The sequence below is a fragment of the Dipteris shenzhenensis genome, chromosome 28, assembly GCF_047967505.1.
Source record: "Dipteris shenzhenensis isolate YYH24624 ecotype China chromosome 28, Dip_SZ_1.0, whole genome shotgun sequence".
NCBI classification, from domain to species: Eukaryota; Viridiplantae; Streptophyta; class Polypodiopsida; order Gleicheniales; family Dipteridaceae; genus Dipteris; species Dipteris shenzhenensis.
In genome coordinates this window covers 6,138,307-6,210,395 of record NC_141623.1, presented here as the reverse complement: position 1 = coordinate 6,210,395, position 72,089 = coordinate 6,138,307, and the positions used below count along the sequence as shown (strand labels likewise).

Here is a 72,089-nt window from a genome sequence, read left to right as displayed (position 1 = left end):
CTTTCACAATTGTTGAAGTTGGTCACAATGATGTCTTTTTTGAAAGTCATTAACAATGGGACATTATTGTGTGTTCTTAAAGACCTTTCTTTGAGGTTGGGTGATGGGCTCTAGATACTACACCGCTTGCTCTCCTCACTCGTGTGAGCCATCTAGTATTTTGAGCTATCAAAATCTCATCCTCCACGAACTCATAGAGTTTTTTTTCTCTATGTATCAGTGATGTTATGATCATGATTATGGGCTTTTGTCAAGCGTGTTGATCCCCACTTAGTGGCTCCACCCCTCAGCTCATTGTATTAGTTTCTATTGGTCTCATAGACCTCCCTCTCTCTCTCTCTATATATATATCTATCTGTCTATCTATCTATCAACATCTAGTTAAGTTTTAAAAAACATTAAAGAGAGAGCAAGAGAGAGAGAGAGAGAGAGAGAGAGAGAGGGAGACCTCCCTCTCTCTCTCTATATATATCTATCCATCTATCTATCTATCTATCTATCTCTCTATCTATCTATCTATATATATATATATATATATATATATATAGAGAGAGAGAGAGAGAGAGAGAGAGAGAGGGAAGGAGAGGGAGAAACATTGGAACATAATATTCACATTTCACACATGTGCTATCAACATCTAGTTCAGTTTTAAAAAACATTAAAGACATACACATATATTTTTAAACAATTATTTTGTTGATATGTCCTATCAATTTCAATGTTATCTATCCTATCCTACCTTACATGTATGTGGATTTTTTTTATACATGCATGTGCAATTAATGATGTTATCTTTCAAAAAGATAAAGTATCATATACGGTTGTACTAGGGATGGTGTCTATATCTTGGTTGCAACACAAAACCGTTCCTTACGATTGAGTGTCAATTTAAGATCGGTTGCAAAAAAATTAATCTATAAAAATCGAGGTAAAGTGTCAACTTGGGATCACGATGCTACACTGCCGCAAATCTGAAACATGTCTCAGTATAAGACTAAGTGCCAACTTTAAACTAGAAACTTGTCAAGCATGACCATGATAAAGCGATAACATAGAATCTGAATTGGATTTAGTGCCAGGTATGACATATAAACATACAAGCAACTTCACCATTTCACAAATATATACTAGAGCACACCACTGTTGAAAGAGTATAGTATCAGCCTAATTCTTAGATAGCAAAGCTCCAAACACATTTAAAGTTTAACCCAGACTATAACACACAACTCTCAATAGAACTGAGTGCCAGCTTGGGTCTTAACGAATTTAAAATGCAAAGGGCATTTAGCATTAAGGAACTATGGAAACACATTGAAAATCTAACTCAGAGTGTAACTCACAACTCTTGAGAGAGATGAGTGCTAGATTGAGTCCTCAAAAACTTAAAGTTGAGTGTAAGTCTAAGTTTTTCAAAAAAATGAAAAAGCTAAAGAAAATCAGCTAAGAAAGCTAGAAGTAGCAAGGGTGTGCAAGGACGTGCAAGGAAGTGCATGTATGCAAGTGGGAGAGCAAACCTAGAGGTAGAGCTAAAGGTTGTATTCCTAAGAATAAGGAAAACACATGAGTTTTTTTAATATGTGCTTCGTGTTATTCATATCAATACAATTTCATTTGTATGAATAAGGGTTTATTCATACAAATACAATAGGATAATTTGTTGAATTCATTTTTTAAAAATATGAAATTTTAATAGTTTTTTAAACTTTAGAAAAATCAGACAAATTAATGGAACTTAGGGTCCACATGCATTTCCCTAATATGGACAAGGAATTCTCTTCCCATCCATCCTAGTGGATTTTGACATGACTCTATTCTTTCTCCCTACAATTATACTTTGCTAGGGAGTATAACTCTAAGTTGGCTATCTCTAGATGCCATTATGAATTGGTTGAATTCATTTGACTTGTACTCTTCCCCATTGCCACATTGAAGGATTTTAATGTACTTCCCAATTTGCTTTTCCATTAAAACTTTAAACACTTAAATGCATTGATTGCATCTTATTTCTACTAAGAAAATAGACTGATGTCTTCATGAATAATCATCACATCTCCTTATTGAGCGAAGTGAATCTATTATGTTCGATACTCACCATGGACATTGCAATTTGGCACTCATGCTAGGATTTTTGGAGCGACATGGCATGATCCTCTATCAATTTTTTCATCCCTTACACTTTTGCAATGCCCCTTTGCATTGCTTCAATTCTTGTTGTTGTAATCTCGCTACCTTGCGTTGAAACTATCATTACTCTAACATTTGGACTTTGCAAGCTTTCATCATAGGTTAACCTCCAACTGTTGGTAAACTGAAAAGAAAGCATGGAGTGAACACAAACTCAGAATTCTTGCTTATGGAATGAAGAAAGATGAGGTCCTTAAGTAGGGACCTCTTACATGATCACTGACATCATTGATGACCTTTGAGCTCCACAATCATCTCCTCAATCTGCTCCTAGATTCTCTCAATCATCCTATGTGGCTTCTATCCCACCTAACTATGCTTATGGGCACCTAACTGTGCCTCTAGCACACACACATAGAAACCAAGGTGTGCCTGAGGCATACACCTTGAGATATCCCAACAAAACCCCCCCTCAAGGGAATGCCTCAGGCTATGTCAAGGATACAGCTAGCACAAGGTGTCACATGCCATCTCATGGTGGTCATGGATCTATCAATGGCTAGGATCTCAAGCTAGCAAGGGTTCCCATGGGTGTAAGGTAAACAAAAGCGATACATAAGACCTTCCAATGGTTATCTCCCCTGCATGTACATGCACACAATGTCTACAGGAGGTACCATAGAGTAAAACACATACACATGGCCTACATCATATGGTGACTAGAGGTGTTTACAAAACACACAAAACACAATAGTTTATTTCATTCATTTTGGAGGACTATCCAGGTTGAGTACCTTGACTCAACAAAAGAGAGATCTGGAGCATACATAGAGATGATTCAAAAAGCATAATCTTCAAAGGATGCCTCATCTTGTGGAGGCACATCAACTGAAAGTAGATTGGCATTTTCTGTCTTTGAAGTTGCTTCCTTGTTGGCTCTACAAATCCTTTCATGATGATTGTTTTTGCCACATTGTTTGCATGGATTGATTTTGAAGCAGTCCTTTGAGAGATGATTAGTCTTCCCACAATGATTGCAAGGTGAAAACTTGCCCTTCTGGATTTTTATGGCATAGGCTGTGTCATTGCCTTTCCGGAGCTCCATGTGCCTTTCTTCTTCTTGGAGAGCAGAGATAAGATCTTGAAGATTAGGATTAGGAAGATTTTTCAAAGTGGTAACAATATGATCATAATCTTCAGGCATACTCTTGAGCAACACTGCCATTGCATCATCTGTAGTGATAGGAGAGTTGATAGAAGCAAGTTGAGTCATAAGATTCCGCATGTAATTGACATGGGCAGCCAAAGGAGTGCCACTAACCATCTTCAATTCAAAGAAAGAAATTTTAAGTGATAATTTTGAGATGTGAGAGCTAGCACCAAAAATAATTTCAAGCTTCTACCAAGCTTTTGAAGGAGACTCTAAGTCAGAGATGTGATGAATATAATCATCTCCTGAAGCAAGAGCAATGATGCCATATGCTTTCTCCTCTCTAGCAGGATCTCTTGCCAGGCGTGTCGGAGCTAAGGATTCTCTAGCATTGGAGGCTGTTGAAGAAGAAGTTGAAGCCGGTTTGACAAGTCCCCAGAGGTTTTCCCTCATTAATGCAAACTTGACCTTCATCTGCCATGCGTGGAAGCCCTTCCCATTGAACTTATCTATATTCAATATGGTAGCCATGAGAGGGTCTAACCCAAGAATTTGGGCAGTGTCTTCTCTCTTACAAGGCTAGAATAACAACTAAAAAGCTTCAAAATATAAGCATTTAATGTAGCAAAGTCTTGTGACCAAATTTCAATCAATGATGCTTTCACTTACATGCTTCACAGAGGTGGCTAAATGAAAGCTTTCCAATCAAATCAAGGTATAAAAACTTAAAAGAAAGTTGTAGCCACAGTTGTACTAATGCTTTTCAAAACCTCAAAACCTCAGAAATGCTAAAGTAGCATCTAATGTAGCATTACTTTCACAACCTTGTCAAAATTGTCAAAAACAAAGGCCTGAACTTGGAGGGCTTGTATCTCACTCTCTAAAGCAAAGAAAAAGGGGCTTTCTGAAGCAAAAGAAAGCTCTTATACCAGAGAAGATCCACTGAGGAGGAGAGGCACAATTCCACGTCAGGTCACCATAGCTAGCTTCTTCAAAATCGATTGGTTTTTTTTTGTTTTCTCCTTGAATATGTAGCCATTGCTGCTCACATTTCAATAGCACCTTTCCCTCAGTGTCAATGCGCTGAGAGGAATTTGCAGATAGACAGGTACACAGGCAGAATTGCATCAATTTTCATCGATTAATGTGAGTGTTGGCATTCCACGTATAGTCGAAATTTCAAAGAAAGCTTGCAGCTGGAAGTTCGCCCAATAAGAGGAGTTTGCAGCTCAGAGGGTTTGGGCAAAGGTCATTTGTAGGCAGAGAACAAAGCTCTCAAAGATTTGGGAAAGGAGGAAAATGGAGAAGAAGAAGATGGAGAAGAAGAAGATGATGTGGCACAAATGGGCTCAAGGGGGATCAAAGGGCTCTGATACCATGTTGGTAAACTGAGAAGAAAGCATGGAGTGAACACAAACTCAGAATTCTTGCTTATGGAATGAAGAAAGATGAGGTCCTTAAGTAGGCACCTCTTACATGATCACTGACATCACTGATGACCTCTGAGCTCCACAATCATCTCCTCAATCTGCTCCTAGATTCTCTCAATCATCCTATGTGGCTTCTATCCCACCTAATTGTGCTTATGGGCACCTAACTGTGCCTTTAGCACACACACATAGAAACCAAGGTGTGCCTGAGGCATACACCTTGAGATATCCCAACACCAACCAGGTTGGTTGAGTTGATTTGTCTTGTTCCTGTTCTCAATATTAAGAGACCTTTTGAGCTTGCTTTAGGGATTCCTGTTGATACACTTTGCTTGTTGTTGGCTGGTTGTTGCTTTTGCTTGCTAGCTTGCTTGAGAAACTACATCCCAACTTCATAGGAGGCCTTTGCTACTATTGAAGATACCCTTGTAGCTTTCTCAACAAGTATAGACTTTAATATAATACTCAATCTCAAGGATCTCCATCCTCTATGTCTCTTGAGAATATGCATCCACAAATGCTTTTCCTTGCCCGATAATGTCATGAAGCCTATCAATAGAATGAGGGTTGAGGAGTTTAGATGTGGAGGATACAGCGGTTGGTAATAGAGGTGAGGAAGGTAGTTGGTTACCACCAAACCTACCAATTGACTACTCATTCCCTAGTGAAGATCTATATTATCGAATGGAATAATAAAAGGTAGTATGACCTTCATCTTTCCATTATCATCTAGATTTTTTACTAAAACAATTGCAATAACAAAAGTACATAGTAGTTTCCCCTTGGGTATATTTATATTCACCTAAAGCCTTTCAACCATAATAATTCATATTTGCATATTATGAATATACTATATTCATGTTGTCAACAAAGTGACTATCACCCTTTTGTATCACAAAAATCAACGGGTTGTGGTTTTGATCAATTTCTTTCAAATATGAGTCTTGATGGTTTGTTGTACCTTTGAAGTGCTTGATATCCTTTTCAATGTTCCAATGATACTAATAGTGAATTGGCATGAAATGACCGACCAAGCTCGAACATTTAAATCCCATACTTCATTCTCGCCATCCTCTCCACAGCTCACATCACCACCCCCTCTTCCATTCTCTGACCCATTGTTCCCCACTTTCTCCACATGAGGAACTTCTTCCTCTACATCAATACCCCTTCCTTCCACATGGTAGGCCCAAATGGGTTCACTCACTTATCGGTGATCAATTTCATGTGAAAGATACACAGAGAGAGATGGTTTTAGATACAGCAAATTCATATATATCTACACTTTAAGAGCACTTAGCAAGATACCCTTGAAAGTGATGTCCAGGCACTCTGATTAGAGGACGTACATGATGCATGCATCATAGAGCTTTAGTCCTCTCACGTGGAATGTAAATATTCAACATTCCATGCCACTAGGAGGAAATTTTACCTGACAGGTTATGCTTTGATGACATTGAAGCTTACATATATGATAATGAGCAATGTAAACTAAGTTGTAAAGCAAGAAAAAACAACATCATTCAATAGAAACCCTAGGCTCATGTATGGCCCAAAGGTTAAAATGTGAGCAATATCTTGTACATCCTCTTATTTTTGTAAAGCATCATTTTAAGCCACTTTGATAGCATAAATGCACAACAAATGGCCCAAAGATTGAAGCGTGAGCAATGTTACACATGGACATGTTGTTGATGACTGGTTTGATATGTATGTAATGATGAGGAAAATTACCCCTAAATATTTAATTGTGATTTGACACCACTAATCAAGTTGCTTGATAGCAAATGCTTGTTCTCTTTAGACATAATCTACCCACCATGAGAAAGAGACACTTGAGATTATTAACACAGATAACACTTGTGAAAACAAGGAAGACCATAACAATCTCAAAAGATCACTTCTTAGTAGCCTTGGATCTTGTCTCAAGTTGTTACCTTCCCTTATGATGTGAGGATAGTAGAGGAAGGCATGTTGTTGCATTTTGTGGGACCATAAAGGATTCAAAGCTTGTCAAGTTCAGTTGAAGGTGGTCATCAATAGGTAGTTGTGAGCTCTGTTTAACAATTTGGGCACTACTAGATTTTCCCCTTATTATTGCTTTTGTCTGGGAGTTGATCTTAATACGAGAAGAAGATTAGTAAAGGGGACAAAATAATTTGTCCAATTTTGATTATCTTGCTAATAATTTTCCCATAAGCAGGATGCCACAGTAGCCCGGTGGCTTGGTTGCCTGCCTGCCGACCCTCGTTCGAGTCTCAAGAGTGTGGCAGGGCGGGTGTCCCTTGATAGTGCCAACATAGGTCGGTGAGTGGGTGAAAACAAGGTGAATAATATTTAATCATTCAGAAGGCTTGCCCAAGATCAAATAATCAAATGAGGTGCTAAGGTGAAAGGGGACATTATTTGGCTTGCTCAACTTTGGGGAAGTGAATATGACCATTCTAATAGAGCATGATTTGATAAAGCTAATCCAGCATTTGTGTTTTCCTTTAGAAGGCCAGCAAGCCCCCGACCAAAGTAAGATATATAAAAATGATCCAACCTGAAAGCTCTAAATTTAGGTGCTTTCCTTCAATTGTTCCATGTGAACCTTGATAAGGCATCATCTGAAATCAGATCAACATAATTAGTTAAATAATACCCTATGAAGGTCCTCCCAAGCCTTGGTTTCCTTTTGAAATCAATCCAGCTTTAGATGAGATCTATCTTGGAGACTTAAAGTCACATTACAAGTCACTTCGATGATGGCATTTTGACCCTCCACTTAAGAAAGAACAAAGGACCAAAGCTTAGGTCTTTAGAAACTCTTGAATCAAGAGCAGTGCCAACTAAGAAAGAGTAAGGACCTTTGGACACATTTACAAAAAGAGCTTTAGCATGCAAGATTAGAACAAAACCCTTAAAACAAGCGATAAGCTTCACATTCTACCTCCTCGACCAGCTGGAAAAGAGGTACAAACTTCAAAGAATTCATGGAGGAAGGGCCTTCACCATTTCAGTGTGATCCAACATCCTTCTTATCTTTTTCATTGACAACCCAACTAATCTAAAGGTGGGAAGAAGAATCTAGTCCATTAGGAAAAGTAGAGGAGATCAACATTTTTGAGCAGCGTGGCCTCCCTTAACAATGATTGGGAAAACTATCAAATTATTACCTTGAGCGACTAGGACACCCCTAGGGAGAGGTATGTTTTGGATCGATCCAAGCCCCTTTTAGTCTCAGTCAAAATGAAGCAAGTGAGAGCTGATCATTTACAAAGGAAAGTCTGGGAAGGAAACCCAATTGGACAATTTGTTAGATCAATTCATTCAATGAGAATGTTGGCTCGGAAGAACCATCATTCCCCTGAAAGATAATTAATAGTTTTTGACAAATTTTGGGCAACCCGGGGGACAAGGCTGACGTAAATCAAGAGCGATTCACCTCTCAATGTCTTCAAAAGAGGGGAGGTGACTAGGGCAAGAACAAACACACACCAAAGAAAGAGAGATGCAATACATTATCATGGATGAAATCAAGATAAATCTCCACAACCGCGTCATGCTTTCTTATTAGTAACATGTGCCCCTCAAAGTCTCTCACCTTTTGAAAGCCATTTGAATCTTGAGAGCTCAATGCGACTTGAATCATTGACAGAAATGCAAGGCTACATCCCCACCCTTTTTCACGAAGACCACCGACCTCCTGGTGGTGCAAGAAGTGACAACATAGCGAGAGCTGTAGATTAGGGAAAGCCGAGGAGAAGAGGTGAGAGGGGGATGAGATTCAAATTCACAAAGGGGTTGGAGGAGCAACAGGTCCAAGAGAGAAGACAATTATTGGAAAGCACGATGCATGTTTAGGATGGGGGAGGGGCCGTCTTTGTGCAGGATAAAGGTGAGACTGTGATAAAAGGTAGCGATGTGATAATAGCAAGAGAATTTGGTGTTAATTGCTTGGTGAGCAAGGAAAAATAATGACAAATATAAGTTAAGATATAAGATAAAATGGGACAAATATAAGTTAAGATATAAGATAAAATGGGACAAATTAAAAGCAAACCTTGCCTCAACAATGGCCTTGCAATCCTCATAGATGAAACAGAGATGAAAATGTGAGCTAAATGTGCTTCCAAAACTAGAGAAGGAACCTCACCTTGGAAAGAGGATTTATAGCAAACTTAGGCACGAACAAAAACTCCTATGTGAAAATGAAGCCTTTCCCATTGCAATCGAGTTGACAAAACCCTTCATATAAGGACACAATTTCCTCGTGAGAGGATTTTCCATTGTCGTCCACCATTAGAATCTGTGGATACAATTCGACACGCTCTTGAGATAGCTTCTCTAGAAGGCCCAACAACACATGACTCTCTCCAAAAGTCCCAATAGCACAGGACTCTCCTTGAAAGTCAAAACTCCTGCTACATAGGCAAATAGGATAGATAATGTCAAAATCTTCATATGATAACACTCTCCTGTGCAAATCTATAACCACAATTGCACCACACACCACTGAAGGGTCTTTTTTACAAAAGCTTAAATCTACTCCTCCGACATATTTTAGGAGTGCATGGGCATTGCCACTAACTCCGTGCTGAAGGCAACATGAGCTTCCAGGCTGTTTGTGGGATATGAACGTAATGCAACTCCTCCGCAGTACAAATCTCTGACTTGTCTAAAGCAAACTTCAGAGCCTTAACTGTCTTTGTAACCGTTTCCACACTTTGAGGTGTCTCTAGTTTTTCTTTGATTCAATCACTGACTTGCTATCCACCAATGAGAGTTTATGAATGCCCAAGCACAATAGCACCTTCCTATAATCGCCCGCGTTTCTTTAGATTCTGAGTCCACATACGATTATCTTTAGCTCCCAAGCTATTATACAATATAGCAGCAATAGACTCTTCTCAAATAAACTTAATTCTGTAGCTCCAAATTGCTTAGCTCCAACAAACTTATTGAACAGAAATCCCTCAACATGAATTCCCTCAAATCCTCGATACCAATTTGAGTGGCAAGGGAACCCATAAATGATGCAAGGACCCGTCCTAAACCCAATCAAAAATGATTCAAGGACCGCTCCTCAAAACTCTTGATGGGTCTATCAATTGGTTTCCAAACCTCTATTCAACCTTCCCACAAGATGAGATGCCCAAGAAGATTCGGGGGTACCTTTCAAGAGAAATCATCATAAAACTTCACTCCTTTTTTCATCCTTTCTTGTTCTTCCTGCCATGAGATGATCTACTATGGCGATAGTTTCAGAGAGCAGCCAACTGCTGACAGTTCGCAAAGCCAAAAAGCCTCCATGAACAGGTAAGAATGATGGGCTGGAGGCACAATTCGAAGAGGAGGAGGTGGTCATAGATGGGCAAGGGTTAGTGGGTGTAACAGATTTTGTGGCAGTCAAGGGCGCGGAGCAAGTGGAGGGGTGGGAGGAAGAAGCAGCGAGGCATTGGGCAAGGGCGGCTTGGCAGATGGTACCGACGGGGCCAGGGTGAGGGGAGCTGACGAAGGAGAAGAGAAAGGGCCGGGGGGAGGAGGAGGAGGAGGGGAGGCAAGGAGAGAAGGGAGGGGGGGTGGAAGGAGGAGGGGTAGGGGATGGCAAGGTGGGAGGAAGGGAGGAGGGCGAGAGTTCGAGGAGGGGGATGTCGAGGAGATGGCCACCACAAAGTAAGCGCCCAATCAACACAGAAGCCGAAAAGCAAAATCAGGAATAGTCACTGCCAAGGTGCCAACAAATCAGTGTTAAATACAAATAAGCAACTCATAAACACCTGACAGTCTGACAGAGCACCACAGTCAAAGACACTTCTAAATCTAGTGATAGAGTCATAAATACTTGCTTGCCAACAACCAATAGGAATTTCTCGGCCCAACAAATACAAAATAATCAAGATTTTTAGCTTTGCAAATTTGATAAGGTCGGGTTCACACTGAGTGGCAGACATGGCAACCAGTAGTAGAGGTGTCCACTTGCCTGCAGCTCCCACACAAATGTCAGAGTGCCTACAGATTCACACCAGCTATTGTCGCCCCTGCCTGCACACTGCAATAGAATGGTAGTGCTCTTGCGTTACTAAGATGATTGGCTCTACAAATCACAATATGTAGAGGAAGGAGAGAAAAACGAATAGCAAAACGTATTCATCCGGACAGAACGCAATTGTTCCATACAAACGTGCGTAGGTGTAGATGGATACCTGGGAGAGATAGCTTTGTGGGAGAACGACACTCCTGTTGGCAAGAACCTATAAAACTTGGAGTCGTGCAAAATGGAGAGGAGACAAGGCCCATGTGGAGCGATGTTACAAACAAAATAAAGGCCAGAAGTGATGTTCAGCGAGTGGAGTACATAATATGCTCACGGAGAAGTGGAGAGCCAAACCTGGCATTGTGAGATGAAGCTAGGAATTGGATGAGAAGCACGCATTGGTATGAACTGCTTATGCTTTACGTGAGGGTCCTACAAATTCTGTTCATGAGTTTCCACGATGGTAGCACATTCAAGAACTTCGAAAGGAGTTTAGCGAGCATGAGTATGTCCATATTGTGTGGAAGATGCATTGACGTCTATTATTATGAATCAATGACAATGTGAGGGAGTTGGACTGCACCAAAAGTGTGCAGGGAGGGGTGGCAGCAAGCTGATGTGAATCTGTAGGTGTCCACCCTCTGGCATAGGTGGACCAAACATCATAGAGGATCCTAGTGATGGAGAGGTCAACATCGCAGTGAAGTTATGTGGCGGCAATGAAAGGGGTAGGTTGGAAAGAACCTATCAAACTTGGAGTCCTGCAAAATGGAGAGGAGACAAGGCGCATTGGAGAGATGTTACAAACAAAATCAGGGCCAGAAGTGACGTTCAGCTAGTCGAGTACATATATATGCTCATGGAGAAGTGGAGAGCCAAACCTGGCACTATGAGATGACACTAGGAACTGGATGAGAAGCGTCGCTTTGGAAATGCGATCAAAAATACGAAATGAAGGAGCAGGGATGTACCTCGCAGTGCAGTTCAGAGCAGCAAGCATATGAACCCTTGATTCTAGATAGTGATTTATCGAGCATGACAGTGCGGGAAAGCCAAGAAGAATCCTGACGTGATTGGTCTTTTCAAAGCGCACTTCTCATCCAATTCCTAGCTTCATCTCACAGTGCTAGGTTTGGCTCTCCACTTCTCCATGAGCATATATATGTACTCCACTAGCTGAACGTCACTTTTGGCCCTTATTTTGTCTGTAACATCGCTCCACATGCACCTTGTCTCCTCTCCATTTTGCACGACTCTAAGTTTTATAGGTTCTTGCCAACAGGAGTGTCGTTCTCCCACAAAGCTATCTCTCCCAAGTATCCATCTACACCTACGCATGTTTGGATGGAACAATTGCATCTTGTCTACAGATGAATACACTTTGCTATTCATTTTTCTATCCTTCCTCTACATATTGTGATTCGTAGAGCCAATCATTTTAGTAACACGAGCACTACCATTGTATTGACTATTGCAACTTTTTCTTTGGCCTTCCTTCCTGAGAGATTCCTGCTTGAAAATATCAGCTTCTTGGCTTGTTGGCTACAACTGCTTGTCTTGGTTCTATCGTTGCTTCCTGCAAAATGTCTCCTCATGCTCTTGAATTTTTTTAGAAGATATTGGATATGTTTAGTAGCTCATGAACTTCTGGCTGCTCTATTGAATATTGTATCTCCCAGCATGCTCTCCCTCCTTAGTGACCTTCATAATACTCTTGGGTGCGGACCAGTTTGCTAATCGTCTTCCTATGATTGAATTGGTCATGCGGCTTCTAATTGGACTATAGCTATCGATTGCTCTATCCAACTTACAACTTACATTATACGTTAAACTTGATGCTAGCTTTGGAAGCCGAATGTGTATGAACGCCCATTCCCAAGTCCAACGAATTCATCAAGATTGATTACCAAATCCTGCAAATGTGCTTGATTCCAAGACATTTCAACATTCAATTTGCACTACTCTAAATACACAATGGCTTTTTTGTTTTGTTTCACATCCTTTCTTTCGCACTAATTTCTACACTAGGAACAACCACAAAAACGAGTCTCCATCGCTTGAATGCACATATTCATATGCATACTGTTTCAAATAGATTCTGCATTATTTGCAATACGAAATGGATAATGCAATACCAAATGGACATTGCATATTCATATGCATACTGTATCAGATTGACACTTCATTATTTGAAATAAGAGATGGATGTTGCATCACATATAGTTTAAGCTGTTGCTGCAGTATATAGATTCATGAACAATGTTTGTCTTTAACAATGTTTTGCATTCTACTATGGTTGTTTTTTATCATCCTATAGGTCGATGAAACATTGCTTCCAATGCATACATGAAACCAATTGAAGTATGAAGTACATGGCCTGAAGTATAAAGTACATTGCTTGCAATACACACACGAAACCAATTGAATAAAACATTGTGTGATAGGTTCTTATAAATTCACATTTTGTGAGATGTCTTACAAATATTTTGAAATGTCTTTTCTTTACATAGGTTCATAACTTGTGCTATGGATGCAACCCACTCCCAATACCAAGATTCTCAGATTGAGGAGGAGTTCCAGGGCTCCCAACACACTCCCAACATCTTCAAGCATCCATCATTCTTTGGCTTCACTCTGCCACATGCTGGCCTACCCCTTTCATTGCCACCACATAACTTCACTGCAATGTTGACCTCTCCATCACCAGGATCCTCTATGATGTTTTGTCCACCTATGCCAGGGGGTGGACAAATGCCTCCAAGTCCATGCTATGTGAGCTCCAAGCCCATGAGTCCATGTTACGTGGGCCCCAATGCTAATGATAGTGATATGGGGGTTGAAATGGTAGCTTCTCAACCCTCCAAAGGGCGCAAGGCCTCGAGGAGGAAGGCTCTACCCATGGAAGATGTGGTGGATGTTGAAGGGAATGATCCAAGAGTTCAAAAGAATCCCAAAGCCCCGAAAAAAAAAGTCTCAAAGTTAGATCTAGACGACGACAGTGTGGACAAGGATGCTAAACGGTCAGGTTTCTGGAAAGACTTTTGGGTTGACCAACTAGTTCACATAAGGGGTGGTATGCACGAGGAGTTTAATAATCCCCAAAAACAAGGAGTGGACCTATGGAGCAAGGTCGCAACACAGCTTGCATCTACATACCATGATTTTGACAAAGATAGTGAGGCCTGTCGAAAGAAGTGGGGAAGAGTGTACCAACAATATAAGCAAGATAAAGCACATAATGCAATCTCGAGCAATGATTGAAAACACACTTGCAAGTGGTACGATGTCGTAGATGAGTATATGCATGATAGGGCTCATGTAGTCTGTGTGAGCCATGCTTCTTCAGTGATAGACTCAACAGCACCTGATGTAGACAAACTACCGGGTGGAGATGGAGAAAAGGGGCAGAGCATATCTAGCAATCATCCAGTATCCAACACACGTGGGGGGAGCATGAGGCAATCGTAGCTTAGATGAGTCTTTGGGATAGTTGGCACACACCGGTTGTGCACTTCTAGATCACCCGAAGGACTCTTCCTCTTGGCGGGAGGCATTGGAGGCAAGAAGGCTAGACATTTTTGAGGCTATGCACACAAGCATGGTAGCTTTTCTCGAGCATGCCAAGCAAGCATAGCAATCTTTTAGGTGTTCTTTGTGTTTATCACATTGTTGTATCCCAGATGAGGATTTTCATATGAAGTCTATATTGATCTTGATGCCACATTTGAAAAGTATCACTTCAAGCTTGGTTGAGTTTAGTTGATGAAGAGGTGTTTTTTTAATAAGTGGATTACAAAGTCTATGTTTTTTTAATAAGTGTTGTATCAGATTTGGATACGAAGTCTATGTTGATGTTGGTGCAACATCTGAAATGGCTCATTTCAAGCTTAGTATGGTATGACACATTTGCATCTTCCTTTTAATCAATGCCACATTGTCATAACCCAATGTGTCTTTGTTTGCAATGTTGATTGCATGATGCAGATTGCCATGGCCATATCCAGGGAACTTGCCTTGCATTGTGCATGGATATGTTCCATTATGATGGCCGAATTGATGGACACGAGTTATGATCGATGAGGCCATTTTATGAACGTGGATGCATATGGTTCAATGTATTGGCCAGTCACACTAAAGTGAAAAAAGATAATTAATCATCGAAGGGGCCATCCCAAGCATGTATGCTGGGATTTCCAATGGCCACAACATTTTCTAGAGCACTATTTGCTAGGCTCATATTCATCACAAATGTTCAAGAGACATCTAGGTGTGAGCAGGGAGACTTTCCATTACATTTGTGGCCGGCTTGCTCCACATATTCGACCAGATACCACGGTGAACCATCGTGGAGCAATGAGCTCGGAGAATCGAGTTAGCCTTTCCTTACATAGGCTAGCTTTCGGTACATCACTGGAGGTTCTTGCAGATATGTACGGGTGTGCTAGGAGTACAACTGGTAAAATAGTTATAGAGTTCTGCAAGGCAATCATGGAGTTAAGACTACGAGATTTTTACATCCGGTGGCTGACCGAATCTCATCGAGTGACCCTTGCCAAAGAAATTGAGGCGCTATAAGGCATACGCTTTGTAATTGGTGCCATTGATGGTTCTCATATACCAATCATTGCACCAAAGGCAAACCATGTCGACTACTTCAATCGCAAGGGATTCCACTCTATCTTATTGCAATTGACTATGTCCGCACATTGTTTGGTTTGGAACTATGATGTGGGGTGGGCTGGCTTAATTCATGACTTTGTAAACTTCACAAGGAGTGAGATTGGTCGCAGATGCGAGGGAGGTGAGCTTCAAAATTAGTCTCATGGGGGATTGTGCTTATTCCTCTCGCCCTTACATGTTGGTTCCATTCAAGGGATGCAAGGAGGGATTATCACCATTGAAGTACCACTGGAACTTTATACAATCTAGCACCAGAATGCCAGTCGAGCGAGCATTCGGAATGCTAAAAGCTAGATCACGAATGCTACTAAAGAGATATGACATGGATCTTCACCATGTTCTTGATGTCGTGGCAACTTTCCTAGTGCTACATAATATTTGCATAGTCCACGGTGATGCCTTTGACATGGACTGGGTGCATGAGGCTAAGGCTAGTCTACATATTGCCTCTTTGGAAGATGAAGGTGAAAGAACTACAGCAAGCTCTATGGTGGAATTACGAGCTGTGAGGCCAATCCCAACTAACGAAGCAATTGAACGTGGCCAAAGAGGTGGGGATCTAGCAGTGGGAAATGATTTTGGTTCGGGTGCAGATTGTCGTGACAATCTAGCAAGGAACAATGTATAGAAAACATTCCAAAAAGATGGTTCGTGTGGTCTTCGGTGAAGAAGATGGAGCAATCTCCTCCTCATCAGATTTGGCTTAGATTGGTTTAGTTTCTTCATTGTATTACACCATCTTTTTTTCACATTGTATTGGAACTTGGCCACTTTATTCATGCCACTTTATTCATCCACACACATATTAATTATTGGAGATGAGATTAAAAGAGAATGGAGATTTTTTTTAAATAAATGGGTTTGATTAACATGCCATGTGAGTTGTAATTAAAAAGTGTAAGCAGGTATGGACTACTTATGCTTTACGTGAGGGTTCTACAGATTCTGTTCATGAGTTTTCACGATGGCAGCACGTGCAGGAACTGCGAAAGGAGTTGAGCGTGAGAATGTCCATATTATGTGGAAGATGCATTGAGGTCTGTTATAACGAATCAATGACAAGGTGAGGGAGGTGGACTTTTCTTTGGCCTTCCTTCCCGAGAGATTCTTGCTTGAAAATGTCAGCTTCTTTGCACGTTGCTACAGTTGCTTGTCTTGGCTCCATCGTTGCTTCCTGCAAAATGTCTCCTCATGCTCTTGATATTTTAAAGAAGATAATGGTTTTGTTTAGCAGCTCATGAACTTCTGGCTGCTCTGTTGAATATTGTATCTCCTAGCATGCTCTCCCTCCTTAGTGACCTTCATAATACTCTTGGGTGCAGACCAGTTTGCTAATCCTCTATGATTGAATTGGTCATGCGGCTTCTAATTGGACTATAGCTATCGATTGCTCTATCCAGCTTACGAATTACATTATACATTAAACTTGATGCTAGCTTTGGAAGCTGAATGTGTATGAACGTCCATTCCCAAGTCCAACGAATTCATCAAGATTGATTGCTAAATCCTGCAAATGTGCTTGATTCCAAGACATTTCAACATTCAATTTGCGCTACTCTAGATACACAATGACTTTTTTATTCTATTTCACATCCCTTCTTTCTTTCGCACTAATTTCTACACTAGGAACAACCACAAAAACGAGTCTCCATTGCGTGAATGCACATATTCATATGCATACTGTTTCATATAGATTTTGCATTATTTGCAATATGAAATGGATAATGCAATATGAAATGGACATTGCATATTCATATGCATATTGTATCAGATTGACACTTCCTTATTTGAAATAAGAGATGGATGTTGCATCACATATAGTTTAAGCTGCTGCTGCAGTATATAGATTCATGAACAATGTTTGTCTTTAACAATGTTTTGCATTCTACTATGGTTGTCTCTTTTTTATCATCTTGTAGGTTGATGAAACATTGCTTCCAATGCATACATGAAACCAATTGAAGTATGAAGTACATGGCCTGAAGTATAAAGTACATTGCTTGCAATACACACACGAAACCAATTGAATAAAACATTGTATGATAGGTTCTTATAAACTGACATTTTGTGAGATGTCTTACGAATATTTTGAAACGCCTTTTCTTTACATAGGTTAACTTGTGCTATGGATGCAACCCACTCCCAATACCAAGATTCTCAGATTGAGGAGGAGTTCCAGGGCTCCCAACACACTCCCAACATCTTTAGGCATCCATCATTCTTTGGCTTCACTCCGCCACATGCTGGCCTACCCCTTTCATTGCCGCCACATAACTTCACTACAATGTTGACCTCTCCATCACCAGGATCCTCTATGATGTTTCGTCCACCTATGCCAAGGGGTGGGCAAATGCCTCCAAGTCTGTGCTGCATGACCTCCAAGCCTGTGAGTCCATGCTACATGGGCCCCAATGCTAATGATAGTGATATGGGGGTTGAAATGGTAGCCTCTCAACCCTCCAAAGGGTGCAAGGCCTCGAGGAGGAAGGCTCTACCCATGGAAGATGTGGTGGATGTTGAAGGGAGTGCTCCAAGAGTTCAAAAGAAGCCCAAGCCTCGAAAAAGAAAGTCTCAAAGTTAGATCTAGACAACGATAGTGTGGACAAGGATGCTAAACGGTCAGGTTTCTGGAAAGACTTTTGGGTTGACCAACTAGTTCACAGAAGGGGTGGTATGCACGAGGAGTTCAATAATCCCCAGAAACAAGCAGTGGACCTACGGAGCAAGGTTGCAACACAGCTTGCATCTACATACCATGATTTTGACAAAGATAGTGAGGCCTGTCGAAAGACGTGGGGAAGAGTGTACCAGCAATATAAGCAAGATAAAGCACATAATGCAATCTCGAGCAATGATCAAAAATGCACTTGCAAGTGGTACGATGTCGTAGATGAGCATATGCATGATAGGGATCATGTAGTCTACGTGAGCCATGCTTCTTTAGTGATAGACTCAGCAGCACCTGATGAGCACACCTGATGTAGACAAACTACTAGGTGGAGATGGAGAAAAGGGGCAGAGCATATCTAGCAATCATCCAGTATCCAGCACACATGGGGGGAGCACGAGGCAATCGTAGCTTAGATGAGTCTTTGGGACAGTTGTTTGGCAGACATCGGTTGTGCACTTCTAGATCACCTGAAGGACTCTTCCTCTTGGCAGGAGGCATTAGAGGCAAGAAGGCTAGACATTTTTGAGGCCATGTACACAAGCATGGTAGCTTTTCTCGAGCATGCCAAGCAGGCCATATCTAGGGAAATTGCCTTGCATTGTGCATGGATATATTCCATTATGATGGCCGAATTAATGGACACGAGTTATAACCACGATGAGGCCATTTTATAAACATGGATGCATATGGTTCAATGTATTGGCGAGTCACACTGAAGTGCAAAAAGACAATTAATCATCGAAGGGGCGATGCCAAGCATGTATGCTAGGATTTCCAATGGCCACAATATTTTCTAGAGCACTATTTGCTAGGCTCATATTCATCACAAATGTTCAAGAGATGTCTAGGTGTGAGTAGGGAGACTTTCCATTACATTTGTGGCTAGCTTGCTCCACATATTCGACCAGATACCATGGTGAACCATCGTGGAGCAGTGAGCTTGGAGAACCGAGTCAGCCTTTCCTTGCATAGGCTAGCTTCTGGTACATCATTGGAGGTTCTTGCAGATATGTACGGGTGTGCCAAGAGTACAGCTTGTAAAATAGTTTTAGAGTTCTGCAAGGCAATCATGGAGTTAGGACTACGAGATTTTTACATTCGGTGGCCGACCGAATCTCGTCGAGTGACCCTTGCCAAAGAAATTGAGGCGTTCATCTTATTGCAATTGATTGTGTCCACACATTGTTTGGTTTGGAACTATGATGTGGGGTGGGCTGGCTCAATTCATGTTTTTGTAAACTTCACAAGGAGTGAGATTGGTCGCAGATGCGAGAGAGGTGAGCTTCAAAATTATTGTCTCGTGGGGGATTGTGCTTATTCCTCTCGCCCTTACATGTTGGTTCCATTCAAGGGATGCAAGGAGGGATTATCACCATTGAAGTACCACTGGAACTTTATACAATCTAGCACCAGAATGCCAGTCAAGCGAGCATTCAGAATGCTAAAAGCTAGATTCTGAATGCTATTGAAGAGATGTGACATGGATCTTCACCATGTTCTTGATGTCGTGGCAACTTGCCTAGTGCTACATAATATTTGCATAGTCCACGGTGATGCCTTTGACATTGACTGGGTGCATGAGGCTGAGGCAATCTACAGATTGCCTCTTTGGAAGATGAAGGTGAAAGAACTACAACAAGCTCTATGGTGGAATTACGAGCTGTGAGGCCAGTCCCAACTAACGAAGCAATTGAACATGACCAAAGAGGTGGGGATCTAGCAGTGGGAAATGATTTTGGTTTGGGTGTAGATCTTCGTGACAATCTAGCAAGGACAATGTATAGAAAACATTCCAAAAAGATGGTTCGTGTGGTCTTCGGTGAAGAAGATGGAGCAAGCTCCTCCTCATCGGATTTGGCTTAGTTTGGTTTGGTTTCTTCATTGTACTACACCATCTTTATTTCACATTATATTGGAAGTTGGCCACTTTATTCATCGACACACAGATTAATTATTGGAGATGAGATTAAAAGAGAATGGAGATTTTTTTTAAATAAATGGGTTTGATTAACATGCCATGTGAGTTGTAATTAAAAAGTGTAAGCAGGTATGGACTGCTTATGCTTTACGTGAGGGTTCTACAGATTCTGTTCATGAGTTTCCACGATGGTTGCACGTGCAGGAACTCCGAAAGGAGTTGAGCGAGCATGAGAATGTCCATACTATGTGGAAGATGCATTGAGGTTTGTTATTACGAATCAATGACAACATGAGGGAGGTGGACTGCGCCAAAAGTGTGCAGGCAGGGGCGACAGCAGTTGGTGTGAATCCGCAAGCGCTCGGACATTTGTGTGGGAGCTGCAGGCGGGTGGACACCTCTGGCGCTGGCTCCCATATCCGCCGCTCGGTGTGAACCCGGCCTAATGCTACCGAGAGGGCAAGAGGGCAGGCCAAAAACAAAAAGTCCCATAGAGAAATTTATCCACAACGAGATATTAAATTTCTAGTTTTATTCTCTGTTTTTTTTTTGTTGGAGATATATAAATTAGTATTCGTCAGCTTATCGTCTCTCAAGCTTGCACAACGAACTGCCATGGCCTCGCTCTGCAGCTCCCCTCCCCTCTTCACTCTCCACGATCGATCCTCCCCCTATTGCTCGCTTGCTGTCCCCTCCTGCCCTCTCTTTCTCTTGACTTCCCATAAGGAGATATTGGGCTTTTCTCTCCTCCTTCAAAGTCTCCCCATTTTGGAAGATTCCAGCTCTGGCAGACGGCGCGTTAGGCTCACCGTGGAGGCTGCCAAACGCGTGGACAAAGGGAGAACCTTTCTTCTCAGTTCCACACTCAAAGCCCAGGAAGCAGAGGTCAAGAAGGTTGCTCAGCTTTGCGAGGGCATTCGGCAATGGGCATCGGAAAAGCAGGTTCTTCAATTTTCATGTAGGCGCTGGGGAAAGACTCTTTCGTGTATAGTTGCTGCATTAATGTAGAAACCGGCCTCGTTTTTTAGCAGAAAATCTCTTTAATTCTGATAAGCCGGTTAAAATATTGAACGGTCTACAAGGTAATTTTGTTGTAACGGCATCGAAGACTTGTTATTCCTTACGTCTGAGGTATTCTGCAAGGTTTAACGGAAACGTTCTTAATGCATTTCCTTCTAGCAATTCACATTCATGTACCAGAGGACCAGTTTTGGGGGATTGCCTCAAACATATGTAGTTTGTAAGCCACAGACTACTAAATGCAAAGTTAAACTAGCCGACTCTTCTCCGACAAGGAAGAATTCCAGAGCAACGATGAGATACCGAGGCTCAAAACGAGTTGGAGAAGACAACTATGTAAAGGAAAGGAATCGTGCAATTGGAGAAGACACCCTTGCTGAGAACCCCCCTCTTTAGGCATTTGGAGCCTCATACATATACACGTGAAGATTTTCAGCCGCATTGCATCTTGCCCATCTACATAATAACCCACAAACACGTTGCATGCCATTTCAACGACCCTTATTGACCTCATTGCTTACACAGAAACCAACTCCACTTCAAGGTTGGCAGCCACAACATAAGGTGCATTATCAACGCTCTCCTACGAACATTGAGGTGGGCTTTTGGTGTAGTGGTTAGAGCAATTTGTGTTTTCCTATCGGTTGCTACGCGACGGAGCAGCCATTAGTGAAGTCCAACATGGAGGAGTTGCAACCCCTATGATTACCTACATGGGACACATCTCCTTTCTTTCAGAAGGGTATCTACAGGATTTGAATCCAAAACCTCATTAAAAGAGGCCTTGGACAGTCTTGCTTCTTGGCCTTCCCAACTTTCGTGGTTGGGATATTGCTACATCGGACGTCAAAGACACAACTCAATTCTCTTAGTCACTAATGTGCGTTGTGGTGGGTGATCTGTAGCTGTGGAGTTGGTCTTGGATCGGTATTGCGAATGGGCAAATATTGCAGACGGGCAAATATTTGGAGAGAGTGTACTCCATGTGCACTGATTTTTGGGGAGGTAGGCAACTCTATGCGTGGGCTATTATACTCAATATGTGTGTAACTCTCATCTACATTATCCTCTTCAGGAGGAGGTGATGGTGTTCTCTCCCTATCTCCTTCTGGTAGTGGAGGAAAAAGGACAAGTTTATTATTAAATATCCCTTCTCCTTCCATTCTTTCCTTTTAGTAATACAAGAGAGAAAATGACTTGCTGTAATTTCAGAAAAGGGGTTTATTTTACAGCAAAAGTCAAGTATTGTAGAGTTGGTGGTACTTATCCAACTCCCGCTTCACATGTGTCGAAAAACCACTTCAAATGACCTCTTCTTCCTTCTCTTTCAGCCTTTCTTTCTTTTTTTAATGCTGTAAACTGGTACACTCCATTTGGGCTTCTTGTTTTGAGTAGATTAGTGCTCTAAATACCATTATAGGGGGTACTTGATGGGTGGATCACCCCCTTAAAATCTTGTTCCAATCCGACTTTCCGTTGGGGAGAACAGGGGAGGGGGGGTGGTTCTCTTTTCCTCATGGTTTAAGGGTTTTAAGAGTCTATTCGCACAGCGGGGAGTCACCCTGTTAGGACACCCCGTTCCAAAGACCCAATAATTCAAAGAAGCCCCTACCTCAAGGCCTCCAAAATTCAGAGTTTGCATGGTTCAGGACAAATCTTGACTTCGTTGACCCGGGGTTGGCAGTTGGCCTCCTCCAGATCTTGAAACTTGCACGCCGTTGCAGACAAAAGAGGCTTCGACGTCAGACCTGTGCAACGCTGTTCACCCTTGCCCTTGCAAACCTCTGCCGTCCATGCGCGTCTTCGTCTCTTCCGTGTAGCCTCTTCACGCACGTTCCCGCTCATGCGACTCCCTCTTGCGCAGCCTTCTCCTACGCTACCGCTTGTTGTCGATGCCTCTATCCCGTAAGCTCTCGCCCTTTGACTTGCACGCTCTCTTGCTGTTCTGGTTGTGGATTGTCGCTGCTGTGACACCAAATGTGAAGAACCAGACTTCTCTAATGTGTGCAATGCATGCAAAATTTGAATGCCAAGTGGCCCTCCAATGGGGAAAAGTGCCCTCGTGAGAGTACTTGTTTCTATTTTGACCTACATGCAAGGTGTGTGAGAGATGGTGGATGAATGCAAGGTGAATAGAGAGAATGCTACATGAGATTCACAATGAAAGGGTGATACACGTTCATTAATGTCCCTTGAGATCACTCAAGTTTCATCTTCCCATTTACACCTACCCTTAGCCTATGACCCATGCATCTACGATTCAATGCACCTTAATACACCCTTCCCTTCCTATTGCCCCTAGGACCTATACACGTGTGTGCACATTTTTATTAATAGAATAAGTGCCACATGTCCAAATTCGATGCCGTCTGAAGCAGTGGCTCCAGCTCGACTAGTCCTATCTACTGAGATGATCCACTGCCATAACAAATCGGTTAGTGTCCATCATAAATACAAATACATGCTACACCATTGGCGTATAATATATAATAATGTTTTAATGTCTACTAATCACAGATTAGTAATTTCTCTTGTCATGACATACTCTTGTGTGTGTGCCAAGAGCTCAGTTTGTGCGTTCAGGGCTATGAGGAAAGCTTGTAGTCGAGGTGATGGGGGAAAAACATTGAATAGTGACGTATCATTGTCTTGGCTTTACAAAGTATAGCAACCATTGCTGCTAAGCAAATTGACATCACCAGTAGCCATTAACTTAGCTTCAACAAAGCTATGGACATGGCTTAACGAATTTGTGTCATTGATAGGTACAAAGCTCCATTCTTGCAACAAAATTGTTCTAGATGAAGTTGACGTATGTTCTTCTTGCTTGTCTGTTACAACTCTAGTAAATAGTGAATTCGATATTAATGTTAAGGTAGTAACTATAGTAATGCAAAGCAAAACTCAAAACACTGCACCAAACACGTGGGTAGGTTTCAAACAGGTGTTTTCAGTTATGTGGCTTACCTCGACTTTTGAGGTGGATATCATGTAGGCTTCTCCTACGAGTAGAAGAAGCAAAATACAAACTACATAGCAAAGTTTAAAACCATGTAGGCCCGTAGAAGCAAGAAATGGCAGCCTGCCACATGCTACACTGCCATGACAGTGTTGGTATGGCTAATTATGCCATAGAACTGTTGGGCCTCGGTATGCCCCCTAGTCAGACTTGGTGAATTTTCAAAGAGACGTTGGTCTCTCCTCTCAGCTGGTGGGTTTGGGCCTATAGGTGCAACTTTCTTGCTACTATGTGGATTCTATTGTTTTGGATGTTGATAAAGTATTAGGTCATGTATAGCTTTGACGCTAATGTATTATTTGGGTTTGTCATTGTAACAAACATGTTATGATCTCTCTCTCTCTCTCTCTCTCTCTCTCTCTTTCTCTCTCTCTCTCACGTTGTTATAGAGACACTAGAGTTTGTGATCTCTCTCTCTCTATCTCTCTCTCTATCTCATCTTTGTTTATGGGGTCACTAGAGTTTACTTGAGGCTTGACCCCAAAATGGGTGTGGTCTATGACACTATAGAGGCAGCCCATGATGGGTGTTATGGTATGTAGCAGAGGCGGAGCCATGCATGTGGTGTCAAGACATTCAGATGCATGCCTGGTCAGGATGTTATCTTTCACGTTGAGACAGATGAGCATTGAGAGAGCACTACCAAATGGCTCTAAGTTTTTGGGAGTCACTTGTCTACTCTTAAAAGTACAAGTGGTGAAATGTTGTGGTGGAGTAGTAGGTATTTGCAAAATTAGTTTAAGATAGTATTGTAGTGACTAAGAATGAGTTTGGATGAAATGTGATCAAGGGTCCTCATTTTTTGACATAGGACTTGCATGTCACAATATGTGGCTTTCCCCCTATTTAAGTCAAATTATGCAATGGCTTTACCTTACATATCTATTGCCAAATTCAATGTTTTGCATGCATGTGTGGCATTGGTGCTTAGAGGCTTAAATGCTTAGTTTAGGGCCACCCTCTTACGGTGTCTCAATCCTAAAGGTTTTGTGGATTATCATACATCCCATGTTCTCATCAATGCCTTTAGATCATGGCGCAGCTCTTACATATGCTGTGAATTGTGGTTATCTGCTGCGATTTACTGAGAAGTGCTACAATTTCTCGGATTGGGGCTGATTACAGGCTACAATCATTAAAGTACTTGTGCATTAGTTGCTGTGAAAAAAAATGTAGTTGATGTGGGACTATCATCCTTGTGTACACCATCACAAATGTCATGGGTTGAGACCTTGCTTTTGGTTGATCATGTGGATATATCTTTTGACTTTCAAACGCCATCTATGTTCGCGTCTAGGGTGTCTTTTGTTAGCCACTCTCCGCACAGTAGCTGTCTTCTTTTATCCACATATTGAGCTTGTCCATCTTAGATCCATGGCAATTATCAATTTATGGGACGATTGAGATTGAGTGTGCCATGTCTAAGCTGTAAAAGCTAGGAGGGGAAGAATGGGGGGAGAGAGAAAGAATAGGGAGCATGGGTAGAGAGAGTGTGTGCACATGGTAGTTGGAGAGGAAGTGGGAGAGCTAGGGTAGATCTGGGGCAAGAATGTCACATCAATTAGGAGGTACAATGAGTGGAAGGTGGACTTATGTAGTTGAGTCTACTATGTCTCTTTTAGTCCTCTCTAGGCCCAAATTTAGTCGTAATGGCCCATATATCCCCTAGTCAAATTTAGTCCTAATGGCCTCTAACTTGGCCCATTTTGGGCCTTTATTACAACCATCAATTTTGAGAATCCTTGCACTTTGTCCTCAAAATTGCAAGTGATGGTCTGACACCAAGGCTCTGTTGAAAAGGAAAAGTGATACAATTCTTTGTCTTGGATGTTATGGCACATGCTGGTGGAAATCCATGTAAGTCTTGGTGACCTTTGGGGAGAATTTGAGCAAGATCTAGAGTCATTTATTGATGTGCTTGACCTCTCCAAGGTCCTCATATACCATTTGGGAAGTCTCTCTAGTCCTCTCCTTTGGCTTGTCTTAGTGAGAGGAAGTACTTCAACTTGGATTTCAACTCTTTCTTGGATGTTTTGCTCATGTTTGTTAGAAACATGGTGAAAGGAGAGAGAGAGAGAGAGGCTAGGGAGAGAAGAAGTGGTACACAAATGTAGAAACCAAGAAGGCTTTCATTCATCCAACAAGTATGACAAGACAAGTGAAGTACAAGCCTTATGTAGGCTACTCACTCACCCTCTAGCACCTAGTGCATATGGGATAACTCCCATGATGACACGTGGCACTCACACAAGACTCACACACATAAACTAGTACTAGATCACCTAGTACTACACACTAACACTCCACACCAACACACTCACACCAACACACTCTTTGACTATGATATCCTCCAACACCCCCCTTCAGAGCAAAGAGGTGTGAGACCCAACATGCAAGAGTAGACCGATCTGCCCTCCACCGCAATACTGCAAAGAGCAGGTCCAACTATTCAACACCTCCCGTGTGATAGTGACTTCTCAGTCAGCTTGTGTCCGGCAAGGGCAAACCATCACTCGTCATCCCCCCTTACTCTGAACTGCGTGGTCAATACCAGCAACCAAAGTAAAACACAATACAATCATTTTTGGGGGACAACCCACGGCATAGGACCTCTTATTGACTCCAAATACATTCAATTTAGAGGGACAACTCAAGGCTGAGAACCTTTATGTGACTCAACACAAACACACAGCATCACCGATCTGAAGGGGGGAGAGTAGTGGAAGAGAGAGCAAGGGAGTGAGAGTGAGAGAGAGTGACACTCTAGTGCGGGTGTGAAGAATGATGAGCCACACCACAAACTCACTTATGTTTTATTAGGATTAGGTTTACCCTATGACTGTCTTAAGACAGTCATAGGTGTCCTATTGAATGGTCTCATCCTAATCCCATGATGTGGCGGCAATGTGCAAACTGCTCTGTAGGCAAGCTCTTAGTGAGCAAATCTGCAGGATTATCATCAGTATGCACTTTCACAAGCTCAAGTCGCTTGTCTTCCAGTACCTCCCTGATGAAATGATATTTCACTTCTATGTGCTTGGTCTTCTGATGAAAGACCGGATTCTTTGCCAACATGATAGCACTCTGACTATCACAATGCAAAACTGGCATATCTCCTGTAATGCCCAAATCTCCCACCAGCCGAGTAAGCCATATTGCTTCCTTGCAAGCCTCAGTGGCTGCAACATATTCAGCTTCTGTGGTTGACAGTGCAACGCATTTCTGCAACCGAGACACCCATGGTATAGCACCTCCTGCAAATGTGAAAATATAACCGGTAGTAGACTTCCGGTTATCCGCATTCCCTGCATAGTCTGAATCTGTAAAACCATGCACCAATGCAACCTGCCTACCATAGCATATGCACAAGTCTTTGGTACCTTTGAGATACCTCGAGACACCTTTCACTGCTTCCCAATGCCGCTTGCCTGGATTTGCCATATACCTGCTGATGACTCCCACCGCAAAAGCAATATCCGGACGAGTGGCAACCATGGCATACATCAGAGATCCAACTGCAGATGCATACGGAACCTTGGCCATTTCAGCCTTATCATCATCTGATCTGGGGCTGTCCTTACTGCTGAGTTTTAAATGTGGAGGCAACGGGGTACTAATAGACTTCCCCCCCTCCATTTTAAACCTCTGCAGTACTTTGTCAATATACTCTTTCTGTGACAGAAACAAAAGTCCCTTGGACTTGTCACGAGTAATACGCATGCCAAGAATATGATTTGCATCACCCAAGTCTTTCATGTCAAAAGACTTATGCAGTTGTTTCTTTAAAGCACTAATCTCATGCTGAGATTTACTGGCAATAAGCATGTCATCCACATATAGAATGAGTAGCATCAAACTGCCATCCTTTGCCCGTTTGGTGTACAAGCAATGATCGGTCTCACACCGATGATACCCTTGGGACTGCATGAAGGCATCAAACTTCTTGTACCATTCCCTTGGCGCCTGCTTGAGTCCATACAAGCTCCTCTTGAGCTTACACACAAGCTGTTCTTTCCCTTTAACAGCATATCCCTCTGGCTGACTCATATAGATCTCATCATGAAGATCTCCGTGAAGAAAAGCTGTCTTCACATCCATCTGACATAAATCCATGTCGTCATGAGCAACAAGAGCTAACACTGCTCTCAAAGTAGTCATCTTGACTACAGGGGAAAAAATCTCATCAAAGTCAATGCCCTTTTCCTGCTTAAATCCCTTGGCAACCAATCTGGCCTTATACCGAGGTAAAGCATTTGAATCCACTTTGACTTTGTAAACCCACTTGCATGGCAAAACCTTTCTGCCTGCAGGTAACTGCACCAAGTCCCATGTATCATTCTGAAGTAGGGAGTCCATTTCTGACTGCATGGCTTTCTCCCACTTCTTTTTCTCTGTTCTTCCCATAGCTTCCTTGAAGCTGGAAGGCTCACCACAATCTGTCAGCATGATAAAATCAGCCACATTATTGGCTCCTGGAACAAACCTGGCAGGAGGCCGTTGTGCACGGGTGCTCCTCCTAACAAAATGTTCCGGATTAGGCTGCTGTCCAGCCTGTTCTTCATGCATGACGGGTGGCTGTACCACCATATCTGGCTGTACTACAGCCCCATCTGTTGGCACATCCAGTGGTGCATCATTGGCAAAATTATCTGGCTGATTTTCAGCCTGTATACCCTCTTGAACAGGGTGATCTGCAGCAGCCTGCTGCTGCATATAAATGGGCATTCTTTGCTGTCCAACATCATCATAAATGACCCTCCTGTATTCCACAGGTTGCACGGGTTCCTTGTGTACACTATCTTCTTTAAAGATGACATCATTGCTGCGTATAATCTTCCGTTTAACGGGATCCCATAACCTGTACCCCATTTCACCTTCGTCACCATAACCCATAAAGATGCATCTGATAGACTTTGGATCCAGTTTGGTGCGTAGTTCTTTGCGTACATGAGCAAAGCACTCGCAGCCAAATACACGTAAGTGCTTATATGAGGGTGGCTTGCCAGACCACACCTCCTCTGGCACTTTCAACTCCAAAGCCTTGTTTGGCGACCTGTTAATAATGTGAACTGCTGTTTGCACGGCTTCTGCCCAAAAGCCATGGGGTAATGCAGCATAAGACAACATACATCGAACCTTCTCCTGTATAGTTCGATTCATCCGCTCACTTGCACCATTTTGAGATGCATTATGAGGGGCTGTGAGTTCCTGTTTGATGCCCTTAGCTTGGCAAAACTGCACAAAAGCATGTGACACATACTCACCCCCATTATCGGATCTGAGGCATTTCAGCCTACGACCTGTCCGATTCTCAACCTGAGCGACAAACTTCTTGAAAGCATCTAAGGCATCTCCCTTATGCTTCAAGAAGTAGACCCACACCTTACGTGTGGCATCATCAATGAAAGTAATAAAATATTTTGCACCCCCTAGTGATAACTGTGGCATTTCACACAAATCAGTGTGCACTAGATCAAGTGGTGCTCTATACTGGGGAGTTCTCCTCTTATGAGGAGTGACAGAGTGCTTGCCAAATATACAATGATCACAAGTAGGCAAATCTGAAAAAGAGAGAGGCGGCAGATAACCCAAACGTGACAGTTCTTGCATTCCTTTAACAGACATGTGTCCCAACCGGCTATGCCACAATGAGACCTTTGGCAGCTCGGTTATGGCAACAACATGATTACCCACACTGGAAACATAAAGAGGGTACAAGGTATCACTCTTAAAACCCTCAGCCACTACAGTCTGGCCATCAGTAATCACCCATTTGGAATCTCCAAATGTGGTGTGGTAACCACTGTCATCCAATAAGCCAGTGCTAATCAGATTTTTCTTGATTTGCGGCACATGGCGAACACCATCAAGCATAAATGACTGTCCATCAGGAAATACTATCTGTATACTGCCAATCCCTGCAATCTGACATGCATAGTTGTTCCCAAGATGAACAACTCCATGAGTACCTGTGTAGGAAGTAAACCACTCCCTATGAGGAGTAACATGAAAAGAGGCACCTGAATCCAAGAGCCAGGTGTGCATGTCATGGCCATCAATAACCAAAGCATGTGCTATTACAGCAGAAGAGCATAAAGCATCATGTATGTCACTGTCACTGTCCTCTGCTGCAACATTCACTGCATCCAAGTCATCTGCCTTGGCCTTGCCTTTGCCTTTGCTTGCATTTCCTGCATCCTTTGTTTCAGCCTTCTTGGCTTTCTGATCCCGTATGAACTTGAAGCACTTCGACTTCACATGTCCCTTCTTGCCACAATAAAAGCATTCAATGTCCTTTTTGCCACGGATTGACTGCGGGATTTGGACTTACTAGCAGATCTCCCCTTCTGCTGAGTCCTGCCTCTGTCCTGTACCTGCAAAGCATTTGAAGACTTGCTGCCCGCATTATTCTTCCTGCTCATCTCCTCCATAAGGAGAGAGCTCTCTACATCAGCATAAATAAGAGTGGCATTCGAGTTTGACAGGGTGGTCTTGAAAGTGTCCCAACTCTCGGGGAGGGTACACAGCAAGAAAGTAGCTTTGAACTCCTCATCAAGGTTCAACCCCTGTGCAATCAGCTGTGTAAAGATAGCATTGAACTCACTCAAGTGTGAGGTCATAGCTGTACCTTCCTTCATGCGAAGATCGACCAGCTTCTTCAGCCAATAAACCTTACTGGCTGAGCTCTTTTGGGCATACAATTCTTCTAGTCTTTGCCATAGACCATAAGAGGTCTTTTCAGCCTGTACATTGAACACAAGAGTGTCTGAAATAGTGAGCATGATAGCTGCCCTCGCGGACAAATCAAGCTCTTCCCAGTCATCAGCTGCCATATCAGATGGCTTGACACCCTTCACCCTTATGGGCTTAGCAATCTTCTTTAACAGAAGTACATTCAAGCACTGTTCTGCCCATAATGCATAGTTGTGTGCTCCTTCCAGTTTCTTTATGTTTAGAATTGAAGAATCACCTCCCCCTGATGCCATATTAGATGAGGAAAGTACCTGACTCCCTGGAAGTAAAAAGACTGAATAAAAATTCTGATTTCTCAGAAAAAACCTGCTCTATTCAAGAGCCAGAAGCACTTTCAATGGTGCTGTTTTTACTGTCAGTAAAATCTGCAGGAAAACAGTAAATGACCCTGCAAATACTGTACCTTCTGACAAACTGTTCTGAGCTCAAAGAGGCATAAAAACAGTAATTTCAGACTGCTGCTGCTGCTCAACAAGTGCTTAACAGTGCATAATCATCTGACAAAACCACCAACACTGCTGTAAACACTGCTGTACTGACTGTACTGATCACTTTTCCCACCTCAGATGAGGTATTGCACTGAGTTAAATTGCAGAAACCACTTGACAAACACCCCAAAAACAGTAAATGACCCTTCAGCCTGTCACAAAACCTGCAACAGTAAATGGGATAAATCCCAAGCAATCACCCTTAGACCAAGGGGAGAAAATGCATCTGAAGATCTCTGTCGGTAACCCAAGTGCTATCAAACAAAGTCTGGGCAAAAGCCCCTTGATCTGACACCTGAATCAAGTGGAGAACACCTCAACACTGAGGTAACATGCAATATGAAATCTCTCTGACACTTGTACCTGACAATGTGCAATGCATAGACTGCCCCTGTGTACTCAGTAACAACACAAATCACAAAGTACAAACACCAAGAAGAAAATCTTTTGAGCACTATCAACGATGGGCAGTTAGGGACCGAGTAAACTCGATGCGCCCTGACCAAGCGTGGCTCAACTGAGATTTTCAAAGTGCGTACAAAGAATGTGACCTGCAACAAATGTCACCAAATGCACTGCGGAAACAAAGCAAATGTGTGCTCCCTGGCTACACACTGCCTCAAGGCATGTACTGCAAACACATCCAGGCAAAAGCCCTTTGAAATGGTCACCCAAAACTGAGAATTGCACTCAGTAAATGCATAGAAGCTTCTGCAAAACAAGCATCTGACCTTCCTGAATGACAAGTAACTGCGCAAACACCACCACTGTGGCACAAGTCACCTCAAGCGTGAGTGACACGAGAGTACCTGCTGTACCTCAACAAATGCACAGTATACAGCTGAAATGCTTCAGGAATGTATCAGAAATGCTTCATGTACTGCGCGTACATGCACAAAACAGAGTGCTTCAGCACTATTTCTCTTCCAACAAAAATGTGTGTCTGCTGTACTTTTCAGTACCTGCAGAGTACCTGCTGTACTTCTGTCCCTGCAGCAGGCACGCTTCCCCCCCAAAAAAAAATCGAGTCTTTGCAACAAAGAAAACGAGTGCCTTGATGTACTTTACTGTACCTGCAGGTAGGTGAAGGACTGCAGGTGAGTCGCCGTACAGTTGTACGGAAGTCCGTACGACTGTACGGCAGTCCGTACGGCTGCCTCGAAGCAGCTGCGCCGTTGCGCAGCGCCGCCCTTGGAGTAGCGCGACGCCCAAAGAGCCAGCTGCTGTACAGCTATAGCAGCTGCTGTGCAGCTGCCTGATGCAGCTCCGCCCTGAAGCTGCGAAATGCGCCGCCGCCCTGAAGCTGCCCTGCGAAATGCGTCGCCCTGAAGCTGCCCACGACACAGCCCGTGCCCTAGCTGCGAAATGCGCTGCCGCCCTGCAGCTTGCGAAAAAGAAAACGCCGCCGCTGTACCGTCGTCCTGCGCAGGTCGAGCCCGTCCGTACGGTCGTACGGACGACGTACGGCCGTACGGATCTGTCCATACGTCCGTACGGAAAGGGTAGGCTAGGGAGAGGAGGCTGGGTAGGGAAGGGGGAAGCTAGGTAGGCTCTGATACCAGTTGAAGGGGGGAGAGTAGTGGAAGAGAGAGCAAGGGAGTGAGAGTGAGAGAGAGTGACACTCTAGTGCGGGTGTGAAGAATGATGAGCCACACCACAAACTCACTTATGTTTTATTAGGATTAGGTTTACCCTATGACTGTCTTAAGACAGTCATAGGTGTCCTATCTTTTAATGAAGGGTTGGCAATGTGCCTTTACCCCAACACGATCATCATCTATCATCTCAGAGAGCGATAGATCCTGTAATATAGCAGATAGAGCTTGCTCCTTTGGTCCAGTAGATGTGGCGTATATATTCTCGAGCTTGTCCAGTGTCTGTCTCCTTGGCTGAAGTAGCGAGGTCAAGATGATGAAGTAGTTTGTTAGCCAACCTCACACCAATAAGCGCTAGTGCCTTGTCATTCTTCTCATCCCAAGCTGAGACTTGTGCGGATTGATCTTCACCACGAGGGCAAGGCTCCATGTGTGCAAACTGAGGGAACAAACTCACAGCACCAGCCGAAGAACCAGCAAATATGGTGGCTGGTCTAGGACTCCAAAACTCAATAGCAGCCTCCACGTGTGCAAGACAGCTGAAGAGGTGCTCCTGTAGATAGTTGCAGCAGTTGGTCGAAGGCCTAAAGGACTCCAAAATACACACGTAGGTCCGAAATGTGCAAGGTGGTTGATGTGGAGGGCTAGGCGATAATTGCAGGTGCTCCAGAGGCAAAGGCGGGTCTCGAAATCTGCAAAGCAGCTTAGCGAGGCACTCCAAAGTGCTGCAGCAGGTCACCACAGTAAAAGTCGGCTGGTATATGTATGCTGGAGTGCTGGAAATAGCTCGGAAGTGGTTCTGTTGGAGGCGGTTATGCAGCAGCAGCACATAAGACGTCGATTTTGGTGATGGAAAGCTCCAAAATGGCCTTGAAGGTCCACCCGTGCAGGCACAATGAACCGACCAGCAAGTAAGAAGGCCGCCTAGACAACGTAGAGCACTTGAGACAGCTCCTAGACCATCCGGATGGAGGTGGCAGGCTGTGAAGACTCTAAGCTGATGCAAACGGGTGCAAGAAGGAGGTGAATAGAGGTGGAAGATACAGACAGCTAGAGGCGGCTGCAAGAAGGTGAGTTGAGCAGGGCTGAAGCGGCTGCAGGCTGCAGGAAGAAGGGTTGAAGCAGAATTAGGGTTAGGGCAAGGGTGACATGGCAGCAGCTATGGAAGGTGGCTTTGATACCATGTTAGAAACATGGTGAAAGGAGAGAGAGAGAGAGAGAGAGAGGCTAGGGAGAGAAGAAGTGGTACTTCATCCAACAAGTATGACAAGACAAGTGAAGTACAAGCCTTATGTAGGCTACTCACTCACACTCTAGCACCTAGTGCATATGAGATAAGTCCCATGATGACACGTGGCACTCACACAAGACTCAACACACATAAACTAGTACTAGATCACCTAGTACTACACACTAACACTTCACACCAACACACTCTTTGACTATGATATCTTCAACACACTCAGTACGAAGACTTTGTATAAATGGATGCTCAAGTATGTGTGGGTGTGTGGATTTGTATGTGTGAGAGCATATTTTTATACTATGGTCTACACCCACTGTTGGGCGCTGATGACGTCAGTGGGGATGTCATAGTAGCTAGTCCCTGCTATGCATGATGGAGTTTATGGTTTTCAATCTTGTGAGTGACTCTCATGAGATTGAAACTGCACTATGTTGTGTTTTTAGAGGATGAGTTTGGGAATGTTCCTGGATTCATCTAGGTATATGATATCTTCAACAATGTTCCACATTTTTGCTCATTGCAGCAGATGGATTGAAAATTCACTCCTAGCTCTTTGCATGGAGCTTTGTCCTATGCTCTTTTCAAACATCATGCATATAGATTTTAGAAGGAAAAACCTTTGAATGCTTGATAGAGGGTCCTTTACCTGCCATTCATTGCCTTTGTTGAACTCGAGTGGGTACATTACACCGTGAACTACTGTTTGGGAATTCTTTGTCATTCAGCACTGATCTCCATTATGGATTTGTTCTTTTGCTTTGCTACTCTATTTTGTCATGGAGTGAGAGCTATCGATAAGGGGCACTTGATATCTCTTGAGCTCTAGAATGGAGTGGACTCCCTAAGTAAAAATTCTCCGTCTTTGTTTTTCTTGATATTTCTTACAATTTCATTTTTCATCATAGCTAGCTATTCCTTGAATTTGTCAACACCTCAAGTTTCTTTTTCAAGAACTATGTCTTGATCTTCTTGTTGAAGTCGTTAATGAAAATCAGAAAGTACACGGCTCCTCCAAGTGATGGGCTAGACATGTCACCACAAGTATCTGATTGAGCTAACAGAGGACAACGCTTGCTTTGGAGTTGGTTTCCTTGCTTGCTGGGTCATCATGCAAGAAGCACAAAACTTCAGTAAACTATGAATGGCAGGTGGGCCTTCTACCATTCCACTCTTCACAAATGTCCATAGCATTCATTTCACAACTTGAAAGCCGTCGTAGTGTAGAGATCTTTCTTTGAAATATCATGTACAACCACTTTTTTATTCTTGTCTGAAGTGTCTAGAGTGAGAGAGAGAGAGAGAGAGAGAGAGAGAGAGCGATATTCCTGTTTTTTGGAAGATTTTGTTTCTTGACTTGCTTGTTTATTTTTGCTTAGTCACCTGCTTCCTTTCTTCTTTATTTCTTGTTTTCTTTCTCTTTTGTTTATTTGACGTATTTTAGTAAGCACTAGGTTTGCCCAAGAGACTCCGCGGGTCTTTAGAAACCTTGTATCGCTGCTTATGCTTGGGCACTGATGACGACATAAGTGTTGCTTTGCTTGCTAAGTATGTCTTCCTTTTGTTTTTCATAAAAGTTTTTGTTTATCTCTTTTTTCTTCTCTTTCATACTCTCTTTTATTTTCTGTGTAGATTTTTGATCTTTAGAACAACAAAAAATCTAAATTTGTATGATTGGACTTATTCTAGTCTTACAAAGGTATATATTGTCTAAAGTGTCTACACCTTGATTAGCAAACCCTATCTTGATTTCAATGGAGAGATTAGGAAGAAAATTATATAATACCTAGTCTCACCTGTGTATATACCTGTGTATATGATGAAATATACATTGCCTATACCTTCCATGGGGCACTTAGAGTTGTCTCCCACTGTGATAAATAATCTCGATTTCTCCATTCTAAGAAAATTGTACCACTCCCTTGGTTGATCACGCTCCTGGTGGCACCATTGTCCATATATCAGACATCCTCTATTTCTATCTCACATCAGCAATAATGGGTCTTTCTTCAATGATGAAGAATAACTTGTCAATGACAACATTTGCTATGGCTCTATGACCTCCTAGGACTTGTCATTGCCTTCATTCTTATTGGCTACTTTCTTGGACTCGACGAAGAGCTCCATCTTGTTTCAACAGAAGCACTTGACCTTCTTCAAATTTGAAGATCCTCTTTGTGACTGTACTTCTTTTCTAGAGAGCCTTTTCTCCATTGCACTTGCCCTTTGCCTGAACATTGAAAGATTTGTTAGTATTATTGCCTTCATATATCTTCATTTGCAACTCTTTCTCAAGTTTCATGGCCTTGAGCTCCTCAAAAGTGCTGCGGCAGCTCCTCGAACCTGTACTTAGTGCCACAACGAAGCCTTGATAGCAGTGGGTTGAGTTGTTCAACACAAGCTTTCCCAAGTCGCGCTATCCAAGAACTCCCTTATTGAAGCCAATTGATAGTGCAAAACCTTTATCTTTGTGTAAAATTCTTCCTTGCTGTCACCCTCTCCCATCTTAACGGTTTCTTGCAATTGTAGCAAGATAATACAGTATTGGTCTCATATACAACAAAAATTCTAAATTTGTATGATTGGACTTATTCTAGTCTTACAAAGGTATATCATATACAACAATGGGACTACGGATGCCTCTGACAGCTTTGCAGCTTTTTGTGAAAGCTGGGACATGAAGGTCAACTTGGGAAAAGCCAATATTGAACACTATTGAAAATCAACTCCAATGGGAGGCTTTCACACTTGTAGGGGAGCCAGTTGATATGGCTAGATCCTATATATATTTTGGGGTGTGTTCACGTAGGCCCCAGGTTTACCATGAAAGGCATGCTTGACCGAAGGACATGCGTCTTTGTTGAGACTAGAGAGATAGTGTTTCCACACACTTTTTTACAAAAAAAAGGAACGTTTCCACAGATTTCTAGTACGCGACATGGTTTAGACAACGGCTCTGTAATGGGTGCTTTTGGGTAGTTGACATTTGGGAGGATGTGAACCGGTCATGATGCTGTCTTGCTTGATCTGAAAAAAGAGATGCACATGTCATGAAATTTTCCTAGGAGAGTTTGTAGCGAGACCTCTCCACAAGCTCTCTCGCTTGATCTGGGGAAAGAGATGCACATGACATGACATTATTCTAGCAGAGTTTGCAGTAGCGAGACTTCTCCCCTATTCGAGATCATCTATTTAGACTTAGGCTGAGAGTATGGGCTGGATAGTATAGGATAACATAGATTACCATGCAGGGTCCTCTCATCATCTATGCAGAGCTCATAGTTGAGGGAGATAAGCAGTGCTGGTTTCTAGATGGCTCCATTGTAGGCCATACGCCATTGATCATTTACTGCCATACTAGAGTTCATTAGATATCCCTTTCCAACATCCGACTCAACAGACGATTAATTAGATTATTTGGGATGACCTATGGTAGGTATATATCCATAGGACATGGGTATCTTTTCCACAGCTACAGATGGTCTTCTACTGAGTGCGTTCCTTCCACCTGAGTGAGGACGGTTTCATCCAGGCATCAGATACCTATAGGTCCACCTCTCCCATGTAGTACAGATCACCATGGGTCCGGCACTCATGACCTCATCTAACAGATTCCAAATCAAGGCAGGGTGCAAGATTGCAGCCCCATGGCATCGTAGAGTTTCGAGACTCTTGACTACACACGTGAGGTGGAGACCGAGGAGCATGCTTTGATGCGATGCCTCAAATACTATGAGATTTAGGGAATGTACTATTGCCTTTTTCACCCATGGATACATAACATTAGCAAAGTCATCAATTAGCGAGACTAGAGATGCTCCACACTCTTCGTACATAAGGTTACCTGACTGAGGTCTAGACTCATGAGACATGTTAGAATTATTATTATAATTCAGTAGTGACCAATGTAATGTAATAAGTAGGTTAGGGGCACTTTTCCCTCCTTTAGAGGTTTTTCCCCCTAACCATAGTTAGTTCACTAACTACGGTTAGTGAAGGATAAGGTTTTGTCACTTAGACAAAACCCATCCCACTGCTTGTATTAGTCACTTCTTCTATTGCAAGCACTACGTTCAGCTCTCTTGCTCTCACACTCTCTCGTTTCTAACATTTGGTATCAGAGCAGCAAGACCCTGCTCCTAGCTTCCTTGCCTGCAAGCTTCAGCTCCTGCAAGCTTCCTGCCTAGCTACCCTGCTCCCTGCTCTTCTAGCTCGTCATCCGTACAGCTTGTAGTCAGCAGCTCGACTTCCGTACTGCAGGCGTCACTTCGTCCGTACTGCTCCCGTACCAGCCTACGTTGACATTTCGTACAAGTACCTGCTGACATTCTGTCCGTACACTTTTCGTACAATATCCATACGACGTACGGACTGACAGTTCGTACTTCACCGTACAATTGTGTCGCACGTGTGGCAACTGCAAGTCGTCCATACCATGCGTACTTTTGCCAGCACCGTACCGTCCGTACTGTCTGCGATGTACAGATCTATATCGTACAGCTCTAGCGCTCGTCCAGTCCTACATTCCGTACGCTGCCACCATTCAGTACAGCTGCGTCAGCTTGTTCGTACTCTGTACAATTGGTCGTCCGTACAAGGTGGCCGTACTCAGTCCGTATCTTGTACGGAATCCGTACTGACAGTTCCGTACTGTCAGTTGAAAGTGTCCGTACACTCCTGTTGCAAGGCCTTCTGTGTAAGTTTTATTCTTGCAGGTACTCTAGCAGTTTTTTTTTTTTTTGGCAGGCATTGTCTGCAGATAGCCATTGTTTGACTTAGATCTTGCAGAGAATTTGGGGCATTCCATATTTGTGGACAGATATTGCAGTTGGGTTGCAGGTCGTCCAAGAAATTGGGGCTTTTGCAATTACACTGCAATTTTGCAGTGAAATTTGGGGCTTTTGCAGGCAGACTGCAATTTGTGCAACATTTGGGGCTTTCAGACCATTTGCCCTCTTTTGTATGCAATTTCCCACAAGAAATTGGGGCTTTTGCATTTGGGTCACAATTTTGTAGATAAAAGGGCATTTTGGAAGTCTGCAAACAGTTTTGGACTTAGTACGAGTCAAATTGCAGAATTTTGCCACCTTTTGCAGATTCTATTTGCAGATTTTTGGGCATTGAACAGAGCATTGTGGTGCATTTTGAGCCTTTGACAGGTTGTGACAATATTTGTCACTGTGGGCATATTTTTCTTTGCAGATTTTACTTGTGCATCTTACATCCCAGGAAGGGATTTTACTTGTTCAGTTTGCTGTATTTCTGAGTTTATCTGGCAAAAATGGCATAGAACAATTCAAATGAGGTGTTCGGGGTTCTCACACAGGAGGATAAGTTGGATGGCACCAACTACTTCTTGTGGAGTTTCATGGTTTGCAATATCGTGGTTGGCAGAAATCTTTGGGATTATGTCAATGGAGATGAAGAAAGACGAGATACAACGCCTATACCTGTCACTCCTACAGCTGGAGGCAGGGGTAGAGGTACAAATACAGCACAGGTGATTGGAGCAGCCGCTCCAGGAGCTCCCACAGCAGAGCAGAAAAGATGGGACTCTAGAGATGCACAAGCTCTTTCAGTAATTTCTCTTTCTGTTAAGAGGTTCATTATACCTCATATTCGGTCATGCAAGACATCTATGGCAGCTTGGGTAATACTGGAGAGTATGTTTGCAGCAAGAAACGATGCCAGAGTTTCCTTTCTGAAGCGAGAACTTTCCCATACACATATGGAGGAGGGAGATTCCATGAATTCTCACCTCACGAAGCTTCAAGATCTCAGGGAACAATTGCTGAACATTGATGAAGTCATTCCGGATTCAGAGATGATCTCCACCACTCTGAACTCTCTTCCTGAGTCCTATCTTGGTTTCCACACCTCGCTGAATTTGTCATTGAGGGGGGGCAGCAATCCTCTCTCCTTTCACGAGTTGGTAGGACTTCTGTTGCAGGAGGAACAAACACGCAAAAATATGCCAACCCAGGCTGGCGAGCATGCTATGCTCTCTAAGTTCAAGCCCAAGGGTAAAGGGCAGCATAAGCCACATGCCCATCAGCCCACACATCAGCATAAAGCTGATTCTGGACAGCCTTCTTATAAGGCACATGGTGATACAAACAAGCAGAAAAAGAAGGGCATCTGTCATTATTGCAGGAAGCCAGGTCATTATATTGGAGAGTGCAAGAAGCGCATAGCCAAAGAAAAGAAAAGGGATTCTGGTATGGTTGTATCAGATGCATCAGGTCCACATTGCCATGATGGAGGAGATGTTGCAGCCAACTTGGTTGAAGAGCACTATGTCTTTTTGACTTGCACTTCAGATTTTTTAGTGGGTAGTTCAGATACTACAGCCACTAATGATGATGACCCATATGCTTTTTTGACTTGCAGTTACGATCCTTCAAAGGATGAATGCTCTTTCAGTGTTGATGAGACACTACATACTTGGTATTTTGATAGTGGTGCTTCAAAGCACATCACTTCCAAGAAAAATCTGTTTGTAACTCTGCATTCTTCACCCATCAAGAAGGTAACTTGTGCAAATAATTCTTCTCATTCAGTGTGTGGAGTATGTGCCAGGTATAAAGAAGAATTTGCTTTCAGTGTCCTAACTCAATAGAGGAGGATTTCAGGTTGTTTTTGATGATGACAAGTGTGTAGTTAGAGACAAAGAAAATGAATATGCTTTGAGGTTGTCTGGCACTTTGTATCGGGGTCTTTTTCAGCTTGATTTATATGAAAAAAGATCCCATCTTGCATTAGGGAATTGTTTCTTTCTAGGACATGCTTGCATTTCTTGGTTGAGCAAGAAACAGTCTACAGTGGCTACCTCCTCATGTGAAGCTGAGTACAGGGCAGCTTTCACAGTGACAGTTGAATGTGTTTGGCTGCGTCATTTATTTGCTGATCTTCATCTTTCATTGGAGGGTTCTTCTCCGATTCTCACTGATAGTCAGAGTGCTATAGCAGTGGCAAAGAATCCTGTGTTTCATGCTCGCACGAAGCACATTGAGGTTCACTATCACTATGTCAGAGAGAGGTTGCATGCAGGAGAGATCAGTATGATCTATGTGTCAACACATGACAATGTTGCAGACATCTTCACCAAAGCACTTCCACGTGAAAAGTTTGAGGCATTTCGCAGTGCCCTGAACTTATCTCCTTTTGGTGATTGATCATTTCCTTATACATGACATTGGCACTGCAGGGGGGTGTTATAATTATTATTATAATTTAGCAGTGACCAATGTAATGTAATAAGTAGGTTAGGGGCACTTTTCCCTCCTTTAGAGGTTTTTTCCCCTAACCACAGTTAGTTCACTAACTACGGTTAGTGAAGGATAAGGTTTTGTCACTTAGACAAAACCCATCCTACTTCTTGTATTAGTCACTTCTTCTATTGCAAGCACTACGTTCAGCTCTCTTGCTCTCACACACTCTCGTTTCTAACAGGCCCACCATGGGTCTGGCCCTAGATAGCAAAATATCACAAACTTCTTCACAAGAGAAGATGTGACTAGGAGATGCCGGGAACAAGACGGTGGCTTTCAGGCACACCATGTCGCTAGGGGACTAGACACAAGTCCTGCAAGCACTTTCCTTACCTAGGGTACCATTGTCGCGGCATCTTGGCACCAAGCTACCACATGTCACCCCTACAGAGAGAGGTTGCAGATGCTAGCGGCAGATCCCGGACATGTTCCAGAGACATTGGTTTCTAGTGGGACCCTAGTTGGGCCCACGTGAGCTTAGATTATTCAGAATCTATACAAGATAGACATGAGCTACACTGTACTGTAAGCACTTGCGTTATCAAAGGTACCATCATTGTCGCCATAGGACTAGATACATGTTGCTAGGGGACTATACACAAGTCCTCTAGGCACTTGCCTTATTAGGGGTACCATCATTGCGGCATCTTGGTGCCAAGCTACCACATGTCATACACAGCGGCAGATCTTGGACATGTTCCAGAGACACTATGATTTCTAGTGGTGTAGAAAGGATAGATGGGCTGAAATAATGCAAGAGTTAGATATCCAATTGACATATCAAAAGGTTGATTTGGGACCGATACAAGATAGAACAGGACATGACATGAGCTACTCTTGGCACTCAGAGACAGGACAGGACATGACATGAGCTACTACTCGGGATCGATATAAGATAGGACAGCAGGACATGACATGAGATACTCTCGGAACTCAGAGCTTCTTCTTATTCATGTTCTTCCTAGTTTCTTTTTATCAGTATTTCCTTAGAGGTGTGATATTCACTCCCAGCTCCCTGTCAAGAGTGGCAGCGGAAGATGTAAGCAAACTGAAGCTACAGAATCACACAGAGAACACTAGAGACAACAAGATGTGCCACAAACAGATCTGCTGTAACTCAGTCCATAAACCAGGGCAGCAACTGTAATACAAGGAGTCCTGAACAGGATGAGAAACAGGAGCTGCAGAAGGGGCTGAACTAGAGCAGAGGATAGGGGCACAAGGAGGCTGGAGCCTAGGAACGAGGAGGCTGGAGGAGCCTGGAGCGAGGAGGCTGGAGGAGCCTGGAGCGAGGAGGCAGGAGCCTGAGGCGAGGAGGCTGGAGCCTAGGAACGAGGAGGCTGGAGGAGCCTGGAGCGAGGAGGCTGGAGGAGCCTGGAGCGAGGAGGCAGGAGCCTGAGGCGAGGAGGCTGGAGCCTAGGAATGAGTAGGCTGGAGGAGCCTGCAGGAGGCTTGAGGAGCTGCACCAGAAGATGATCAAAATGAGGAGGGGGAGGGCCCTTATGTAGGGGAGGCCAGGGTAGGTGGTCGGTCCAGTTGGCCTAGGCCGACCAGCTGGTCGGCCAGGAGCTGGTCAGCCAGGAGTTGGTCGGCCAGGAGCTGTCCCCCTCTGTCCCCCGCTTCGGCCCTGTCTCGTGGGTGCCCCCTCTGAGTGTAGGAATAGCCTCCGACCGATGGAAAATAGTGTCAGATACAAGTGTGGAACCGGGAATGAAAGAACCTCACGAGGGGCGGGCACACCCACAAAGAAGCCCTCACTCAGAGCAGTGTGCATACAAGTACACTGTAGACAGGAGATGCATATAATGCTAACACTCCCCCCATGGGGGTTATTCATGTTGTTTCAGTTCGTTGGTCTCATAGGTTGTTTCACCTTTTGCAAACGTCAGTAAATCCTTCTTTCTTTCTCTTATAGCTCAGCTACCAATGTCCCTCTCTCTCTCTCTCTCTCTCTCTCTCTCTCTCTCTCACAGATTGTATGAGTTTCCATTTCTATTTCGTGTACTTTGTCCCATTGGCCCGCGAGGCCTGCTGCGGACGTTTATATATCTTTCTTTCTTTCTTTCGGTGCATACCGAGCATGCCATGTGGGCAGCAGATGAGGCTGCTGCATAAGCAGAAGACTGAGATCCTTCTTTGATTTGATAGGCTCCTTCCATTAGCAGAACAGTCCACATGGGACTGCAATGGAGCATGCTCACTTTTTGGGGCTGTTCATGGGGCTAATGTAAGGGGCCAATGGCTGGCATAGAAGGCCCTTACAAGGGGCTGACAGACGCCTTAGTATCTCCGATTTTGCAATAAAGGGAAAAAATACACTTAGAGGAGATGGGCCCTATCTATACCCTGTCTGGTGTACGGTCTTTCTTTTAAACCCTTTTGTCGATAAATGCAATTTGTTTTGTATGAATTGTGTTATTATCTTTCATTTATGATGGAAAATAGTCAGATTCATTTCTACAAATTCAAAGTTAAAATGATAACTCGGGACTGAACCACTTCATTGTTAATACTAACACTGTGCTAATACAGCCTATGGGCCTAAGATAACATGGAATATTTAGAAGCCACCTAAATTGAATGGCCATTTTTAAGTTGTTTGAGAAGTGCCACTCCAGCAAAGCGCTGGCCAACGATGTAAAAATTTGAGGCCATGGAGGTGTTCGTGCTTCCTGTTGTAAGTATAACTGTTTTTCGAGGAGAAAGTGAGCATCTAATACATATTTACAGCTTCAAGCAGAATAATGGAATAAAGGTTCTTGGTGTAGGTATGCTGTTGAGCATCGAATCGGTAGTGCCAAATACATAAAGAGAGAAGACCATGTGTACATAATCCTCAATGATAGACCTTTCAGATACACTAAGCATTGCTGTAATTTCTGACTGAATCTGGAACATATGTTTGAATTGATCAAGTGAATGCATTGGAGACTGTTGGGATCATTTCAACAGACGTAATTATGTAGACTGTGAAATTTATCTCTAGCATATCTGTTTTGCAGAAGGACAAACAATCAGGTCTGAAGAAATCTGAATGCTATGTCGACACATTTGAAAATAATGTATTCCATTTTTTGGAGGAATATTATACTCATCAACAGATGAATGATGTTCACGCCTCCCCAGAGTATATGAAATTTTGGGAGGATGTAAGCATACCTTTTCTTCTTGTCTGGAAAGTTTTTTAGTAGTAATTTGGAAGATAATGCTAGTTTTTTGTTTTTGTAGTTCATTTGCAATAATTTAAGTATCTTTTACTGGTATTTCAGGTGAGACCACTTCTTTTGGAGCCAATTGCACTTGCAGTGTATGAATACAAGGATGGCCGGATAGGACCCAATTTAAATCCTATAGGTGAGTATCTCCTTGAGCACACTTAATGGCTATGAATCAGGCTTGGGAGTAGAGTAGTAGAGGTTCACAATATGCAGTCTAGTGCTATGTTCTTTTTTCCTTTTGCAAATGTTATACAATGACATCTGTAGACAGACTCTTTTAATGAAGTATGGTCTTTTGAAAAGTGCATGGGTGTTCAGTGCTCTAAATAGTTGCGAATGCAACCAAGAGAGTGACTTACTGATACCTAATTTATTTAGTACTTGAAAAGCACATTTTTCTAGGAGAAATCTTTGTAATATAATAGCTTATCTACAACCTCCTCAAATCATTAGGAGGAGGTCTCTTGAAAATTGCAAAAGACTTCTTGCTACTTGTACAAGTGACTAGTCATGTTGCATGTTGTTTCTCCTCAAGAAGTTTTAGTTTTTACTTTTAGGTTTGTCTTCAAGTATCGTATCATGTGTTCAAAAGTTCTGTTTTGCAGGTACAATGTCTTGAATTCGTGCCATTTGATGCAAATGTTGGTCCCTATTTGTTTACCTTCAGATTTTTCCCAAGCTTTATTAATGATGCCGTGGTCGTGTCTACATAAGTACAGTCCCTTTGTTAGCACCTTGAGATGCTGACATTTAGACATTTCTTAGTTACGTGAATTGGCTATTTGTCCATGTATGACCTATTAGCTTTGATGGTGATTTCGTGGGAGTAGGAAATCCCTTCATGGTATGTCCAACTTCATGAATTTCAAAGAGAACTTATTTATTTGTGTTGGCTTTCTCAATTTGTGGAAGCCTATGGCATCCTTAAACCTTGTTGGACATAGCAAGTGTTAGTTATTAGTTCTAAGAACTTGGCCAATCGTGTGCTTGGTTTGAGGTCATACCTAACATATTACGGTCAAGCCATCCATCTTGGATGGAACCTGGTTCAAGAGTTCCCCTTGCACTAGTGACTCTCAGAACCCATGAATCTGAGTGGCTCTTTAAGTTCGCTGCTTGGAGAAGATCCAGCCAAGATTGTCAAGTGATCACAAACTGGAGTAAACCACTTCATTTCAATTATATGTCTCGGATGATTCCAAGCACGTGCTGCTTTCAAAGAGCATGCTTGAGCACAATGTACTCATACCGTTTCATTCGGTTACGATTTGAACACCAGAGCTATGAGCAAAAGAGTGTTGACCAAAAGTAGATCCAGGTTAGGCTTGGATGGTCTGGAAAAGTTGATGTAAGCTACCAATACAACCAACGATTCCAAACCTTGAGAAATCAAGTGATGTTATCTCTTGATTGAATACCCTTTGAAGAATGCATCCTTAACGTCCATTGTTGTGTGCTTGCAATTGTAATAGAAGGCAAGAGAATTTGATGTCAATTGACAGGAAGGGAGTCTTTGGAAGCACTATCACATTTTGCCATCTTGAGAGGGTCCCCCCTGTAAAAGAGTTGAAGTGTGCTTTAACTACAAAAGGGGGGCTCCAAAACCTCATATAGATGGGCTCCGGCCTGTACTATGATCTATCTTTTGCTGCGATGGTTTCATCAAATTTTTAGACTGTCTTTTGCAACTGTCTGTTCATGTGCCACTCAGCTCTTGTTTTTTAAATTTCGTGTCATACATGCAAAGCCTTGAGGATTGGAGTTTTAGGCTGGGTGAGAAGGCTTCTGTTGTGGCATAGGGTTGTGAAGAGAAGAGGGCAACCAAAAAGTTCTCCAGCATGAAAAGTTAAATTATGGCTTTCTTTGTAATGTTCACATAGTGCTCCACTTTTGGGATGTGATATACAAACTTGCAATTTTTCCACTAGTTAGTCCTTTTGAATTATTGTACATGCAATTCCAAAAGCTGCAGAAATTGGCATGGTTATTTATATATTGTAGATTCAGTTTATCCAGTTTTCATATTGATTTTAACATAATGCATGTTTTTGTCCACAATATTTCTGTGACCTTTTACACTTGAGGCCGTAAAATGGAAGTTTTATGTCGTAGCCTTTTATGGATGATTTAGGATTCATACTGACTTTATTTGTGCTTTCCAACTCAAGAATTACTAATTAAAGGGCTTGGTACCTTCTAGTTGCAAGAACATGGGATATTTCACAATGCCATTGCTGGGTGAGCTTGCTAAGATGGTAGCATGCCTCCATCCTACATTGGATGTAATGGTGTGTCTATATAGATTCTTGTCGAGAGTCTTTCAAGTCACACTTTTTGCATAGACCTAGCTGTAAGACAAGATGTATATTTTGCACATGTGTGTATGCGCACTCATATGTTGGGGATTATTGTGTGATCACCTCCCCACCTGTGAGCTGCCAAATGAGGACAGGGGGGAGGTAGACCAGCAGCAAGAGAGGGTTCTGACAAAGGCCATGTGAGCAGAAAGGCTGAACAAAGAACACATTGGAGGCTGCCATGTGGGCAGCAAGTAATGCTGCCACATGGGTAGCAGTCGGGGGTTCATGGAAGGTTGCCTTGGGTCAGGCCAATAGGCTGGACAGCCCTGCATCAACATGGGCCAGCGGAAGTTCCTTATATAGGCCTGCCGGCTGGTTGGCAGAGTTATCAAGCCAGGACAGCACATGCAGCAGCAGGTTGGGACAGGCGCCTGGAGCAGTCGGCAGTGAGAGCAGGTCTGCAGCAGTGGTCTGGACAGTCGCTGGGAGATGGGGCTCTGTGAAATGTTAATTTACCCCTCTCATGCCTGCGTTCACTGTTCCGTTAGAGTTCCCTTGTCACAATTCACAAACTAGTTCCTTATCTTTAGAAATGAAGGGCAGCGCCAACACCTCGCTCACGGGCTGTTCCGTGACCACGTCCCACCATCGCTAAACGCGTGGAAGGGCCTCCCCGTTCACGAGCTACTATTCCCTGGCCTTATTTAGATTTACCAAGTGAAACGATCCTTTCTCTGCATTTCATCAAGTCAGCCCGTCGCGTGGAGGTCACGAGCCCAACTCTTTTCCTCCGTTTGGCGTCACGCGTAGCAGAGTCGTCCTCGGCTGTAACTTCAGATCATTATCTGAATTTGTGCTTTCTGCCAGCTCATTCTCTTCCAACGCAACCCCTCATTCAACCTGTAGCTCTGATACCAACTGTTAGGTACATTCCTACTAACTACAGCAGAATCACGGGAGTAGGACCACGAGTATCCTCCCAGTCAATTCCTGTTAGAGCGTGAGAGCTGACAGAGAGTCGAAATCCAAAATCATACAGGTGAAAGTCCCTTCTCCTTCTCTCACTAACTCCAACAAGCCCCATCTCCCTAGATGGATCTAGATGCCACATGTCATCATCATAGGGCCTTCCTAATGCATCTTTTCACCCCTCTCTTGGGATACTTTAATTTCCTTTACCCCTAGGCACTTTTCTTGCATTAGGCCCTTAGCCTTAGATCCACCTAGTCTGGTGCTATCAGCCCTCACCTAGGACCTTGACATTAATTCCCTCCCAATCATTTACATGAAGCGCAAACAATTGTATTACAAACATAGATCCTTTAAGGGAAATGTCGACTAATTCTTCCGAGGTCATGTTACCTCGGCTAGAGCGTAACAAACCCAAGGTGGGGGAGGAGAGCCTTGTATAAGGTTGCAACTGTGATATCAGCCACCAACAACGACCGACTTGCCAGATCATAGGATTGAATGACCTAATCTTTCAAGCAGTCTATAATCTGGAGACATGGCACTGGCTGGAAGCCATATAACATCTGAGATAGTGCTGCCATAAGGGTCTGTAATGCTGTCCCAGCCCAAACTTTCTGACTGCAGCTGGGAAAGATAAGACCATGCCGAGCAAGATGCCAATGGCCAAATGCATCTTTGGTCAAATGCAAAAGTAATTGCCTCATCATGTGTATCCATGGCTGATCATCCTACATAAATTGAAGCACCATTTCCCCCTTATGTGCCAAAACATGCACACGAATATTCAAGGTTTCCAGAATAGAAGACACGAATCTGGAGATGTTAGCTAGGCAAATATCATTAAGGGTAAATAGAACTGTATATAGGCAACCGTGATGGATTGAACAATGTGGAAATGGACACGCAAAGGCCAAGTAGCCAGTTTCCATTACTCCAATTTCTTTTTAAAGCTTGGTGAGCACCCAATCCTTTTGCTGACGACGAGTAACTTTCCATCCCAAAGGGTAACCAAGATGCTGCACTAATTGGTTAGGTAAAACTCTCTCTCCAAGCCATAAAATATGATGTCAATCATTGACATGCAACGGGTGAAACATAAATTTCTGAAAATTTGCCTGCAGACCAGCTGCCTGCCCATATAAAGTTAAAGCTGGGGCACAGATGCAGAGTTTCATGAGTGCTTTCACGAAAATCACACAGGATCCTCGCTTCCAGAAAATGCTGAAGTCTGATGTGCAGCTGAAGAAAAGGAAGCCCGATGATGGGGATAAGGATGTTGAAGCTAACAAGAGACCTCATGTCAACTTTTAGGATCAGCCCTCTCAAAACCCCTATGGTTTGCAGTAGCCTAATGTTATTCCGGGGCCAACTCAAGGTAATAAATTTCAGTCCATGGTTTCATAGGCAACCGAGCATATGTCAACACAACTAATCCATCCAAAGAACCAAATGAAGGAACTCATGAGTGAGTTTGTAAGGATTCACAAAATGGAGTTGAGCACCAAATTATGAATCCATTGCGTTGAGTGCGAGAGGGCGTTCTCTTTCACCTAGATATAGATGACATCCTAGATAGGTTGAAGGGGAAGCTGTTTTCAGCCGCATTGATTTGAAGAGTGGGTATATCAGGTTCGCATACGTCCAGAAGATGTGCATAAGATGGTGTTCATGACTTATTTTGGGTTCAATGAGTTTTTAGTCATGCCTTTCGGACTCACTAATGCTCCTGCCACCTTCAATCGCATGATGGACATGATCTTTCAAGACTACAGAGCCTTCGTGGGTACATTCTTTGATGACATGATTGTGTTTTTGAAAGATGAGAAGGAGCATCGGGAGCATCTCGCGATTGTGTTCGTTGAGCTCAGGAAGCAGAGGTTGTTCATAAACCCCAAAAAGAGTGAGTTTTTTATGGCCGAGATTCATTTTTTGTGGCATATTGTTTCCAAGGATAGGGTTCGTATGGATCTAGCTAAAGTGGAAGCAATACAGAGTTGGCCACAACCAAAGAATTTGCATGAGGCTCGTAATTTCTTGGATTTGTGTTCCTACTACCGTCATTTTATTCGTCACTTTGTAGAAATTGCAGCCCCTATGCATGCACTTTCCAAGAAGGAAAGACCTTTTCAGTGGACACAAGTGGAGAATGACTGTGCACGTGCATCGGTTGTAATTGATTAAAGGAGATGGGATGTCCGTGATGCTCAGGCTCTTGCTTTTGATCTCTTTGTCAATCAAGAGGTTTATTATACCACGCATTAGGTCTTGCAAGACCTCTTTGCGTGCATGGAATGTCTTGCAGACCATGTATTAGGCTCAGAGTGAGGCAAGGGTTCCATTTCTCAAGAAGGAGCTTGACAATTTGAATATATATGAGGATGATAGTATGTCAGGGCATTTGATTAACAACTCTTTAACTTTGATGAGATTATTATCTCTGGAAAAGATTTGATCTCGAGGACATGGTAGTCATTGCTAGAGTGCTACTTGAGTTTCCACATTTATCTCACTTTGTCTTTGAGAGGCAACGCTTAGCCTCTTTAGATTGAGGAGCTTGTGAGTTTGTTGTTGCAAGAGGAACATATGAGAAAGATAAAACCTCTCTTCTCTAGTCAGTGATCAAGTGCTTCCTATCCAATATAGGAGTCATGGCAAGATTAAAGGTGGTATGTAGTCTAAGGATGCTCCAGGTCAGCCAATCTAAGAGGGCAAAGGATGATTTAGGCAAAAAAGACGGGAAGATGCCATTATTGTAAAGAGTGAGGTCCTCATATCAATGAATGCAAGAAAAGATTGGAAAAAGAGAAGAAGGAATTTGGAATTTCAATTTCAGTTTCTAATGCTTCAGGCGCTGACAAGGATAGTGCTTCAGGAAATTATGTGGCTAAAGAGTGGTCCTTTCATGTATGTACTTATGATCTCCATCTTGAGGTCAGTACACTAAGTGTAAGTGATATTTCAGATGCAGTTTGGTATATTGACAGTGGTGCATCCAAGCACGTTATTTCCGCGAAACATTTGTTTGTTGATTTGCAGCCTACTCTTGTTGGCAACAAGAACATTTGCAATGAAAGATGTAGAATTGTGGCATGCCGGACTTGGCCATGTGAGCTATGGCAGTTTGCAGCTTTTACAAAAACATAATATGGTTGAATATGACTACACTGGAGACCCCTCAAAAACATGTTTGTGAATATGTATTTTGGGAAAAGATGCCATGAATGCCTTTCCAAGGGATGGATCAGTCAAGAGTTGTCAGAAAGTTGCAGTTTATAACAGTGATGTGTGGTCCCACGAGGACACCATCCTTGGGAAAGAATCTGTACTTTGTGACCTCTACTGATGACTTAGATTTTACATGGGTCTATCCTTTGAAGGACAAATCTGAGGCATTTATGTTTTTTCAGCATTTTGCTACCATGATTGAAAACGAGACATGGTGAAAGGTGCAGGCTCTGAGGACAGATAGAGGGCGGGAGGACATGTAAAATGCTTATATAGCATGTTTTGCAAGTAAAAGTCATTACAAAGATATATATATAAAAGGCATTACACACTAGTGTACAATGCCATACAAACTTTAGCAAGATGGTGTGGTTGAGAGGAAAAATAGATCGCCGATGGAGATGTCAGATGCATGATCAAGGGTAGAAAGCTGCGTAATAAGTTTTACATGGAAGCCATTATGTGTGCGCCACAAATTTTGAATAGATGCATGACCAAAGCCTTGAAAACGATCACACCTTTTGAGGCTTGGCATGGTAGGAAACCCGAGGTTGATTACCTTACGTGTTTGGCTACATAACATATGCACATGTGCCTTAGCAAGGAGAGGCAAACTTGATGACAAAGCAATGAAGTGCATTTATTTGGCTAGCAAGGATTACCATCTCTACAATCCTCACCCTCGGAAAATTTTTGTCAGTACAGATGCGGTTTTTGCAGAGAAACCAGATCAGTCCTTGATTGAGTTTGAAAGACAGCTTCCCACAGGCTTGCTAGAAGTATTTGAAGGATTGCTCCCACTGACAGTTGATAGCAGGATGGAGCAGAAGATGTCACCATTTGGGACTTCTCCTAAGAAAATAAAGAGTAATCTTTTTCAGTCAAAGAATGGTGAAGTTGGTTAACCAGGAATAAGTTTTATTGTTTTTACTTTTGCCTTGCATTGGTAAAAAGAGAACTATGGGGACACGCCCACAAGGGACTAGAAATAGTCCAAGAACTAGGAATGCATGCATGTCGCTAACCTCTAATGGGTTAAAGTGTTGGAATTTGTTTGTGCAATGTGTAGGACCCAAGAGAGTGCAACAAAGACCCAAAGATTGGGGAGAAAAGCACAAAAAGCAGGTCCCACAAGGATCAAGCAAGGACAAGGGGGGGGCGCCTCTTTAAAAGAGGGCCCACAAGAATTAAAAGGCACCCAAAAGCTCCAGGGCACTAGATTTAGAAGGAAAAAGACTAAAAGCTTGGCTTTTTGTAAAAGTGGCTTTTAGAAAGCAGGCCCTAGCTTTTTGCTAGGCCTAGTCTATAAAGAAAGGCCTCTGGCCTCCTAGATTCATTGAGAATTGTACCGCTTTTTGCTAGGCCTAGTCTATAAAAGAAAGGCCTCTTGCCTCCCAGTTTCATTCAGAATTGTACTCAGTTCTATGCTCTTTCAAGAGCCAGTTGTACAAAGATTATTTTATTGCAATAAAGACCTTTGAGGGGGGGTCCAGCTCTTATTTTTGGGCCCTAGTGCTGTGTTTTGCTCCTTACCCTTCTCTCCCAGCACTCTATCTTATTTGGCGATTCAGTTACCACAGCTCCCGCACGTATCTCGAGAAGTGTACGGAACTTCCAGCCAGGTATCCCTGCTCCGGGTGCCGCGATTTGCTTCAAAAGAGTCTTGTGTTGATTGTGACTGTCACATGGTGCCAAATTGAATTGCGAATTTTATTTGGTTTGGGTTACAGAAGATCAACATTTGCAGCTTGCAGAACAGACTTTGGATCAGTATTTGCAATCTGCACAACAGGCTTTGGATGCTCTAGATCAGGGTCGTGAACATACAAACTTTGCAGGGCAATAAGGTGTCCGCTCCTCTCTCTAGTAGGACAAGGGCTGGTTCAAGAGGTTCAGAATGAGCACAATATTCCGCCATGGCTTGATAGTGTAGTATACTAGATATGAATGAACTTGATGTTATGAGGATGCCCGAGAGAATGTGCATTGGATGCAAGCCATACAGGCGGGTTCGTGGTGCAGCGATTTGTTCGGTCAAAAGTCTTAGAAGGAAGTGTAGGAATCTTTCAAACCCCTTTTCCCTTCACTTGAATCGTAGATTTTATTTGTCATCGAAGAGTGCTGAGACTAGACAAGTGGTGATCTTGGTACATTTTGAACAGCGTGGAGGATTCCTACCTACATTAGAGAGGCTTTGCTCTCTCTGAGTCTATAGTATAGTCTATGTTAATGAAAATAGTTTCCAACATTGGCTCAAAGTGCAAGTTTTGGGAAGAGGCGACAAGAACATGCCAGCATTTGCAAAATCTAATTATATGCTATATTATATTTTAGTTCTGTATAATAAAGTCTATAGCAAATTACTGCAAATCCAAGAGATGGGTAGCATTTTTTATATAGAAAATGTAGCATATCCCAAGGATCTACTCAACGAGGAGTGGCCCTATCTAGAACAAACTTTTGCTTCATTAGGCCTATGTTTGTTATGTCCCAAAGGGGTGTGACTTGTAGCTACATCCTTACCGGCTGGAGACTTTAATACCTGGCAGTCTACCAGTCACAATTGTTCTTTCTTGGAAACTCATGCATTTCTTGGTTGCGTATGAAACAGTCTAATTGTAGCTACTTCATCATGTGAAGCTGAGGACAGGCCAGCTTTCACTACGACGGTGGATGTGTTGTGCTTGCAGATCTTCTGGCAAGTTGGAGACACCGACTCCAATTCTCACCGACAGTTAGAGTGCTATTGCAGTAGCATGGATTTCATGCCTGTACAAAACAAAAAGAAATAATTACCATTATGTCAGAGAAAAGCTTCATGCAGGGGAGATCAGTTTGGTCTACTATCCAACACATCAGAATGTTGCAGATCTTTTCATTACGGCACTACCCAGAGAAGAGTTTGAAACTTTCCTACATCTTTGTACATTTTGACATTGTCACAACAGGGGGGGATATGTTGGAAATCTCTGTACATTGTCTCTACAGGGGAGATATCTTTGTACATTTTGACACTGTCACTAAAGGGGGTTTATGTTGGAAATAGTAAAATAGTGTCAGTGTTAATAAGGTTAGAAGATTGGGGGCATTTCTTCGCTTATCTAAGGGTTCCCCCCTTGAGCTCTATTAGTGGTTGAGTTAGTAGGTGTGTGCTCGCTCTCAACCCTTGTTAATGGTTAAGTTAGGATTTGGTCATGTTGACACCCTTTTGTACTACTCTCATTCATTCTCTGTCATTCTGAACCTGACGAATTTCTGCACCAGTACCTTGCCTCCTTGCAAGCTCTCTTCCATTTGCTTATAGTGTACTATCTTGGCAGTTTTCTTCTGCATTAGATGACTTGTGGTGAAGTATTGGTGGTTGATGCAAGGTCATTATTGTTGGTATAAGCATGAGTTGCGAGCTCTCAGCTAGAGATATGTCTTGAGATTTCCACACTTTTGGAAGAACTTTCTCGTGAAACCAGTCTGTTATTTGTGCCCTACTTCTGTAGACTCTTCACTGATATGAAGTTTCTCACAGGCTAGAATGCTTTGGAAAATGTGCCTATGATTTCCTTTTTAGTTGGAGGTTCCTATGATTTACCATGACTGAGGGGGCTATGAAGACAGGAAGATGTCAACCTCGTGGGTCATGAATGCTAGGTTTATTGACATTAAATGCAGGGAAGTTTTGCTGTTGAATAACATAATAGTCGTTTGTGTGTGCGTCTCTCTCTCTCTCTCTCTCTCTCATAGATGACATGACAGAAACAACTCCCTACACATGGTGTGTATTCTTGCTACTACTTTCAGTTTCAGTTTCGACATTAGATTCTTATGGGTGTGTTGTATCAGGGGTGTTTTTTCTTATGTGTAATGCTGACTTGGGCTCATAGGCTTTTGGCCTTCTGCATATATTCGTAAACATAACTTTACTTTTCTTAAAGATGGGATTCCATGGAGGACATGTCAAACATAAGGAGGACAAGTCTGGGGCGACACAGAATCTTCTTGTCAAAGTGTCCATGGGTGGAGCGAAGGGAAAGAGATTCCTATCTAACCAGGAATCTCTAACCACAATCTCGACAAAGACAAACATACATTGTCTCAAAGCAGCTTGGGTTGGGAATACTGGAAAGCATTGTGTGAATACATGAGCAATAAGGCTTCTCATCCTCAAGTAGCAACTTTTAGAGCTAAAGTATGGACAAAGGTAGACGCATTGATAAATGTAAGAGAGAGAGAGAGAGAGAGAGAGAGATTCTGATACTTAAGTGGGTGCAGGGCCGAAAGGCGAGGGAGGACTTGACGATGCAACTGGTCAGGGAGGTAGAGGTGGTGAAGAGTACATGAAGCCAAAACCCAAGGTTATTAAAGAGTCAAAAGCTTTGGAGCAATCAGGTGTAGAAAATGAGAAAGCTGAGGAGCCTGACAGTGGCAATTGGAATTTTGAGAAGATATTGGCAAAGGTTACTGGTGCTGATACAACAAAGGCAGATGGGTGGAACATAAAGACTCTTTTTGGTGGGAAGAAGTGATCAAAAAACTTTTTGCTGCATTTTAATGTGATCTGTGCCCTCAATCACAGCAACTTCGGATATCAAGGAAGGCATGTGTGATGGGTTGCCTGCTTTGATGTCCTAGTATCTTAGAGTGGCAAGCTCCATGTCTAAATGGTTAAATCTCGCAGTGCCCTTGCTATGGTTTGTGCATAGCTTCTCCCAGATGTCAGTTGTAAGCAAAGCAGCTTGAGTAGACCATTTGGCAAGCTCCAGTGGTTTGTTATATGCTGCCCTCTTTTATTGTTTGGGGGTAGCTTCTCCAGGATCGAATGAATCTTTTCATCTGCATTTTGAGTAAACCTTGTGCCATAAAGGAACATCTCACAAGTCAATGCTTTATTTTGGGGTTTTAACAGCAGCTTCTGGGGATGTATTTATCATGTCAAACCTAGCGTGCATGTTGAGTAGACTTTCTTGTATGTTACAGGAGCATCTGGGAGGCTTATGCATTATTTTGGGATTTTTTCGGGTTTAATCCTTATGTTTCCTGCAGCCCCCATATTATTGTTTCCAAGGGTTCAAGGCTTCAAGGCAACTGTGCAGATGATGTGGGCAACTGTGCAAACAATGTTTCCAAGAGTCCAGGGTTACAAAGCAAGTTTGCAAATGATGGGGCAAGCACAATTGCAAAGATTTCACACACACTCATTTCTTTGGTTGTTGATTAATTCATTTCTCGAGGATGGTGTTGGTTTTCTCGTGTTAGACCAAAGAAGAGCAATAGATGTGCAAATGTTTATATGCAGTTCAACTGGGTAGTGAAATTCTCTGATGGCCCTAGTTTGATGGACTCGAGTGTGAATTCTGTTGGATGGAAGAGGGAAAAGATGTGGCTTTGTGGCATTGAGTTTATTTGCAGATGTGTGTTTGGAATGGGTGCCCTGTAAATCATGGCTGGATCTAAAGGAGCATCGGAGCCAAGGATCCTAAATAAAAATGTCAATGCTTGTTGTTATAGCTATTTTGCAACTGGATGTTTTTCGACGTTTGTATGTAAGCAATGCAGTCCTCCTGAGCAATGAAGACCCTTAATTAAGTGTGCTGGAAGTTTCTAAGCTCGAAAGGAGAAATTAAGCAGCAAACAAGTTGAACAGTTGTTAAGGCAAGTCTTGTGCTTTTACTTCCACATCCTTAAAGATTACAGTGTGCTGATTCTAGATTTTCACACATTTTCTTAAAAAAGAAAATGTACTGCCCAGATCATCTTCAAGCTCTCTGTTTTTACTATCTTCCTTTTGTAAGCTTACTTGAGATAATGTGGAGTTCCATGTTTGCTTTCATGTATCTATATTGGAACGTTTTTTTAGAATAAGATATGTACACTAAGTTTGCTATTTGAATGCCGTAAGACTATGCTAAGGTTTCCATGATCTATGAAATCAATATGGTCATGTGCATGGGTAGAAAAAGAGGATCAATATTGCATTGCAAACCAATGGGTGGTTTTACAAGGAAAGGGTACAAAAAATATGCAGCTGCACAAAGTACGGGTTGATGCACATGCTTTCGAAAGTACCCTTTTTTTGGGGGAAAAAACAAGAATGGGTATAAGAGCAGTGGCCAAGAATGGATATAAGAGCAGCTGTCCGCAAGGGTGTTGGCAAGAGAGACCCGTCGTTTTGCGGTTTGTCCTTGCAAGATTCAGATTTGTTGCCTAAGTTAATTCCCGAGTAGGTGCTAACAGCTGGAGAAGGAACTTACATATGTAGTGATGGAGTATTTGATGAGATGGAGCTAGTAGACATTATTGATAGATGTTTTTTTTAAAACCTCTCATTAAATCATTTGTAAGGCAAGAGATGTACATTGAAGGATGCATGGATAAAGGGCAATTGGTGTTGAAATCAATGTTTCACATGGGAGAGTTCTCAGTATAGCTAGATCCATCCATGATTTGGCTTTGGATGATAGGGATAATTAGAAGGTTGTTGGGGAGGTGTCTCAAGGAAATGGAAAGCAATAGAGGATGTGTCTTGCAACAAAAAATGGATATCTTTTGCATGTATAATTGCAAACAAATGGGAAAATGGATAGAGACCTCTAGATAATGTCTCTACGATAGATGGCTAAGTGATGATGAGGAAAAGAGAGCTATTTAGCTAGGTTGTGATGCTAAAAAATCATAGCATTGGGGAACACCTCCTTTGATACAAGTTGCCTTGATTGTTCAAGGCAAGGATACTAGTAGTCTACAAGGCCATATTTGTCCATTGCAAAAGAACCCAAAAATGGCATCGATCCATCAAATGCCACATTGAACGATTAGATGCTATATCAATTGATTAATAAAAAAGGCACATTTGTTGATTAGAATTCACATCAATCAAAAGAAATGTGATTGATTAACTACACTTTGGAAACAAAAAATGGGGGACCACGTTGATCACCTAGCACAACATTAGGAAAAAAGGGAGCTCATTTTGGGGCCTTTTAGAAGAGAGAGAAAATAGGCTCTCAATCAATCAGGAGTGAGCCAACGTAACGTTGAAAATTCAACAAAAGAAGATGAAAATAAGAAAAAGAAATAGTACTATATGTTCGTAGAAGCATGTCACATTAATGAGGTGATCTAATTTGAATCTTTTAAAATTTTATTTTTTGTGCAGAATTTGATGATTTTGATACCGCAGACGCGTTCGGAACGGCCCAAAATCCCAAAAACGGCACTGGAAACGCTGGAATCGGATTTCCAAAGGTGCCAGATCGCGTTTTGCTGCAAATCTCACTTTTCGGCCTTTTTTGGCCGTTTCCGGGCCTCCGGATGTCCGATTCCAGCGTTTCCAATGCTGTTTTTGGGGTTTTGGGCCGTTCCGGACGCGTCTGCGGTGTCAGAATCACCAAATTCTGCACAGAAAAGTATTGCTCTTATATGAACATTGAATGTAAAGCATGTGAAAGAATATATTTATTCCTTTTCACACTGACATTTCTCACGCAAGTATCCATATTTTCTTGCTTTTGTAGAGAGAAAAGAGAAAATAGTGAATTTCTTACAGGGTCCCAAAATGAGCTCCCTTTTTTCCTAATGTGGTTTGAAGCCATCTCAATCAATCTATTAATCAACCCATTGTTGCCATGTTGGACAATTAGATGCCGTCAATTGAAAGCTAAACTATTGATCAACCCGTTGTTGCCATGTTGGACAATTGGATACCGTGACTGCTTGCTTTTGCTGGCTTAGGTAGCAACAAATGCACTAGAGATAAAGCTTTGTGTGGTAGAAGTTGTAGAGCCTTCCTACCTCAAGCTATCCACTAGAACATTGTTTGACTAAACCTGCGAAAGTTGAGCTACTGCCCTCTTTCTTGCATTATGTGTCTCAGCTTTAGCTTTTAGATTGCAATGCATTGCATCCAATCAATATCTTTAGAATCTTCTGGTGTATTATGTCTTGGTCTTTGGCAATTTCCCTGCTTCTGTTAAATACAAATGAATATCTACCTCTTCTAGCTCTATTGTATTGAAATTTGAACAATTCTTTATTCCCCCCCCTTCCCTTGTCATGCCTGTTGGGATAACTATGGTTAAGGGCTTGCTCTATGGTGCATGCGTGCATCTAGGGGAGTCACATGTGTGTGTGTGTGTGTGTTGTAGACGCACATCTAGTACTATGATGTGTCTAGTGTGTGACCTAAGTGATGATGTAAGCCAAACGCCCCCACATGGGAGGTTCCTTTGATTTAGGCCAGTCCCATTGATGTAGGGGTTGATTGCCACTGATGTAGGGAAGGTGCCTATGATCTAGGCCACCCTCTTCCCATTTCTACACAATCAATAGAACAGTCATTTCTATATCTCATGTGTTCTCACTCCTTGCCATGATGCACCTCTTTTATCCCACTAACCTCTTCATTTGGTATCAGAGCAAGGTTGATCCTACCTAGCTCCTAGAGTCACCTAGAGCCCAAGATTTCATCTTCTTCATCACCTTCATTTTGCTTGAGCTCTCTTATGGCCTGACCACTCAAGGTGCTATATCTCAACATCTGACCGTTAACTTTTAGAACGCTTCATGTTGTAGCTTTATCTAGTTAAGGCACATGTCTTCGCCGTTGGGATCTGTGCAATTAGGCTTATGCTGCCCGTGCCGACACTCAGATTGCTCGACAAGATTTTGCGCAATTCAGCCTGCTGGAGCCATATGTCATTGATTCCTCTGAGAGCGTGCTGGGTGGCACTCTTGGGAAGGTGCTGATGAATTTTGGTGGACAATGGTCCACAGAATGCTGAGAATAGAGCAAAAAACCACTCGAATAGGTGCATCTTTCCATGGTGACACAACGTGCAATTTTGCCATTCCTCTCTCCTGGAAGTAGTCCTCAGTAAGAGCTTCCATGTGCCTTTAAAATCCCTCTCAAAGCTTTTCTCTTCAGCTTCAATTGCACCCTCCAATTTCAGACCGCTCAATTTGGGGGTAAAAGTGATATCTGCTTCTAAGATGAACCATTGAATATGGTTAAGTGCTAGAAAGTTTCATTATTATGTCAGTTATCTTTGGTCTTTTGGATGTTTGACCATTGGAAGTGATATGAGGCATTTTTCAGTCTTATCTTTGGAGCACTGTCCTGCAGTTTGATAGTTTTGGTAAATGCTCATAATGCATTTATGTTTTGAATATGCTTGAATGCTATTTTTTGAAGCAATAGACATTGTATTTCATTTATGCTAAGAGTTTGAGGTATCTAACTATCTCTCCAACCAATTATACTTGTGGAGAAGGAGACTTATTTGTAAGGAACTAGACACTTCCACATTAGTGGTAAGACCTTCCCAATATGCCTTCATCATATTGTTCCTCTAACATTGATTATGTATCTTAGAGGAAAGCATTCCAAAAGAAGCCTAGAGTGAGAGTAAAGTCCTATAATGGTGAATATTTCATCAAGGTGAACACCAAGAAAAAGATATGTGCCTTCTGTGGAGAACCCAATCATACCATGAAGTATTGCCATCTAAAAAGGTTTTCTCTACAGCTGCTCTCCAAGAGACAAGCCCAAGAAGAGGAGAGGAATAACTCCCAAGAGAATGAAGCATTTCATGTGAAGAAGAGCTGCATCAACAACAAAGAAAATCTTGGTGAAGGAAAGACTCCATCAACAAATGAAGAATCAAACTTTGTGGTAGAAGACAAGGACTATGCCTTTTGAGCACTTTGTCTTTTGATTTTTTGTTTATCATCACTTGGTCAAATTTTGAGGTTCTTTGCTTGGAGTAGTACTCCGAAAAGAATGTCGTATGTTTTGTCTTTTGTAAATCACTTTTGGTCACCATATGATGTAGGCCATGTGATATGTGTTTGGTCTATCCCATTTTTGTAAACCTTGACCCTTGGGCACCTTTGCAAGCATGAGATCCTAGACATAGATTTATCCTTGACCACCATGAGATGGCCATGTGTGACCACCATGAGATGGCATGAGAAACTATGAGACTAGATGTATCCTTGACATGGCAAGAGGCAAGCCCTTGAAAGGGGTTATGTTGGGATAACTATGGTCAAGGGCTTGCTCTATGGTGCATGTGTGCATCGAGGGGAGTCACATGTGTGTGTGTGTGTGTGTGTGTGTGTGTGTGTTTGTGTGTGTGTTGTAGAGGCACATCTAGTGCTATGATGTGTCTAGTGTGTGACCTAAGTGATGATGTAAGCCAAAGGCCCCTACATGGGAGGTTCCTTTGATTTAGGCCAGTCCCACTGATGTAGGGGCTGATTGCCACCACTGATGTAGGGAAGGTGCCTATGATCTAGGCCACCCTCTATAAGAGAGAGTCACCTCTCTCACAATCAATAGAACACTCATTTCTATATCTCATGTGTTCTCACTCCTTGCCATGATGCACCTCTTTTATCCCACTAACCTCTTCAATGCCTCCTTGTTACCACCATCTCTGGATTATATCAATCCTTGAAAGCATCTGTGCAAAACCAATGGTGGAAAATCAATGCACCAATATTAGCTTAGTCTTTGGCCCTTTCTTTCAACTTTCACAAATTAAGCAATCTAGAAAGGAAAGCTACTATAGTCATTTGTTGCTAACACAATGACCATAGTACCAACTATTGAGTCCTTAATGCCACCAATCCACATTTCAATAACCCTTTCCCTTCTTGTTTTAGACCTCCTCGCTCCATTGTACATTTCTCTCTCCTCCCCAAGGTAGTTTTTCTTTGGCAATGCATGCAATTGGGTTCTTGAAGAAACTTTTACAAGTACATCTACAAAATTTTTTCAATGCATTGCCACCAACTAAAATCAGATATGTCTTGGGGCTCATTTAGGTGCTCAATGATGAAAGTTTTAGATGCAAAGAATGGATTCCACAATATCCACTCCACATCTTTGAGATATTTTGGAGCATGCTATCTCTAACCTCATTCATTGAACTTCTAGGGTTTGCATCTCTTTCTCCTTCATGACTCATTGCAAATCCTTCACTAATTTTGAAGTCTATGGTTATGGTGTAAAATACAAATCACATTTAGAAAATAATTTCAAGGAATTTAATACTTCCATTAGAAAACAAGGTGGTGATGTGCAACATAAATTTTACCATAACAATGTCATGTCCGTCTTATCTTTCTTAATCCAAAATTGGTCTTAAAATGCGTAGCTCATTTAGATTCTCAATACATCAATTTGTTTCTCATGCTTCCCATACATAAATAATTTAAAATCAATTGTTGTTTTCCTGTATGAAATTATTGGTTTTGGCACACATGCATCATGTAAAATGAAAATCATTGCTACCATGCTTCTTTCCTTCTCAACTTGACTAAACAATTGATCAATTTGGCCTTGTATGTGACCTATGAGAAGGAATCCTAAATTTACTGTATTAATTATACCTTTCTCTACTAGCATGCAAAGCTGGGGCAAAGATACACTAACACAACTTGATTCTTATTCTCTCTTGATGGGTTATGAAGTTGAACATAAATAGCTTAGGGAAGAGGTTGTACGTGCTTCCTTAATACATCGTTTAAAATTGAAGCTATGATTTTAGGACCATTTATTACCTTTGGTGTCATAAAAATCCTTGGGTGTTTGTTTGAAGTGAGGATTGGTCTCCTTTTGATCCATCCCACCAATGATGATGGTGAGGTTCTTCTTAGGCTCTTGGTAGCTCTTCTTGTGATGATTTGATAGCTTCTTCCTTGCTAAAGCTTGCATTTCTTAATATTTTTACAACTCTGCAATTGATTATTTTGCAATTTCAATAAATAACTTAAGACATTGCATACAATAGAATATTACAACATTATATGCACCTCTATCTTGCCCTTTGATCCTTCAAATTTGTCCATGTGGAGCATACACCAGTTTATCACTTTGGTATCTTCACATTTTTGAATTCATTCTTCCAAATCCTCGATGATCATTGTAGTAGGTCATGTACTCATCACTTGTGGTAGCTTCCATGCCCTCCTTATGCATGGAATGGATCGACTACTTTTCATAACTGTAAAAAGCCACGGCAAGCTCGTGCAAATATCTATCTTGATCTTCTTGTAGGGTCTTGTAGCTTGCTCTTTGGACTTCCAATAGTGTTTTGAAAAAACAACCCTCACTGTGGCTGCTGCAAATTGCTCCACCGCAATGGTTGGAACTTGCTCCACCATGGTGGCTGGAACTTGCTCCACCATGGCTGCTCTCTACATCCTTCCTGGCTTGGGGAGATACCTCGTTGTCTTCTCCACCCGGCTACTCTCTGCTCCATCCTTCCTGGCCTTAAAGCTCTCTCGCAGTTCTTGCATCACCTTTCTATTTTCTACATTCTTCCTTTTCATCTCCTCCATCATCGTTCAATGCATTCTGCAGGTTGCAGAGCTATTTGTAAAGACCCTCCTTTTTGGCTCTCTGATCTTTAAGATCCTTTCACATCTTTTCTAGCTCCTTGTCCACCATGTCCCTTTCATTTCTCACTTCTTCGAGCCTATCTCAGAGCTCCTTCATGTGCTTCTCTGCTTCTTCTCTTCTATGCCTTTCCATGACCAATTTTGTAGCGATCTCAGATTGCTCTTATGCCTGCAAGGACCTCGCTTGTGCCTCCTCTACCTTGGCTACTGCACCTTCCCTAAGACTTTTCTCAAGTTGCACTACCTTTGTTGCATCGGTGGCTTTCTCTTGTAGAAAAGTCACCTTCTGAAACATCTGCTTCTTGTATTGCTCAAAAAACCCTTTCAGGGTAGATGCCATCAAGTGCATATTGCAACTCCAGTAGACTGAGATGACAATTGGGATTTGCCATCCATGCAATCCTTTAGGTTGGTTAACACGCTCTTGGAGATCGCCCTTGAGAAAGATACATCACATCCTTTCAATTGCTCTACTACTGCTTGAACCTACCAGAACTTGCAGTTTCCTCTCATGTTAGGAAAGAAGTGAATGCTCTTCTTTAGCACATCTTGGAGGTCTGTTGGCAAGCTCAAAATCTTGACTCCACCATCTTTACTAATCTGAGCATTGGGGTATGCATCTAGAATATCCTATCTCTTCCACTGCTTCTCGAAAAAGTGTGCTTGCAAACTGCCTCCTAAAATTCCTAGAGCATTTTCAATCATCCTTTCATTGATGGTAATCTTTTGACCTTGATAGACTAGTTGCCCCTCCTTCAAATTACCAGCCATCGCTTCCAATTAGCACCACCGGGCTTACATGCATGATTACTACGAGTGCAGTAAATCATGGTAATGAGGGATTAGAAGTGCTTAGGCTTCAAGATTTGCTTTTGTGGAAATTACTACCCAATGGTGGTGGCTATCATCAGCCACGTCTGTTGTGGCTACAATTCCACCGTGCCACCGCTCACCCACCACCGCACTTTAGCATGCATGATCACTACCAGTGCAATAAAAATTACCAGTCACTGGGCTCGCATGCTCAGTAGAGAACTAGAGTGCATGGTAATGAGTGATTAGACTGAGAATTACTACTCGATGGTGGTAGCTCTCATCAACCACGTCTGTCATGGCTAACATTCCACCAGGCTGGTAGTAGTTAATTACCAGCCTTAATTACCAGCCACTAGAGTGGCACCACCTGGCATCTTCTTCATGATTACCAGCCCGTCTGGGGGATTCCACCGTTGTGGCCTGCAATTAATATGGATGGAACCCCAGGCTCCAGCCACCACGGTGGCTCGAACTTTATAATATATATAAGATCCGTGGCATTTGGCATTTTACTATGTTGCTCTGATCCGCCCATGCTCTACTACTTTTCTCCACACCCCTCCTCTAGCTCTTTTTTGCCCCTGCTCTACTTTGCTCCATGCTTCCTCCTCTAACTCTCTTCCACTACATCTACTCTCCTGCTCATCTACTGCTCACGCACTCATCTTTAGCATGCCTAGTACCACCCCCCCTCCATGCTCTTTGATCCCAATAATATTTACCTTCTCATATAAGGTGATTGCGTTGTACTCACCTGGAGTAGAAATGCTAGCACTAGTGGAGACCCTTCATTCCCACAGGTGATTCCCCACACATCTGAATGTCATCACCTTAGATAACATGCTCATAGAGGGCCTCTTTATGGTTGTGATGTATGGGTTCCCCCTAGATGTCAACGAATGCCTCAATATTTTTAGAGTAGAGTACTCTCAACTTGCTGGGGGGGCTGTAATTTGAGTCTTGGCAATGTGCATGGTCTTTGGCCTCTCCATCGTATCCTCCTTTGGCTCCCTAAAAATTTTTAATGCAACAAGCTAGACTGGTGGAAAACTGAGTTGTACGAATTCCCTCTTGCTCAAACCAGGCTCTCAACAATGGCTAGATGTAATCTTTTGGGCTCTCAATGATCTTTTGGCTCACTGGATGTAATGTTTTGGTCTCTAAGGCATTTATATAATCTCTTTTTGCTCAAATTAAGGTTCTCAGTATGCACAGTTGTTAACTTTTATATTTGTATTTGAATGGTTATGGCTGCTACCTGGTAATCTTTTGGCCTTTAAGGCTCTTAGCAATTGTCAAGTTTTTATAAATGTGAGATCCTCTATTCAATTTTTTCTCGGTATAAGTTGATAATCTTTATATAACCTATTATTGGACGTAGATGTACATTGTAATCTCTTTTGCTCAATTTTCACTCAATAAATTGTACTTTTGCCCTCATTTATATTTACTGCAACAAGGACTAAAATACCAAGAAAGAAGGACTACAATTTCCTTGGTTTATGACCAAAATAGCGCTAAAATAACTCCAACAACCCCACCATTGTGGTTGCATGGAGATACATCTAGAAAAATACAATTAAACTTTCAAAAAATGCAATTGATGATATGGCCCTTGAGGGGTCCCCTCTAGGGGCAAGGGCCATATTGATGTGCATTGTACAATATCCAAGATGCCATTGGATAGAAATGGCATGTTGATATGGCCCTTGCCCCTAAAGGGGACCCCTTAAGGGCCATATTCTCAATTGTATTTTGCTTGTTGCACAATGGAATACATTTTCCTTGTTACACAAATATATAACTCCAAGAACCAGCACAGTGGTTTCATAGATCTCCTTCTGTTTGCCAGTGTGCTGGTCATCATAGACCTCCTCCTGTAATACATAAAAATAGGTAACTGAGCTATAACTCCAAGAACCAGTGCAGTGGTCCCTCCAAGACAACCTTGAATTCTCGGTGATGATAGGTGGTCAGGCCAAACACTGCACTGAGACGATGCTCAAAATGATAGATTGCATCTCATTATTACACCAAAAACGTCTCTCCAAGCCAATCTATGATTTGCATGGGCTGCAGGCAAAGAACAGCAAAAGACTGCATGATGAAAGGTGGTCAAGCCAGAGACTACACTGCGGTGGTGTTCATAATGATAGATTGTGTCTAATTATTATGGCAAGAACCAGCGCAGTGGTCTCTCCAAGCCAACCTTAAATTTTAATGATCTGCATGTGTGTGTGCCCAATGACAGGTGGCAAAGCTGCAGCAAAAGGTTGCACGATGATAAGTGATTGGGTGGCATAGGCCAGAGATTGCGCTGCGTGAAGCAATGTAGAGATGCCATGTGTCAAGCTATGCGATGTTCTAAACAAATAGATTGCATCTCATTATTATGCCAGTGCGCCTTCATGACATCGGGAAAATTTTCACCGAGAGTGCGGGTCTGCGTAGAATTCAAATATTCACCCAGGATCACATTGCATCGCGGCCCCAAAATGGCCCCAAAAATAGTTTTGGGATTGGCTACACCCAAGCAAACATTGACCCGAGCAAATGTTGGATGGTGAGTCCTAGATATTTCAATCTACAATTCAGCTCCGAGTTATAGTCTAGTGAGGATGATTCTGGAAGCTCACTGAATGAGGGAGTCATTTGAATGGTATCCTTACATCAAGAACAAGATTGAATTGGAGCTATGATTATGAGTAGCTTGCCTATCTTTTGTTGATGATCATCTTCTTGTTTTAAAGCTATAAAGAAAGGTTTAAAGTTTCTACTTCATGGTTCAAGAGAATACTGAGAGAAGAAAAGGATGTACATGTAGTGATTAAGGGTGGGCTATGGAAGAAAAAAGCTCCATCTAGAGATTAATGGTGGATTGAAATATATTTTGAGCTTCTATACCAATACACATTCTATATATTTCATGACCACATGGTCATTATGTTCGAACCCTCTCCAATTTCCAAGTTTTCTTCAAGCCTCTCTAAGTCCAAAAGCAATCATTCTTAAAGCAGCACCAAGTCATCTTTAAAAAGGGTTTAGTGTAACACACAAACTCTATCGTTCTTCAACATACAAATACATGGTCCTAGAATAACCTTGTCACTGTCGATTCTCAACTCATTGTCAAGAATTTTGAAAGGCATTTCTTCTCATAAAGACATGTTTGATATTTACAACAATATGGCAAAATCACATGATGAAATCATCTTTTTGGACAATAATAGTAAATTTTAGCTCATACTTAACTGCAGGCCTTGTGGACACATGGAAACCTTGCAGGCCTTTAATGAAGTGGAAGGGGTGATCAGTCCTAAGAGGGGATGCTAACCTATTGGAGGGGCTCTAGTGGTCTTGGGTAGTAATGTACCAGGGGAAAGCTCTGGCTTGGATTGATTTGCAAGAAGCAAGATCTCTTCACAAAAAGGGTATTAGAAGTTGGTTTCACTTGTGGGATCCAAGTTTGGTGGTGAGAACCTTAGGGGCTTTGAGGGACAGTTATGCCTTGTTAGACAGAGAATCTCACCTAGTGAATGAGATACTATAGAATGTGCCGAATGGGTAGCTAACCAATTGCATTGCATCAGGAGGTTGGCAAGTGAATCAATGGAAGTTGGGCTCTGTAGGGTTGCCCCGGGTTATAGCCAACTCTATCTGCCATAGCCTTACTTCCAATCGTACCTTAATTCCATATTTGAATAGGAAGTGGAATATGAGGTCACAGAAATGGTGGAAGGCAATCATTAACACTTTGTGGAAGGGTTGTATTCCGAGGAAGGCAAGCTTCCTAGCATGGAAGTGTCCTACACAAGTGGTTGTTGCTGATGGGATGTATGATCAAATGGTCCCAAACGACTCCATAGTGTCCATTGTGTGGGAGGTGGGATGAAGACATCATGCATTTGATGTGGGGGTGTCATGGCTCGAGGAGAACTTGGCTTAAGGCTACCAGGGCTGTAAGGTAGACAGGGTTAATGGGTAGATTCACATTGCAATCTAATTGGAGACTTGTAGTGTTGGGGGACACTCAAGATCTCCCATTGATAGAGGCTATATGTTGGTAGTATATAAAAGCGGATGTGCGACACTCAGAAAGGAAATTGTCTTTAAAAAAGGCTTGTGGGTGGCTTATAGGGAGAGTGCTCTGATAATTTTTAACAAAGAATTTTTTTGTAAGTTAGAAGAGATACTTTGATTTTGTTGCAGACTTGGGTAGAATTGTAAGTAGATGGGATGCTCTGATTGGGCAGTGTTTTTGGAGCTCTATGAGGTCTTAATGTGAGTTGGTTTAATTTTTGGCCTTTGTGGCATAGGCCATCTACCCCATTTTTGACAGCCACATTTTTGTATTTCTTTTCCTTTTTTGTACATATAATAAAAGGCGGCATGTTTCTTGTAAAATGTAGAATAGTAAATTGGATTATAACAATTACGAAAATTGGAAGTTGAAACTTGTGAACATACTCCAAATGAAAAAGTAGTGGAATATTATTATAAAGCATGAATAGAGACTAAAAGCTCTAGCACGACCTTGAAAAACACTAATAACATTGGGAACTTATAAAAGAACAAAATGGATGGGATGAAAAAGCACATTTGCATTTAATATTGTCAACTTTAATGTCAAAGATTTCATGATTCTGATCATCGAAGATAACAATTCAATAGTACATGCATGTAAAGCTTTAGAGAATTAGTTCACCATAGGAACATGTCCAAAATTATCATCCTAGAGAACTATTAACACTATAACCAAATTGCAGAGAGATGCCCCTTAGCAACTTATGATTGTTAACGGTTAACTTTCAATTTCAAATAAGTGATGTTGACCAAATACAAACTTTGACCCTGATTAGCCAAAAAAAATTCCAACTTTCCATAGACAATTAGGAGGCCAATTAAACCAATTGCATTTAGTTTGATTGCAATTGGCATTACGGACCCTTGGAATGAAATTTAGAAAAAAGTTATCTACCCTTGGGGATTGTGCACACGAGTAAAAAAATACGTAGTTGCTGTCATAACCATCATTGATAGAGGTTTGAGTTAATCAAACAGACGTCTAAGTACTTGCAAGGAGCTCTGGGTGTGAGAGTTGGGCATATTTGATTGGCTTACTCATCGAGGTTTGTACCAACTCCAAAGCATTGAAGGCAAGGAAATAGTGCTATGTGGCATTTGTTCTTGAATGGCCCTAGTGAGCATTTTGAGAAGACCCATTATGTCACCCTCAACGTGGACACGCAACGGAAACGTGAATCGAACGGATGAAGACTGAGAAAGAGCTGGCAAGGGCGTGCGAGAAACGGCGATGGTAGAAGCAGCGTGAAAAGATTGTTCAATGGCGTGTCCAAGTTTTCTTCGAGACTTCTCGCGTCTTCGTCCTATATACGTCCCTGCATTGTTTATGATCCTCCTGCTCGCTGCTGCGCCTTGCACAATGAAGTCTACCCCCATCGCCCTCGCCTTTATCTGCCTTTTGCTCACCCTCGTTACATCTTCTTCTGCTTCCTGCGCTGGTCAGTACGTCACGCCGTTGATCAGAGACTGTATCCAGTACGTGATGGGGTCGACTCCCCCCTCCCCCAATAGCCAGAGTACATGCTGCAAACTCGTGAGGAATCCAGGAGTTTATTGCGTCTGCAGCTTCACAATTCCTACATCGGCTTACGGACTGATAAACCAGCAAGCTTTGAGGAATGTGGTGAAGGCATGTGGGGTACAAGTTCCACAGCGATACAAAAAGTGCGCAGGTAACTAAGGTTTGAGTTGTGGATACGAAAGAATATAAAATGTCCTTTAATCAGAAACACTAACGTGGGTATGCTGTGCAGGGATCTCAATTGCGAGCTGAGGATATGCATAGCGACAAGGCAGATTCAGATTTTTAGCCTTATCTATGTTGCTAGAATTCATGTATGAAACTAAATAATGAAACTATGCATGTTGAGTTTTTTCCCTTCATTTTAAGATCTTCATAGTAGAATGGGCATCTATCTTCAAAATGAAATTAATCACCCCCTAATGGCTCTCACTCCATTAGTTTGTGGATCTATACTTCCAACCTACCTATTCTAAGGCCCTTAATCTCAAGAAATTATCTTGAATTGTAGGCAAAACCTAATTTAAATGGTTTTTATTTTTCAATGGAGAGTTTCAATTGACTTCTTGGGTAAAATGATGGAGATAGCCCAATTAAGCTCAGTTCAAAGGGATAAATTCAAATTAGGGGGGATGTGAACTTTACCCACTCATAAAGTCTTTCCACTAGGTCGCATGAGAGGTTATGAAAAAGTTATGTGAAAGGCTTCTAAATTCTTATCCTCATAAATAAGATGGGGGGAGGATCTTCCTTCATAAATAGAGGGACAACTTTATAGTTCACTCTCCTTCGTACCAACCCCCTTGCCTTTACCACCCCTTCCCTACTCTCTTTTCCAGTAAAGTAACGCATTTTTTAATTCTTCTCGATTGCCTAGATGTATTTTCTTAGCGAAGATCTTAATGAAATACAATTCTCATCCGCTTTATTTGCTCAACATTTACTTTGTGTATTCCTCTTTTAAATGGGAAGAGGATTTGTAATAGTGCATATCGAGTTATTATGGGATTATCACATGGAACATATTGGGATTTTGTTGGTAAGGCCAAAGAAGGAGTGAAATTTAGAAAGATCTTATTTACAGTTCATGAAAACATGGGGAAGTCTAAAACAAGGAGCACAACTTTAAGAGTAGAAGGACTTTTGAATGATTTCATAAAGGAAAATGGTTTACCTCAACCCCATTTGTCTTAAATAAACTTCTTAACGGTCAAGAGGGCATTGAAAAGCACCTCCAATGGGCCTTTTAAAAAAATAAGTATTTGAGCCTATAGGAAAAGAGAGCATGCCATGTCTTCATCTTATATGTTATATACTCTTTAGCAGAAGAACTTTGTGCATGTTAAAATTTTAGAAAGATGAAAAATGTCCAATGCAGTAGATGTGATGATTTGAAATGGAGTGCACCTAGTTCAAAGGAAATGGAATTGTACAAAATGGAGCGCAAGTATCATCATGGAAATTTTTGACATGTAAGATAAAAATATGCATTTTAGGAGGAGCAAGCTATTTCACATCCAGGGTAGTACATGTGCCTTATTAAATGTTATGGATCAAAATACAGTAGCATTGCCTAGCATGTTTTCATTAAGGAGTGTAAGATGATGAAACTTATTTCAATGCCATTTGAAATGCAATCACATGTGGGAATAGGCCCTAAGTAAGGCATTCTCCTTAATGCACATATTCTAAATTCGGACTGGGCACATATATATGGTACACTTGTCAATGTGACAATTTTATTTTAGTGAAAATCATGGTAATTAATAAGTGATATTGGATTGGGGTCTTCGAAACCAACACTGAATTTGGAAACTCCATCCTTTTGGTAAAAAAAGTCACCTTACAACTACAAACCAAGAAATTACTACTTATTTCATTCCACCTTACTTCCTTGATTCCTATTGTTATTGCCATTGTAGCATGTATGTAGCATGGGCCCATAAGGTCCATGCCTTTGAAAAAACTTGAAGATAAAATATAGTTACAATTCTTGGGCATTTAGCCTAGAAATATTTCTAGGTATTTATTTGCATATATCTCACATATATAATGTCCTATATAGTTTTGAATACTTGCTTCACAATATTATGTCTTTTTGACACATAATTCATGATGGGACCTATGATTAGGTCAAGGTTTGGTTAGGTATTTTTTGACTACTGACACATGG

The 72,089-nt window shown here is 42.2% G+C and overlaps 2 protein-coding genes and 1 pseudogene across 2 annotated transcripts; all 3 read left to right on the top strand.

The window, feature by feature from the left end:
- The first annotated feature begins 16,458 nt into the window (after positions 1-16,458).
- Positions 16,459-19,937, top strand: LOC147883101 (uncharacterized; annotated as a pseudogene).
- A 637-nt stretch (positions 19,938-20,574) lies between these two features.
- LOC147883100 (uncharacterized) lies at positions 20,575-56,487 on the top strand. The gene is made up of 4 exons (XM_087399784.1): positions 20,575-20,934; positions 44,384-44,530; positions 44,651-44,735; positions 55,363-56,487. The coding sequence occupies exons 1-4, from the start codon at positions 20,608-20,610 to the stop codon at positions 55,614-55,616; spliced, it is 813 nt and encodes a 270-aa protein (XP_087255910.1). The 5' UTR covers positions 20,575-20,607; the 3' UTR covers positions 55,617-56,487.
- A 13,221-nt stretch (positions 56,488-69,708) lies between these two features.
- LOC147883099 (uncharacterized) lies at positions 69,709-70,397 on the top strand. The gene is made up of 2 exons (XM_087400116.1): positions 69,709-70,067; positions 70,149-70,397. Exons 1-2 carry the CDS (start codon positions 69,722-69,724, stop codon positions 70,166-70,168), a joined length of 366 nt encoding a protein of 121 aa, XP_087256242.1. The 5' UTR covers positions 69,709-69,721; the 3' UTR covers positions 70,169-70,397.
- The last annotated feature ends 1,692 nt before the right edge of the window (positions 70,398-72,089 follow it).

What these genes read in the sequence shown, in the direction of transcription:
- LOC147883100 (XM_087399784.1), top strand. Translation starts at nt 20,608, where the DNA reads ATGGCCTCGCTCTGCAGCTCCCCTCCCCTCTTCACTCTCCACGATCGA. An exon ending in AATGGGCATCGGAAAAGCAG is followed by an intron (nt 20,935 to 44,383) that starts GTTCTTCAATTT and finishes TCTGTTTTGCAG; the next exon opens with AAGGACAAACAATCAGGTCT. An exon ending in ATATGAAATTTTGGGAGGAT is followed by an intron (nt 44,531 to 44,650) that starts GTAAGCATACCT and finishes CTGGTATTTCAG; the next exon opens with GTGAGACCACTTCTTTTGGA.
- LOC147883099 (XM_087400116.1), top strand. Translation starts at nt 69,722, where the DNA reads ATGATCCTCCTGCTCGCTGCTGCGCCTTGCACAATGAAGTCTACCCCC. An exon ending in GCGATACAAAAAGTGCGCAG is followed by an intron (nt 70,068 to 70,148) that starts GTAACTAAGGTT and finishes TATGCTGTGCAG; the next exon opens with GGATCTCAATTGCGAGCTGA.